At 43.2% G+C, this 71037-nt stretch overlaps 1 protein-coding gene across 4 annotated transcripts; it reads left to right on the forward strand.

The window, feature by feature from the left end:
- Positions 1-21420: 21420 nt before the first annotated feature.
- Positions 21421-60598, forward strand: HTR1E (5-hydroxytryptamine receptor 1E). Of its 4 annotated transcripts, XR_012634836.1 has the most exons (4): positions 21421-21693; positions 37578-37703; positions 37797-37874; positions 37997-38758. XR_012634836.1 is itself a non-coding variant. In XM_074922839.1 (2 exons), the coding sequence occupies exon 2, from the start codon at positions 59231-59233 to the stop codon at positions 60323-60325; it is 1095 nt and encodes a 364-aa protein (XP_074778940.1). In that variant the 5' UTR covers positions 21421-21693; positions 59048-59230; the 3' UTR covers positions 60326-60598. The 4 variants fall into 4 exon arrangements, 2 of the variants coding, with proteins under 2 accessions (XP_074778940.1, XP_074778949.1); XR_012634837.1 differs by lacking the exon at positions 37578-37703; XM_074922839.1 differs by lacking the exons at positions 37578-37703; positions 37797-37874; positions 37997-38758 and adding an exon at positions 59048-60598.
- Positions 60599-71037: the final 10439 nt, after the last annotated feature.

Genomic DNA, 71037 nt, shown 5'->3' on the forward strand with positions numbered 1-71037 from the left:
TGCCTGAGTGCTTTCAAGAATAGATGCAAACAGAGCAGGGTAGGGGTACAGTGAAACCTGAACCCAAGTCTGCAGCTTGGAGATTTTCTGATGTTACAATTGTGTGTTGGTGCATGGAATAAGGTAAAATTACATATGCAAATAATGAGAATTATTTTAATGATTAACTCCCCAATGAATGTTCCTGAAGAATTTAGAAGCACAATTAAATCTCATATACAGTATCAAAAATAAGGCATTAATTCTTAAATTAATTCTTTTAACTTTCATGTTAAAACCTATACAATCCCTCTCTGTGCTGCACATACTGCAGACCTGTTATTCGAGTAATGTCCTGTGGCCCCATAAGAAATCAGGGTCTTGACCTTTACATAAACACAATCAGAAGATAACACTTTCCACCTATAAATCTACACAGTAGCTCTTTCACTGAAACAATAGACCATATAGCAAGAAATAAAGCAAGTATCAGGATGCATTGTGAATCCAATTTTCTAGGCAGTGATTTGCTGGGAGGCCTTGTTTGGTAGCAGGAATTACAGAACATCTTTCCTTGAGTCACAATCAAGAATTTTCAACATAGACAGATAAAACTGTTGTTGAAACCACCTGTTGGCCACAGCGGAGGCCAAACCTTGGCCATTTTGTATTAAGCCTTTGAAAGTCTGATCCCACTTTTCCTGAATAAGATTTATTTTACCCTGAAGGTACTGCAGATCCTGACAATCTGGAGCACCACCTGCAAAACTTTGCCAGCCCCCTTGGTTACGGCTCCTCACAGATTTAAGGGGATAATCACTAGAAGTGGGGTTTCAGGAGGCCAACTGGGACATGTCCCTCCCATGGGGAGGTCCTGGTGGACTGGAGGGTGGCAAATGTAACCCCCTCTACAAGAAAGGGAGAAAGGGGGATCCGGAAAACTATAGACCTGTCAGTCTGACCTCGGTGCCAGGGAAGGTCATGGAGCAGGTCATCTTGGGTGTCATTAAAAGTCATACAATGGACAACCAGGAGATCAGGCCTAGTCAGCATGGGTTTATGAACGGCAGGTCCTGCCTGACAAACCTGATCTCCTTCTATGACAAAATGACCTGACTATTGGATGAGGGAAAAGCTGTGGATATTGTCTACCTGGATTTTCAAAAAGCATTCAGCACAGTTCCCCATAGAATTCTCATAGAAAAACTGGCTGCTCATGGCCTGGATGAGTGTATGGTCTGCTGGATCAAGCACTGGCTAGATGGATGGTCCCAGAGAGTGGTGGTCAATGGAGCTAAATCCAGCTGGCAGCTGGTCACAAGTGGTGTTCCTCAGGGCTTGGTGTTGGGACCATTTCTGTTTAACATATTTATTGGTGATCTTGATAAGGACATAGGGCGTATCATCAGTAAGTTCGCAGATGACACCAAGTTAAGCAGGAGTCGATCTGCATGAAGATAGGGAGTCTCAGAGAGACTTGGATAGATTGGATCAGTGGGCCAACATTAACAGGATGAGCTTCAACAAGGCCAAGTGCCAGGTCCTGCCCTTGGGCCACAACGACCCCCTGCATGGCTACAGGCTTGGGGAGGTGTGTCTGGAGAGCAGTCTGGAAGAGAAGGATCTGGGGGTTCTAGTTGACAAGCAGCTGAACATGAGCCAGCAGCGTGCCCAGGTGGCCAAGAAAGCCAACGGCATCCTGGCTTGTATTAGAAATCGTGTGACCAGCAGAAGTAGGGAGGTGACAGTCCCCCTGTACTCTGCACTGGTGAGGCCACACCTGGAGTGTTGTGTCCAGTTTTGGTCACCTCAATACAAGAGAGATATCGAGGTGCTGGAGTGAGTGCAGAGGAGGGTAACGAAGCTGGTGAAGGGCCTGGAGAACAAATCCAATGAGGAGCGATTGAAGGAGCTGGGACTGTTTAGTTTGAGGATGAGAAGGCTGAGGGGAGACCTCATCACTCTCTACAGCTACCTGAAAGGACATTGTAGAGAGGTTGGTGCTGGTCTCTTCTCACAGGTGATTAGTGACAGAACAAGGGGGAATGGCTTTAAACTGTAACAGGGAAGGTTTAGACTGGACATTAGGAAAAAATTTTTCACCGAAAGAGTGGTCAGACAGTGGTGGTGGAGTCCCCATCCCTGGATGTGTTTAAGGGTCGTTTAGATGTGATGTTGGGGGATATGGTGTAGGGGAGAACTTTGTAGAGTAGGGCTGATGGTTGGACTCGATGATCCCAAGGGTCTTTTCCAACCTGAATGATTCTGTGATTCTGTATGTCCCGTTGGAGAAGCATATCCAGGAGTGATCTTCGGAAGTTGTGCTGCCCTGCACCATGGTGCTGCTCTGCTACCCACCACCATGCAGGGTGGTCTCCACACAGGTGATGTCAAGTGCCACCATGGCTTATTTCAGCACTGGGACAATGGAGGATTGCAATGACTGTGAGTCTGTGGAAATCAGACATCTCTTTGATCAAGATTAATGCAGGCAACACAGCTGGACTGAAAGCTCTCAGTCATTAAAGTCTGGTTACTGCCGTGATGTGCTTGCACAGAAGCATATGCTATCTTCTGTAGTCCACTGTTAAAATCTTAAGGGTTTATTTATTGATGAATTTAGGATGCTTTAACCCTTCACACCCTTTAGAAAATAATTGCAATGCACAAAGAGACTGGTTTTCTCTTAGAGCACCTGGAAACGCTAGCTGCTGTGTGTCCCAGATGGCCTTTATTTCCTATCAGCATTATCAGTGGAGGAAGGATGGCATTTACTGGCATAGGAATTCTACAAAAACACTAAGATGAAGGGCTATTCTGCAGAACCTATCCAGAAATATCACAGAAACTATCAAATGAAGATGGGAACTTGTACCGCATGACAAATCCATGGGAGGTCCATACCTTCCCTCCATTGACAGGAAAGAGGACCAGGGTAGCTAGCACAAACCCAGCAGTGGCTGCAAACAAATAAGTCATGAGAAATCCTTGGCCCCGGGTTTCCTGTAATTCTCCCCTTTGATTCTTATTTCACCCCATTTCCCTTCAGCTGGCCTCCTATTCGCTCTTCAGTTAGTCCTGAGGTGGCCTGTCATTTCCAGGCTGTAATGACAAAAAAAATGTACTCTACTTAATCACACTTCTAAAAGCACCTTGTCACTTTGCTGAATTGCATATGCTTGGGATGTCTCACCGTTGTAGCTAATCCCTTGCATAGCACAAACAGTTCAGGCCAGCTGGTCGGTGCTCATAACTACCTAACATGTATTTTACCTAATTCCCAAAGTGAAAACAACTTTGCAGTTAGTGAAGATTTCTACCAGTTTGTTTACAGCAGAATAGCTCATCTAAGTACTAATAGAAGTAGTCTTTGCTTACCAGTGTATTCATGGAGATTTAGACTCCAATTGAAGTAATTAATTCCTTGTCCACTATAGACAAAATGAAATGGTGCTAGAGATTGGAAATGCATGGAAGAATATTTTCATTAAAAACTGAATATAGCCATTTGCCAATTTTAATTAGAGTGGCATCATTTACATTGCTATAGTTAAAGGCCTATTGGTATTTCTGGTATAAATGAGCTGTCATTTATCATAACTTCTCAGTATGCATTTGCACTGAGATACAACATGACAGGATGTATTAACCTGTTTTTAAAATGTTTTTTAAAATGTTAATTTAATACATTTTCAGTGTAAGTACAAATTTAAACCCAGCTCTGAGAGGAATTAAATGTCCCTCCTGTAAAGCTGTGTTGTATTAGAAAATCCTTTTAGCATTAATCAAATGAGTTTCCTGCCCTGAAAAACATTTTCTGAGTTTTCAGGTTTTTTTCTACTCTCTATATTAAGATGAGGCCAAGTTATTAACAACAACAAATACCAGTAGAAAGTAAGCCTTGTCTTAAACTAGATTGGGAATGTCAACATTTGATGCCTATCTTATGACAGATTCAGGTAAAACACTTATCTCTGATCTTCTGCACCCACAGTGCATAGCTCACCAAGGTATTTGGGGCTCATTTCTCACAGTTTCTTGCCCTGGTGTGTCCCTACATTACCCTTGATGACTTCCCTAATGAACCTCCTAGGGTCTCACCTCTAGATTTGCACAGAAATTTTGCCTGTGAAGTGAGAGATTTTCTTGGGCCATTGGCATTTGCCACCAGCTGTAGTCCCAGCTCCTTTCTGCTTCATCACACTCCTCTGTATACACCTGCAGGTGCTCATGTACATTTTTTGGGGAAACACCTCTCTCTAAGTGACCTACCAAAGGGATAAAAAATCCTATGGCACTGTCGCTTCTGCTCCTTTTTGTCCACTCACACACACCATCTAGGCATCTATTTTAATTTGTACAAGCTGTAACGAGAGGCCATAACTATTTATGAGCTGTATTGTGCCAGATCCTGTGGGAGAGCGTCCCAGCCCTCAGTGTGACCATACGGTTTCACTTACGAATGAAACACCTAGGTTTTGTGTAAGAATGATGATGGGCATCCCCATCCCCACTGCACAAAAATACCCTCAGATTTACTATTATATTACACACTTGTCCACTCAGAGGAGCCTGTTGTGATTTTTCTTTTCTATTCTTGCCCCATGGCTGCAAAGATTAAGTCTTGCCACTGCGAGAGGAAACTTGAGTAGCTCCTGGACAGCATTCCAGTAGAAGGAAGTGGAAGCTCATATAGCATTGCATCTCTCTCAGCAATATCAGTGTATTTTAGAAACAGAAATAGCAAGCACATCTATTTACTAAGTGATGAAGACATAAAGTTTGGGGTTTCTTCTACCAGCTTACTAGAAGCTGTGAGTTATTTTTCTCACTCCAGATACAGCTATAATGCATTGCCAGTGCAAAGCAGCTTTCTCTTACCTATACTGATTGTCATATAGACACCAAGCCTTCACTATCCACATCCATGTTAGGCTTACCAATTCCAGCAGTAGCTGCTGGGAGGCGATTGGAATACATCTTGGATTCCCTGAGCTATACTGCACAAGTGACTCTAGGAAGCACCCAACAGATCACTGGGACTTCTCTTCCATTACTGACTTCATGAATGTAAGTTATTTCTGCCTGACACTGCTCCCAGACTTGTCAGCCTTGGACACTGGTGTGCTCAGCTAGTGTGTTCCTGTGGTGGCAGCTGAATCAGCACAATTTTAGAGCTCTACCATTGGTTACTGAGGATGTCAAACAGACATGAACATACCCAATCACTTCCCAAGAGCACAGCATCCTGAAAAATGGCTGAGTAAAAAGATCCTCAACTAGTGGCTTTGCTGAACCTCTAAATCCCTTCCTATAGCTGGATGTAGTGTTTGATATGACTCCAGCACTCATTGCCTTGCAGGCAATCAGCTGAGTGAATGGAAGCAAAATAGTGCAGGAATTTGGGTATTCCTGCTCTAGTAGGCAAAATCTTGGGGCTTGTCATATAACAACAATGAAGGTCATGTTTTGGCCAAGTTCCTGATCAAAAGAGATCATCTTGAGCTTGGCAGAGAAAAGCTTGATTGGCAGCATGGAGCTGGAAGGGCTGCACTGGCAATTGGCAGTGATTTGTAAGTAAAATGAAGGGTGAAATGCCAGAAATCCCATTATTGAGTGGATCTGCCTTCTGAACAGAAATAAATGGTTATGAAGACATGGAAAATGATAAACCTGTTCAGATCCTGTAGAAGTGATAGCACCAGAACACAGCAAATTGTAGTTGAGCAAACAAGTAGCTGCAGCAAGCACCTGGAAGCTACACAGTCTGCTGAAAACATACACAGGAAATTCAGAGGGGAATTAATAAGAAAGCAAAAACAGTTTGCATGAGAGACAAGTCCTTCCCATCCCTCCAGACCTGTGTCTCATCTATTTTTTTTGAGGGGTGAGATCTAGCATCAAGTTAATAGGAAAAATCTCTGCTTTGCTTGTAACTGTGACTGCTAAATGATCCACAGTACCTTTGTAGGATTTGCACATTAAGGCAAAGCAAGTGAGGATCCTGCTTAAATATGAATAAATAAATAAACAGCTAGGTAGACAGGTAAATAAATATTAATCACTACACACATTCTAAGAGTTGGGGTTTTTTTTAGTTCTGACAATCATGTAGGCATCTGTAAAATACTAATTGGTACAGCTTTTAAAGGAAACTTTCCTCCTAGGCACCTAATTATGAATGCTACCAAGGTTGTTTATACCTCTAACTACTTGTAAGTAGTTAGGTAGGTGCATCAGTTAATACAGAGAGATTTGTGCCATTAACTGTACTGTGTAAAGGAGCTGGTTGTGGGTGAATTTTGGAGGTGAGTTTAAAAAAAGGGAATTCCCCAGGGGATATAAAGAGTAGATTCCAGTTTTGCTCACTTGGAACTCAAGCAGGTATTCTCTAAATACGGAGCAAAGACCCTTATGTGGCATGTCAACATGAAACAATCACAGAGGTGTTTCTTCATAGGCAGTGCGAAGTCCGGTGCAGTGTGAGGATCCATGTCTTGGGCTCCCCCCAGCCCACCAGCTTTGGCAGCTCCTCCTACTGGGCAGGTGACTGCTTTCTGCTGTTCTCCCATCCATCTGCCCACACAACACACCTGCTCTCCTCTAAGAGACTCTCCCCGTTATCCGCCCCTTTGCCTTCGAAGTGCTGAACTTCATCCTCAGGCAGGCATGGGGATGAAATGGGACGCCCCCACCATGGGGCAAGCATGCAGATAAGGGGGGAGCCAGGCCTGATGGGCTTGGGGGCTGCTCACAATCTGTGACCTTCCCTGTTCTTCCTGAGGACTGACAACACTGCAGAGAGACAAAGGTCCTCCCGAAATAGCGTCTTAACCCACCGCTCACCAGTCACCCAGAAGTGCTGTACCTCTTGTTTATGAAGCAATTACAGCTAGACAAGAAACTCCTCTCTTTGTTGAAAAGATCCCTCCTATGTTGCCATGGATATGATGACCTGTTTCTAAACTCCTTTTTTTCCCCTTGTAGTATATGATCGCTACATTTTGATCCACACAAAATATAATTTCTAAACAAATTACTGCTCTGCTGGTATCCTGTGATCACCAAACTGCCTCCAATACAGTCGCTTCCGATTCACCTTCTGTCAGCCTTTCCAACCAAATCATCACTGAAAAGGCAAGGAGAAGGAAAAGCTGACTTGGCTGAGTGGCGTTTTTGCTTGTTTCTTGTTTCTTTGAAGGATGTTTTGTGCCACAACAACAGAGCTGAAATGGCTGTGGTGAAAAGAATTAATTTTAAAATATCCTTCCACATAAAAGCTTGAAGAGATTCAGAACTTAGTAGGTAATGCTAGAGAAAACTATCCACGTTAACTCTGCAACTTATTTATTCATCAGCTGTGCTTGTTTACATGATGTATAATATGAAAACAATGAATTTTGGGAATAATAAAAAACACATTCAGGTAAGAAAATGAAGCCTGAACTGAAAGCATCTAATAAGTTGTTGGGGGTGGGGGTGTCACCGAAATCCGGGATAAAAATAACTTATCGACACCAATTTGATGTAGATCAGCAGACACTTCTTTATTGACAGCCGGACGTGTAGGGAAGTGCTCTCACCAACAACACGTGCCAGGCACCAGAATCATACACCTTATATAGAACTTACTCATACATATTCATTAAGTCTTCATACATAAGCATACAACTTCCAATAAATCATTAACATATTCTCCTCCCATTTCCGATTCTGCGCAGTAAAGGTTAGAAATGTCTAGAAATGGGTCTGGGGTGTAATGTGAGTAGGTGGTCCATGAGTCAGTGGTCGCGATCTCCCCCTGCCGGAATTACCTTGTGTTTAAGGACACAGTTTTCTTGGCAGGAACCTGCAAGCTGTTACAGTTACTTCCCTCAGTTCCCATTAATCCTGGACCTTGACAACTACTTGCATTATTCTAGTCCTATACATGTATTATAAATCAGATTACAAATCACCTCATGTTTTGTTACCTAGGTTCTAACCGTTCCTACTAAACAATTATGACCAATCTCTTCAGCCTTGGTACAGAGCTGTACAGGGAATTTTAGAGTAGCAGTCGGTTGCTAGATTCAAAATACAATAAAATAAATTATTTTTACTAAAATATCCCTTAATTCTATACTTATATTAAAATCAAACACAATTTAATTTCAGTTGATAATAAAATCAGTAACAGGGGGGGTGGGGAATTATTTCTACTTTTTGTGACGTGTGTGTACCCACAGATCTCCTTCATAGACCTCTCCTTAGCCTGAAAATGTCATCCTAAGAGCACCATACCCCTTTGCTATTTGTTCTTGAGAGTGCCCTTTCCCTGAAAACAAGTCCTTTTGGGGTATGCAAAATGAAACATCTGTGGATGGATCTGAAGGCTTAGGGTACCCACATTAGTCAGAGTGGCCAAAGACAACTTCAAAGTCATGCTCACTTCTTCCTCTGTTCTGCAAGTGTCCCTTGGTAAAGTTCTGCTTTGCTCTCACCCAAGGACTTCATTTTAAGCTCTGTCTTTAAGATGCACCACAGTCACAGTGGGAAATTCCTTTGCCCATGATGTAAGAAGAAATTTGCTCACTGTTTAGGAGGGTTAAGTTAGACTCCCTGTGCTCTTCCTACTTTGTGGAGCAGGGAGGGAAAGTAAACACGGGTTTGTAATCCCTGTCAGCAACAGAGAAGATGACGTGTATTTTATTTCAGAAACAAATTGTCGTTTTGTAGCCCAGTCGCTGCCACCCGTTTCCCCTGGGCTTTGACACCACGCAGCAGCACGCTAGCGAGGCAGCCTTGCTGCTCTCTGTGCAGGAGACAGTGACCAGAGCACACCCTTCAGGAAAGGGACCACTAGGCTGGTGAGGTTCATTTGGCTCCATACCAACACCCAGAACATGGGAAGTCTGAGCAGAGCTGTCTGTATCCTCAGAGGATTTGAACCCCAAAGTTAGTTTTAACAGGAAATACCCTAGTGTGTGGCTGTGGGGGGCAATGCAGAGCTGAGACCTTCTCTGGGACCATCCTTCTGGGCAAAGCTGTGCCCACACAATGTGAGTGCAGGCACTGCAGGGACAGGGGGGAAGAAAGTAAGCAATGGTCTGTACCTCTAGTTCAGCAAGACAACCAGTCCCACCAGAAAGACCCACCCTCAGAGCTTTTACACTTCTTATTTAAGCATGATCAAACCAAAACCTGCTTGGATCCTGGCTAATAAATCCTGAAAAAATAGCAGGTGATAGTAGAGATAAGGACTGTGAATTTGGTTTAACTATTGTGCAAAGATAAGATAGCTGTAAGTGGTGTTTCTGTAACAAAAATCTGAACAATGTACAGAGAAGAGGTTTTTATAGTTAAAAATGCTGCAAGTTAAAAGGAAGTAACTGGTTACTATGCTTTGTGCAGTGCTATTTGCGGCATCATTAAATCTTCCCTGAAACCTCACTACTGGAAACTGGATTCAGCCAGGGCCCATTATGAGACCAAACAAATGTCCAAAATTACCTGCTTTATTCATACAATGATGCCTAAAATGTTTAGACTTGGGTGCCTCAAATCAGGCATCTCTCTCTATTTACATTCCTAAATTAGAGTCCATTTGTTATTCATGGCTTGCTTACCTGTGACGATAAACTGGGTTTTACACACAAACCGTCCCATCCTGTCTCAGGGGAGTTGGGTGTAATTAAATATTCCTCATTTCCTAGCAGCACACTGATCTTCCTATAATGTAACCCATTCCTGACATTTTGGCATTTTTACCTAGCTATCTCAGGCAGCACCTATGTATGAGAAAGACACTAGTGGGAGGTAGCTTTAAAAAAATCCTCCTAAATATCCAAATTTAATCAATTGCTCTTCATGTTTCTATAAAAACCTCAATATTGAACAGTATGGGGTGTTAGCAGAAGGTCAAGTTATGACTTTGCTGGGGGATTACCTCACTCTGCATGCAAAGAGAAAGGTAAAGAAAAATGTAAATTACTGAGTATTTAAAATATACTTCAAGAGATGAAGGGAGATGATTTCTCTTGCAATTTTCCCTATTATAGTTAGTCACTACCGCAAACTTGGTACCTATAGCAAAATCTGACCTGTTTAGGCCCCTTCATAGGTAAAGACAGTTTTGTAGTTCACCAAAGAATGAGGAAGCTTTTCTGAATTACGTGCTTTTCTGAAGGGGGGACCTACTCTATCTCCTTCAGTTTCTGGGGCTTCCCACTCTCCCAATGGGGCCCCGAGAGCTCAGCTGAGCTATGCTGATGGTCATTGGGATGCCTTTCCTCCAGGCCATCTCCCACATTATGAACAGCTAAAGACAGGGGGAACATACCTTGGGAACCTCTGAGGAAGGGAGTGAAGGAAACTTTGCAGCAAGGGGCAGCTCTACAGTGCTGTTTCTGGGATCTGCAAATTCTCTCCTTTGTGCCTGGCTAAAATAAAATCCTTCCCAAGGCTCAGTATTTTCTCCCTGACCCACGATGTCTGGCAGTGGGACACACATATGCTCGTCACAAAATCATCATAAGCTGCTATTGCTAGGGGCTTCCTGGCTCTCCCCCAGGCACCTGTGTCCCTCTCTGGGTCACGTCTGCAAGAGTTCTGTTTGCCAGGACATCTATCTCTTCCCAGATGGACAACTCTGCCTGAATTACCTCCTCCCCATCAGTCCCCATTTGACAACATCCATACCCAAATGTGGCGTTTCTGATACAGGTAATGTAAGCATGTTCAGCTTTACATGCAATTACTGATTTGGTGACTGAGGCACTGTGGGTCTTGCAATGCTGTGCTCCCCAGAACTCCCCAGCAGGCTCCTTCCACTTAATCCATGAATTTTGGCCATTTCTCACATAACTCCATCTCAACCACCTGCAAAACCCAGCCATGCCTTGGGGCACCATCTGTCAGGTGCCTGAGCTGCTTTCTGTCACATCCAGCAATTTCTCATGTCATGCTCAGCAGTGTCACCCATGCTGTTCACTCAGGCCAGGACTGAGCTGGAGCCCCGTGGCTCCCTCCAGTCCCAGGAAAGGAGCAGAGTGGTTCTGCCCCAGAGGAGGAACCAGCCTTCCTGCCTAGGCAGGGCATCAAAGCTCAGGGTGGGAAGGAGGAAAGAGCTCGCATAATTCCAGAAAAACACTGTTGCTCAAAAAAATGAATGGCACATGCTGTTCACTTTCAAAAGCTGCCAACAGTGGTATGCACATCATGAGCAACTTTGAGCTCTGGCACAAAACCAAACACACAGGACAGCCCTTTCTCTTCCTGGTCAAGAAGGTGCTACTGTTCATGAGGTGCCCCATAGAGGCCCTGATAGAGGAAGAGGTTTATTCTTCCTTCTTTGCAGCTGCACACCACTGAAACAGAAAGTATGTGCCTATAAATATTGTGTAATTGAATCTTACTCTGTGTACTGTATCCTGCCAGTGGCACTGCCTTTTCTTTCAGCCGCATATCTTTCAGCACTTGCTGCCATGATTCCACATTAAAACCTCCACCTGCTGCTGGAATGTGCACTCACATCAGCAGATCCTTCCAGCAATAGCACTATTAAAAATAATGAAATGTCAAGTTGTGCTACTGTGCATCTAGATCCATTATGGAAATGTGCTGCAGGACCATAGCAGCCTGAGCCAATCCTCCATTCAGCCTCTGGAAGGATAAGATACAGATAAAGACATTTACGGTTTTAAATAGCACCTTGGTTCTTGGCTGTGGCTCACCTCTGTCTGAACAGTGCTCTTCCCAAAGGATGTACAGGGCAACCTCTTACTGAAAGAAGCACCAAACAAATCTTGCTTTACTGACAGCCCTTCTGTCAGTAGACAGAACTTCTGTTATTTTTATCCACCAGAAGTGTGTGAATTAAAATGAAATGAAATGAAAGCACTTTGGAAGCTCTAGAAGGAGTGGACCAGCACAGGATTTCAGAATATTGGGATAAACAGATCTAATAATGTAGGAAATAAAAAAGTAGCAGACACTGTACAGTAAGTTTCAAATACTGTTAGTTATACCACCAGAAAGACCAATAATATTCCATCATTACTGATTTCCACTGAGGATAGAGAAAGGTGTTGCAGGGGGAGCAAGTAAATGATGCAGAAGATGCAAGAAACATGGACTCGGGTAGAAGATGCTGGTAACTGGAATTTCTCATGCAACAGATATGCTTGAATTCTCTCAAAACAGTTTAGCCTGATTGCACAGACAAGTTAATTTCCATCTATATTATTCATCTCACTGGGAATTCTCTACCTGCTTCCTCTAAATAATCACAGGTCAAATGAGATAAGCCTAAAGGAATACAGACTAAATGAAGAAAACACTGCATGGTAATGATGGGGTGTGCAATATCTCTAGAATTACATGCAAAAATGTCCTATCCATCTCATTTGATTTGAGCCTGCGCTGGTGTTATGAAGGAACAAATCTGCTTCTCCCTCTGTGATCCCATAGCATCTATTGTCCCAAGGATGCCCAGGTTGTATTGCTCACCTGTGTGTTGTGTTGAATACTCACAAGTACACACACACACACAAAAGTGAACATGACCCAATAATGGCATGTAAAAGCAGTTGGTGTATAAATGGCATATACGGTGGCACATAAAGTTCTTTCTGAGCAATCTGGAATTCCAGCAGGAACCCTCTTCAGATGCTTCTGTGGCTTCAGGACATGGGCCCTTTCCCAAGTGGAGTGGACCTGTCACTCATTTGCTCTTTCTCTGTGTGTACAAGAAAAGCATCGGTGTTAGCATTGCCCTGCGTATACACTCTGTTTCCCCAAGCCACAGTGGCAAAGCTGTCAACTCGTCGGTGATGTGACTGAGCAACCACCCTCAGCAGCTGGGATGCACCTGATAGCCCATGCAGATAATCGTGCAACCATCAGCAACAGATACTGTGCAAAGCAAATGTGCCACGCACACTTGAGAAACACATGACCCATAAAAAGCACCATTCCAAACAGTGGCGTGTCTAAGCTGGCCTCTGTCATGTCAGAAAGTTTACAGAGAGAGAGCGTCAGTCCCTCTGGATGGGGCAGTGCCATCAGGAGGAACAGCAGACGCACAGCACCCAAGTGTCTTCTTGCTTTATCCAGAAGTGGTGAGATTACTTATTTGACCAACTATAGCTGTAAGCATGTGAAGCATTTAACTGATTAATTGCTTGCAGCCATTGTCCTCAAACATATTTTCAAAAACTCTGGGTACCTCCTTGGCCCATAAATTTGTCTGTATTGTTAGATCCTAATACATCTTCAACTATCGGTGACAGAAACCTGTTATTTAGTGAAACTCTTGCTGGGCATTGGCACCTTTATTATGTTCTAGCTAATGTAAAATGTTACATAAGCATTTGTTAAAGAAAGTTTAGGAATAGAACAAAGGATGTCTGAGTGGAGATGCTCTCTGCACAACTTGTTCCAAGGGTGTGATCCACCAGCCGTTAGACTGGCCAAGTTTTCCCATCAATTTCACCAGGCTTTGGGTGCAACTAAAAATGAGGCTATAAAAGTGTCTGAAAAGACATTAAATTAATCCAGTAGAGGTGACTATATTGAATGTCAGACTGAAACAAAATTCTAGCCATTGAGTATCATCTTCATTTCATCTTTTAAACCCACACTGAGATACAACCCTATTAAGGGATCATGTTATCCCCACCTCTACTTATCACTCAGTTCAAAATCACCACTTAACCATTTGACATGGGAAATGGCAGTGTTTTCAGACAAAATCCCAAATCAGTGATCCATCCCCGTTACAGTCAGGTGAAGAACCAGATAACACCCCCATCTAACACCTGAAGTTACAGCACCAATACCAGAGCATGTTGTGTCATAAAATTTACAACCATCACAGGCACACCCCCAGTAGGTGGGATAGATATAATTAAAGAACTGCTGCAGTATGTAGCCAAAATGAGTCAAAGTTTGAGGCAGTTCTTTGGAAAAAGAAATAAAGAGTTACAGAATGCTTTTATTCTGGAGGATTTTATCAGCTATTGCCTACAACTTTAGATGTGTTGCTTTGGGTGCTCAGTGTGAAACCGATTTTTTTCACCACTTTAACCACATTTTTTCTATTCTGTGTAATTTCTGTGTGTTCACATTTTGAATCATAACAAAACACAATTATTTGTTTGATGTCTCCACAAATGTTTTTTATTAAGCTGAGAAGATGCAGACTTTCAAAGTTTTAAGACACTATTTTGGCTATTCCTTAGATAGCAATATGAAAGTCATTTAGAAGCGTTTCTCTGAGGTTTGCCAGAATAACATTAAATTACAGAAAAATAAAAGCAGAAAAAAATATCCAGTTACTGTACAATATGGACTAAAACGCATACTTCAGCACAGTTCTGTTTAGCAGAGAAATTCTGAGTATGCTCAGATATACTGACTGTGTATTAGAATCTCCCCACACATATGAAGTCATAGAACAAATTTGGCATGAAATTTGAATTAATTTTTAACAACCCAGAGTTTAAATATTGACTGTTTTCACTCTAAGAGGAATAAGTATTCCAGCAATGGATAGTCATCCTAAGGCAAAGAGTTTTTGGGACATCCTGTCCAATTCACTTTACTGCCACAAAAATGTGGGCTAAGTTTCAGGTGGCATTTTCATCCATTGGTTATTTGTAGCAAAATTTAAAAATGTAATACTTTAATTAACAATTTAAGAATTAATTTTAGATGCCATCTAAATAAGAAGTATATAGTTCTCTGTCAAGAGTCTGTGTTGTGTGTTTGATCACAGTTTAATCAACACTAGGGGCTTTTATCAAGTCCAGAAAGGGGTCCACAAAAACTCCTGCAGCAATAATGAGCACGTCATTGAAAATCCAAACTACAAGTGCATTTTTGTGGAGTTTTTAAGCTCCTTAACTGTATTTACACATTTTTTACATCTTTTTCCAAATATATATGCTAGGAAAACATGTATAATGGTTCATCAACTTCTCATCTCGTCTAGAAAGCCCTCCAAAACCCCCAGTGGATGGGCATATGAAAGTGTGCAAAAGGAGCCTGCACTCTCCAGCGCACAGGCAGTCAGCATGAAGGCTTCTGATTTCACACAAGCCCATGTGCACACTTCATCACTGTTCCAACATAGCCCAAATGCCATTTCCTAAGGGTTTAATGAGTCTTGCAGATCTGCTCGACCCCATAGCTCTGCTGTATCTTGAGTGCTGATTTATCTTCTTTGTGGACATAACTTCTGCAGTCAACATGCAGCACCTTTGCCCAGCATCTGCACGTGGTCTGTGCTCACTGCCCTGGGAAAGGACAACAGGCATCCTCAGGCACCGCAACAGTGCCTGGCAAGGAGGCACTACAGCACCACTGCCCCAGTGAAGCTGGGGTGAGGTGAGATGTGACAGACACCTTGTAGAAACCATATCTCAGTAGGTGTGATTCAGGGGAATTGAAGCTTGTATGCTGTAGAACACAATACAACCAGGTTGGCTGTAATCAAGTCAAAAGACTGTGACAAACATCAGCCTTGGTGGAGCATTGATCGGGGTATATTCGCTAAAGCATTAACCCGTACAAGCCATGAGCAGTAAATGAACTGTCTGCACAAGAATGAGCTGCTGAGGTTGGGAGGATGCTACAAGATAAATGAGCCTGCAAAATAACGGAGGGAGAATAGTGCAGTAAGGGTGACATTTGTCGAGCATTTACCAGTGCCATTGATAGAGATGGCAAGAAAACACCCAGAGTAGGGTACACACCTAAGATAATACATAATCATTTTGACCACTGTGCAAACAAAGAACTTGCAAACAGGCTTTTTCCCAGTGCAGCAGAGCCAGAAGGTGCTGTCCCAGTACCGTACCACATGCATTCATGCTTTGTCACCTAGACGTGAGCGTGTTAGGGCTGTGTCCTCTGGGCAACGCTCCCAGCCAGACCTTTGCTGCTAGGCTGACACTGAGGTTGCTCCAGTTGAAGCAAGACAGCACTGTCTGCACTGGGCAGCACATTACAGCTCCAAGGCATCTGAAACTGCAGTGCTGACACATGGACAAGGAAGGACCCCAGAATAACAGCAAACTAGTTGCCTCTTTCTTGCTGAGGAAAAAGATTATGCCAAGTTTTGAATTTCAGCAGCTTTTACTCGGACAGTATTTTTAGAAAGGGCAGCTCTTTTTCGCTGCAGAAGTATCATCTGTTTATACTTCAGGGTCCTAGAGCTACTTATGTCCAGGGACCACCCATGGAAAACATAGGCCTGAGAGTATTTCTGCGAAGCTCAAACATAAAAATACACAGTATTTACGCTGGTATTTTTGGTATCATCTGTCAACTCTTAACTGCAGAAGTTAATCCAAATAAAATGAGGATGCTGTTTTGTTAATTTGCTTATGAGGAGTAATTGCAGTGCAGCAGATTACTGGTCACTGACAGCACAATAGATCACTTTTTCATAGAAGGCAAAAAAGGATTATCTCCTTAGGAAGGTAACAGGATGGCATCTAGAGCTCAGGAAAGAGGCAGCTTTGAGAGAAGGACTATAGTGAGTCTGGTAAGTGCCTCATACAGCGTCTCACCATAGCCGGAACAAGGTGCTTCAGAGAGAGCTTCAAGAGCCCTTAAAATGAGCTTTGAAACACTCTGGTGGTGAAGAAGAACCTGTTTTAGCGCAGGCAAGAGTGGATCTGGAGTCACCTGTTTCTGAGCACCCAGCCATGGTGTAGAGATGGGTAAGTGGGTGGAAGCAGCCCGTAGCAAAATGGCACCTCTGGAACCTGCTTGAACAACATTTCTTTGCCCTTTCCTAGATTAGCATCATCCTGTTGCACTGGGATTAACCTGATTGATCATTGCTGCGCTGCTTTTATTTGCCAGAAAACTGCAAAGAAGCTCAGTTTTGCCACTAGCTAGGTTTTTATAGGATATGCAGAAAAGTCTCAAGAGGTTCTCAATCTCCACTAGGTCATGACTACCAGAATTACTCAAAAGAAGTGACATTCATTTCACCTCACTGTACATATCTAAACGTTAATCATCTCCACCTAAGCAAGTCACCCTGAGCTCCCTTCAGACTCAGTGGAGAGAAATGGGCACCTCCAAAAGGCAACTCATTTCATCTTCACATAGATGCCTAAGATGGATGAGATGAGTTGCCTTCTCGAGGTGTCTATTTCTCTCCATTAACTATATAGAGAGCCTTAGGTGACGAGCTTGCATTCAGATGATTAACTTACAATGTCAAAAGCTAGAAGCAGATGAATCCCACATGCAGTGCATTAGCATTTGAGCAGTCAGCCCTAAAGACAGAAGGGAGGGGGCTACAGAGCACACTGCTGACAGCGACTGGCGGCTTCTTCTAGCTCTGCAGAGACATACCTGGTGACATATCCAATGACTTCCTAGGAAAGAAGCAACAACCTGAATGCACAGAAAGGATCAGGAAAGGAGAAGGGCAATACATTAAAGAAACAGAGAAGAAATGTGTGCAGATAACAACCAGCCAACAATTCCCTGCTGGATTTTTCCTGCCCAAAACAGCATGGCTCAATATGACCAGTTACATCTGAACGATCCAGAACCGTGCCCTGTGGCAGAGCCTCCGCGTCTGCAGAGCAGCTCTGGGGAAGCGCCCACATGGTGCGAGGGTCTCTGCGGTGGAACAGGGTGGGGGGATGTCACACTGTGGGTGATTTGCAGAAAAAAGACTCTACAACTCGATGAATAGACTTACACGCAGGTATGTTTACTCTGGCGCCGGGATGCAAGGGGATTTCTCCACAAAACTTTCACACCCACCGCACATTTTACCAAAAACTCATAGAGTGTGGACATCCATATTCATTGGGTTCCATAACACAAACGTCCATGTGCAGGAGTGAGGCTGGGTTAGTTCTAGAGGCTGGTGTCAGCCGCTGATGTTCTCTTTGCACCTGCCCATTGCCTCGTGAGGGGCTTTGCTTTGGGAGGAAGGCTTGTAGTCTTTCTTGTTTTTTCCCCTGAGCATGCACAGATTCTCTTGGCCCATTTCTTGAATAACAAGAGTGGTTTTTAGCTGGTTTACTCTTTCTCTCTTGTCTAAGAGAACCGATAGAACTTCTACTTACCAAGACTCCAACTAGTTAGAGCACACCTGTTCCCCAAGGACAAAAACATAGATTTTGCTGAACATGATAGTTCTTTGCAGATTTTCACAGTGAACTGCTTTGTTTTGATGGACACTGTAGTCCTTGGTAAAGTTCCACAGAATAGTCTGGGCAAGCAGGATTCTTAGCAATATTCAAAAAAACTGTAAGTAATACTATAAATTGCTACAAATAAGTAAATAAGTTGTTAAGCAGTTTTCTATAAGTAAGTAAATAAGTCTCAAAACAAGTAATTATTTCTCTGTATTACCAACAGCCAGCTGAACAGGAGCCAGCAGTGTGCCCAGGTGGCCAAGAAGGCCAATGGCATCCTGGCTTGTGTCAGCAATAGCGTGGCCAGCAGGGACAGGGAAGGGATCTTACCCCTGTCCTCGGCACTGGTGAGGCCGCACCTCGATTCCTGTGTTCAGTTTTGGGCCCCTCACTCCAAAAAGGACATTGAATGACTTGAGCGTGTCCAGAGAAGGGCAACGAAGCTGGTGCAGGGTCTGGAGCACAGGTCGTACGAGGAGCGGCTGAGGGAACTGGGAGTGTTTAGTCTGGAGAAGAGGAGGCTGAGGGGAGACCTCATCGCCCTCTACAGCTCCCTGAAAGGAGGGTGCAGAGAGCTGGGGATGAGTCTCTTTAACCAAGCAGTAAGCGATAGGACAAGAGGGAATGGCCTCAAATTGCAGCAGGGAAGGTTTAGACTAGATATTAGGAAGCATTTCTTTACAGAATGGGTTGTTAGGCGTTGGAATGGGCTGCCCAGGGAGGTGGTGGAGTCCCCATCCCTGGAGGTGTTTAAGAGTCGGGTCGACATAGCGCTGAGGGATCTGGTGGAGTTGGGAACTGTCAGTCCTGGGTTAATGGTTGGACTAGGTGATCTTCAAGGTATTTTCCAACCTAGATTCTGTGATTCTGTGAAAGGGAGACTGTAATAAGCCCACAAGATGGTCTCACACTGCCTTTGCTCTTGCACCCACATTTCTGCTGTGATGGACTGAGCAAACGAATGCACACATGCCTGAATGCATATGAAATCTTGTCTGAAAGGCATGTTTCTTTTCATGGCAAGACACAACGTGACTATCTGAAAAGAAGCAACTCAACATGCTCTGCATCATCCACCTACAAGTATTCCCAGGAAATCACAGAGCAGGTCTGACGGGCATTGCTGGAATACTGCAAGAGATAGTCCAGTTATGGTGATACCTCCCTACCATGCAGGCTGAGTACTTGTCCCCAACACCACTTTGTGGGAATGAAGAGTCCCTTTGTCGCCATTCAGAGCTGGGCAGATAAGACACAAAACTCTTAATCCACCTCTCTTGAGCACCAGCCTGGTGCCATAATTACTGACTAATCCTGCCTCTGTAGCCTGTCACAGAAACATTTTTTGGCAGTCATTTCAGTTCCTTTCACAGTCACATGAAATTAATTTCATTATTAAAAAAAAATCTAAAGAATAATGGGATTTAATTGACTTAATATGAAGCTTTCGGGGCTGTCACTCCACCCAGCTTCCGATCAACTTGTACTTATTCAGCTGTGAGTGACTGATGTTTGTGCCTTTCATTAAGAGCCCATTGTCTCACTTAAATCCTTCCTTCCATGCTTAATATTTGCATAATATTGCTTTTATTTTTCAAATCTGTATTACAATTGTCAAGCGCCCTGGACAGAGGGTTCTCCACGTGCATGTGATTGATACAGTCACCTCCTGCTCCTGGAAGTTTGTTGTACCTGTAGCCGCGGTATGTTAGGGGAGGATGGGTAAGATGCACAGTCACTGCCTGGGACACACGCCAGAACGGAGTTAGACAGCAAGTCGTTTTATTCAGTCATGTACATGTCTAAATAAATACTACATCTTACAGTTTTTATTTGTCTGACCAGCATGATGATGGCCTCTGTGAAGATTATGGCCCTGTTACAGCTGACATTGTATGAACACATAGCAGCCTCCCATCTCCTCTAGCCCCAAAACAAAAGTAAGAGATGTCAGAAACTTTACTTTCTGTAAAGTCCAAGAGATAAATTCTCTTCAGCACTGATGACGCTGAAAAATGCTTGGGAATCTCATTCCTTTGTTGTTCAAAATTTAAGGAAGGTATTATCACACGATTAATGAGATCTGGAGATTTTTGCTTTTCTCGGTCTGTGCCATCTCCCACTATAAGCCCATCCAGCAGGCTTGGACACATTTGATGAGAAACCATCAGGACAGAAGATCTCTTTCTTTCCTCTGTTCCTTCAGTAAAGCAGGAGAGACAGGAACAAAGACTTAGTGAAGGGATTTTTAAACCAGCAACACTCTACATTACACCAAAAGTTTCTAAAGCTGTGCAAAATAATATGCTTTCTGATTAGAGACAACTTTCTTAGAAAAAGTAGAGGTTCTTTTATGACCACTCTTCACTTCTTGTTTTTCTTCATCCCATGCATCCATAGAAAAGCAGACACCTTTTCAGACCCTCCTGTGGCATTTTTATCCAAATTGTTTGATATGTGGGAAAGCTCCTTCCTATCTATTTTGGCAGGAAATACAGCAACAAAGTTGCATTTGACAAAGTAGGTAGGTAGGCATTGCTAGTAAAAATTATGTCATTCTCGGAGGGAAAAGCTGCTTGATTTTGAGTCACTGATGGCATCTAAACTCTCTAAATGATACTTCCATAGGGCATATATCCCTCTGTATAGGGTATACCATGCAGAACTGAGCGACTTTCACCCTTGTGTCTTCAGCCAGCGTGGGTGCAACGTGACAACCGCAAAACAAGCTCGCAAACCCGCACGGCTCTCCCTACAGCCCCGCCCGGTCCAGAAGCTCATCTCCAGCGCCGGCCAGCGAGGGGTGCTACGGGACGGGCTGCGGGGACAGGACAAGCCCCGAGCAGGCTCTCCCCGCTCCCAGAGAGCCCCCGAGCCCGAGCCCGGCAGGTACGAGCCCTCGCAAGAGCTCTGCCCGCGGACACACCTCCTCTCCGCGTCGGGGCGGCCTGAGCTCCCCGCGGGAGGGGCTGACCCGGCCCGGCAGCCGGGCTCCACGCCGGGCCGCCGCCCCCTGCAGCACGGGGCCGGGGGGAAGCGCCGAGGGTCGCCCCTGAGCACCGGCAGCAGCCCCGGGGGGCGGCGGCGGCTTGTCCCCAGCGGCGGCGGGCGGGGCCGTGTGCGGGGCAGGGTGCGGGGCCGTGTCCCCGCGCTCCGCTCCCGGCGGGGCCCGGCGGCGGGCGGCGGTGCCCCCTGGCGGGCGCGGCGGGGCGGGGCGCGGGCGGCGCCGTCTCCCCGCCGCCGCGGAGCGGAGCGGAGCGGAGCCGCCGCCGCCGCCGCCGCCGTCGCATCCTCCCCTCGGCCCGGCTCCGCCCGCCCAGGGGGGCGGGAAAGGCAGCGGGCGCTGCCCGCAGCCGCGCCGTGCCCCGAAGTGGCTCCGCGCACGGCGTGTCCCCCCCCGCCCCGCTGCCGCCGATAAATCCCACTGCCGGGGGGCAGCGCGGCACTTGGCGGCTGCCGCGCTGCGGGGAGGCGGCGGGGCCCTGCCCGCCCCCCCTCCCTCCCCGGGGCAGCGACCCTCGCCCTGGGGGCAACAGGAGCCGCTGCCGGGGGAGCCCAGGTGAGTGCCTGGGGCTGGGGGGAGCGGGAGGAGGGAAGGGATCCTGCGGGGAACCCCGGGAGCCGCGGGAGGGTGCGGGATGCCTCGGCTGGCATCCCCCCTGCTGCCCCGAGGGGACGGGCTGCCAGAGGAAAACCCGCGCCCGGAGCGGCAGGCAGGCTCCAGGCTGCTGCCGTTATAGTGACTCCTGAGTTTTCCTCCGTGAGCTTGAGGCGATTCCCGTCGGCGTCCCGGAGGGGTCCGTGCGGGCTGCGGGACTCCCGTCGGGGGGTGGGGTGTCGGTGGAAACGTGGGAGCGAGGGCGAGCGGCAGCATCCCGCCGAACGCGGCTTCCCCGCGGCGCCCAGCTTCGGTGGCCCGGTCAGCAACGGGCTCTCCCGGGCTGTCGGGGCACCCCCAGTCACTGTTCGTGATGCTGTGAGGTCGTTTCTGAAATACCTCAACCTTTCTTTCGATGGGTAGAAGGGGCAGGACCCTGCCCTCTGCTTTCCCGTGCCTGGACGGGGGCTGTGTGGCAGAATGATGCACAGGGTGTGAAAATAGTTCTTCTCAGCACAGGACAAGGTAGATGTGCTCTTCACTTCAGGACCGGACCTCCGGGGACATGTAATAGTTGGACTCTCCATCTGCCTGATAGCCACTGTGACCCAAAATGTGCATCAGGTAGAATAGAGACATTTCCTTAATCACAGATTGGGAGTCCTTCAATATATGTATATATATATATAGAGAGAGAGAGAGAGGGTGGACAGAGAACAGGGCTAGTTCATTTTATTGTTTATAACCAACGTTATACTCAAAGTCCATTATTTGGGTCTAGTAACGAGCTGTTAAAAGCACAGGGCATTTAACCTGTGTTTATGTATTTCCTGGTGGCTGGGAATTGTGTGGAAAAACTGAAATTTTCAGTTTCAAAAGAACAAAGCTGGAATTGGCATGTGATCATGCATTTGTAAAACGGGGGCTCTAAGTTAAAAACCCCATCAAATCTGCAGTTCTGATGATACAGAACCTCCACTACTTTCCCGTAGAGAAACATGTAAGTATGGCTTCCACCCAGCAAAGTGCTTGTTTAACTCAAGTGAGGGCTTAGGTGCCATGAGCTTCAGTGGAATTACGCAGCAGCTGAAGGCGAGGCTGAAGAGAAACATGTGCTTCTGTGCTTTCCCAAACCAGGGCTTAAGTACTGCTCTGAGAAGCATCCAGTCACATGAATCACGCTCATTCAAAAGTTCAAGGCAGACCAAATCTGGGAAATTGTAGAATGAACAGCATCACCAGACCCCCTGCACGAGAACTAGGAAATCACCAGTGCTGTGGATTTTTCCTGTGATTTTTAGGGGGTCTGTGAGTATGTAATGAGCTGTTCTTGAACAGCAGATCACAACCTCCTAAGAACCAGTAGCCCTTAATAATATTGGGCCAGTTTCAGCCTACCTTTGCATTTCAGTCTTCTCCAAAATTTTGGGGCTCAGGAGGGCAGCTTTTGCATGATCTACCCAATTAAAAAAACAAACAAACAAACAAAAAAAAAACCCACACAAAAACAAAAAAAAATGCAGAGAAACTCTTATTTGGTAAAACTATGATCTGCAATTCATTTACAAGCACCAGATTGTCATAGATGATTCTTAGGCACCAGATACATAGATGATTGTCAGGAACCAGAGCACTTTCCAGCATAAGAAAAGAGAATATTATATAATTAAGATGTCCAAAGAGTAGAATTTATTTCTCAATAGCTTGATTCATCTTCAAGGTACTCTTTGATTCCTTTGTAAATTAGAGAAAATTGTACTTAACTGTCCTCTGTTTTTCCTCTGCTGACAAAGTCCTATGAATGCTGAAATCATTTGTATCATCAGGAATCTTCCCTGTCTTTTCAGGAAGCAGATAAGCATGCCTGCCTTAAGAGCTCCAAGAAAGTTAAAATGTACTTTTGCTTGTATTGTTATTTACAATATATATATAAGTTCAGGAGCGTTCAGGGAGAGACAGTGTTGGTTTAGCAGCTCTGAGCTTTAGTCTGTTGCTGTCAATGATACGCCTTGAAGCTTTGTTGGGTTTTTTCCTTTTCCCATAAAACCCACCAGCTTCACCAAGTGGCCACCTAAAGACAGTAGATGTCAGCTTTAAATCTCATATTTCCCTGATGCTAGCATTTCTGCTGAAATCTAGATGCTCCTTGCTGTCAATCACGTGAGCATGTAGAAGGGGAACCTGGCAGTAGCACCTCATCTGACTGAGGGGTTTGGATTTAGCATAATTTCCTTGTAAGATATGAGGATCTCTTCCAGGACACAAAGGGAGTAGTCTTGTATATTAAAAAGGGAGAAAAAGATCTCAAAGCTAATAGTGAGAAAAGCCTTAAATCTGCTCAAAGCTATTTGAAGAGTCATTGGTCAAACACTGGGAAGACACCATGGTAAAGAAAAAGGTCACTGGGTCAAACTCAGCTCCGTCTAATTACATTAAGTCTGTCAAAGTAATCTCTGGCACAACTTGACTGAAAATATAATTCTGATTCTTCTTAATAAAGTGTCCCAGTGTATTAAAAAGGCCAGTACCTATTCTCCATGCACACAAGTATGTAAATATGGCTGCCTATGAGCAGCCCTCATAAATTCAACAGGTTTGACCTGTGTAAAGTTAACCACCTGCCCAAGGTTTTAATTCTGCAAACAGCTGGTGGACTAGCCCTTCTGAACCTTTTCAGAGAGCTATTTTGGTGCTCTTGACAGTCCTGACAGTAACAAATGAAGGTTCTGTGGAAGACATTGTGGTTGGAAGTGGAGCAGGTGTAAATGAAGTCATAATTCGAATGTAACTGAGGTGAATTGGAGATTTGATCTGCAGAAGTGGTTTGAGGAAGGTCAGATAGAAAGCATCACGCTGAGCTGGGAATAATCCGCTGCACAAATACGGGGCGGGAAGCAGCTCACCTGGTAGCACTTCTGCAGAAAAAAGCAGTGCTGAGATAAAGGCAGACATCTCACGGGCTGCACAAAGAGGATTGCGCCCTACAAAGCATGTGGAGGAATTCGGTCCTGCAGCTGAGCCTTGGCTGGAGGACTCTGCCACTCAGGACATGGCCATTCAGTGTGTCGGTCACCTGGTGAGGGCGCAGGCAAGGGTTTAAAGACATGGTCCGAGGGAGATTAATCTGATTCTTTAACCTGCAGAGTGAACTGAAACAGGACATGCTAATAGGCTTCAGATCTATAAAAGTCTGCTCCGAACAGGAGTTATCTGCACCCCGTGCAATCAGCACGGGCTCGAGCCCCAGTGAAACCGTGGCACTGGACCGCCGAGAAACTTGCCACAGGGAAAGTTTCTAAAGGCTCAGTCACATACACGGTAGTGGCTGTACTCCCATCCAGGTGAGGAGATACCCCTGAAAGAGTCAAGTGTTGTAAGACATCCTGGGTTTGGGTAGGACTTGGGGTGAGCGCTTTTGTAACAGGGAGCTCCTACAACAAAGGGATATTTTTCCCTTAGTCCCATGGGCAGCAAAGTCAGGTTGGGCAGAATTATTTGGGGCTGTAAATTAGAAACCTGAGAAGCACACTGATGAGCCCCCACATCTAACTCCTTTGCTCGCATAGAACTATCCTTTTTGTTGCTGTTCCTTCACATCCAGAATGGGAACAAGGAACCAAAATGATTAAATTAAGGCCACCCTCTTAAAGACAAGGCTTAATCTTACACATGGCAGTCACCAAGGCTGTGCCTACTGCCTAGGGCTTTCTGAACACCGGTTCCCCCTCTGTTGCCTTTGCTGGCTGGATTCTTTTGTCCAGCTGACAGCTTCTTGGGCTGGGCAGGGTCTGCCTGTTCCCCACTGGACCCACAGGGGAAGCTCCTCCTAACCCCACTGCCAGGGCCGAGGCACATGTCTGCTCCTGTCTCCACTCTAGGCACAGCTCCCTGCTGCTGGGGTTTCCTTCTCTGTCGCCCATAAGTGCCCATTACAGAGCACTTCCCTCCACGAAGGGCCTGTGAGACATGGGGTGCAGCCTTTCCCTGCCAACTCCAGTCCTGCGGGAAGACACAAAGGGACATTTCTGACAGGTGCAGGCAAATCAAGTATTTACATCTGTCGCAGAAGCTCATAGCAAAATTGCCTATGAGGGCACCCATGTCCTCCCAGGGGTCTGTCTGGGATCCTAAAAATGAAGGAGTTTTTGGTAGCACCCACACCATCATTCAATCTCTGCAGTACCCTCAAACAGACATGATAGTACAATATCAGCAGCTCACCAAATTATGATTTAAAAGCTAGCAAATGGCAGTATATTGCTAGTCCCCAGCATTACCACTGGAAACCCCCCTCCTTCACCCTTCTGGCCAAACACTGGCAGGTAACAGGCTGCACTGCGACCACCAGCATCGCCCTTGAAGAATTATCCCTTTTTTTCCTGCAAGACTTCCCAGGTTTGGATGTCCTGGAGAGATGTCATGCTGACAGCTTCTAATTACACTGCTGGTTGATTTAACAATTTATGCTCAATTAAGAGCCAGAAGTCACGGAAGGCCAGGAAAGATCCCCTTCCTGAACCTGCATCTCAGATGAAGTGTCATGTCTTTGGCAGAGCCTTTCAGGAGGGGAGTGGCACCTACCCAGTTCCCCAGGTCAAACAGCACTGGTCCCAGCCTTTGGCTCTTTCCTGTCCCTCCAGATAGCCTCTTCTTGCCTCTGGGTTTTTTTGCAGCTACCTGTGCTGTGACAGCATGTCACTGTCTTCCACTTTCAGTCCAAGGCCCAAATACACTGACTGGCTCCATATCCACCCTTTTTAATCTGTTTGGAATGGAGATTTTTGTTCATATTTATATCACAAGCAGCAAAAGAAAAAAAGATATTTATAGAGAAAGCAACCTACACATTTATTTACTTTCAGATTAACTTATTCCTTCCCACAAGCTAAATTAGATAGATGGGTTTTACTATTAAGATATTACTGGTTCTGATTTTAATTTTTTTTTTTTTTTTTTTTTAAGCAGGCCAGGCTCTCTGCTATGTCAGATAGCAATTGATACCACCCCTGCTGTTTCTCCTTTTAATTTTGATATACCCATTTCAAGCTACCATAGGACTATGCAAATAGGGGCCTACATAGCAAAACACTCTCTTGAACCGTGCTTCATGATTTGGGCCCTGTGCTGCTTCTGTCTCTGAGTGTCTTTCCCGTAGGAGAGGAATTTGAAGCCAAGCACATAAATTGAAAAATACCATTCAGAAAGAGATTTACGATCCTGTTTCATCAGGGATGCTTATGTGGAATTACTCCCTGCCTGAAAGCACTGACTCAGAGTTCACATGTAAATTGCCAGGATAATTCCACTATTCTGTGTTTCACAGAATTGAATGTTTTGTGCTTCGCTTCAAGTGTTTTGTTGATGAAAATCTTTCCATTTCCTTCTAGAGACGGTTTTGTAGACAGTTGAGCTGTAACTGTATCTTCCTGACTTGCAAACATGCAATGACTGCCAGTCAGATAGGTAATACCTTCATTTTGAAGTGGACAGCTTCCCATCAGCACCACTGTGTTCCTGCAGTAGTGGTTTTGAGTAGTAGAATTTCTCATATGTGTGAAGTTTCACATGAGGGGAAATACTTGGACCTTAGCAAAATTGTATCTGCGCTGTGTCTTAACTACAAATCCCAAAAAATCCAAAGGTAAAAAACCAAAGCTGGCTTCCCAGCAAGACTCGGTCATGGAAGTGGGTGATGGTAATACACCGGCATGATTCACACATTAATGCAGTCAATAACTTAATTTTGATCCATTTACCAAGACTCATTATAGCACTGAAATAACAACACAAAGCACCTTTCAAACTGCTGAAATACGTTAGGTTTAGTAGTTAGCACCCAATTTGGAAATGAAGAGTGAGGTCTGAAATGGGTCACACAAGGAGCCACAGGTACTTATTCTTTACTAGATATTTTCCAACTGATTCTGCCAAACTTCTGAGGGCCGGAGCATCACGTGTCTGCTCCAACCAGAGTGAAGTGGCCCAGCTGGGTATGTCCATACACCCAGCTCTCCGTTTGACGGAGCTGGCAGTGATAGCTCTCAGTACAGCTGCTCAGATGGTTTTCTGTGCAATTCACATTTCCCTGAGTTGTGAAAGTCAAGTATCCACCTTTCTCTTTTTGCTGAGACTAATGACTTTGTAGCTGTTATATTTCATAGGCTAGCATAGACTAGCCAAGCAGTCTCACAGAGCTGTAAATATTCAATAAAGCTGCTTTGCACAGTGTGAGTGTGAATTCCAGCTAAAAATCAAATCATGCTGGACATAATCTTGAATTAAAAGCCCAGCTCATGACTGGGTTTTTTCCCTGGACTAAAACAAAGATCTGAAAATCCTGAATAGTTTGACAAATTATACATTGGGGCTAGTATGAATAGAGCACTCACCTAGGTGACAACTTCACTTTCCTGCTATGTATGAGCCTTTCTTTGGGCTGCATTTTACACAGCATCTGCTTGCTGAGTCTTAGGAGAGCTTTCAGGGGTATTAAAACACACAGTGTTCCTCTGAAAAACAGCAATCATCATGTCCATATTTGAATTCCTCCTACAGGTCCTCAAAAAAGTTAACCCATCAGACACAGGGAGGGGGTAGGGGGAGGTCTCAGCTATTTGAGCCTTTTGCTGTTAGGAAACTTGTGGTCTCCTCCTGTGGATGTCTTACAGTTGTGTCAGGTAGCACATGGACACAAAAGAAAGCAACCCCCTCTCTAACAAGGAGAGCAAAACAAACCGAAAAAAAACCAAAAAAAAAGAGGAAGAAATAGTAGGAAGGTTTATTCTAGTACAAGAAATAGTAGTTATCTAAAATCATTACAATTTGTGCTTGGAGCCTGGTGTCAGCTCTCCCGTGGTTAGACTGCGCTGCCTGGCTGAGCCTCGTTGGGGCCTGGGGGGGTCCAAAATGCTGTGCCTTCTGTTTGGGGAAAGGGACTCCAGTCCTAATTGCTCGTACTCATGGAAAAGTTTGGAACCAGAAATTTGGGAAATTTCTACATGAAATTTTTCTTATCATTATTAAAGATATCCATTTAACCTGTTGGTTGTGACAGTCTCTGTCCTGAAGAGTTTGAGGCAAACACAGACTTTCTTTTCTCTCTAGTAGATGGAAGTGCCTGTGGAAGATGGAGAAATCTTCCATTAACAGCAATGGTGCCAGGTTTGCTCTGAAACCTTCTCATGTAAAATGGCATTTGACACTTTTTAACGACTCAGTCCAATTGTCTCTTTGAAAAGGATACAGTATTTAGTGTCAAAATGTCAGTTTTCTATAACTGTTGTTTTTAGGCTCTGGCTTATGATTTAACTTATGCTATACTGCTAAAAGGAAATGCATGTTTAAAAAAGGTAAATCTTGCTTATTTTCCCAAGTATTTGATAATAGAAGAATTATTTTCAAATACTTTGCTAAAAAGAGCAAAAGAGGAAAATACTTGCCATGTCTCACACAGGAGAAAAAAGCACATCGTAAAGAAAACCAGATCAGCCATACACAAGGGGTTTAGGCACAGCTTGCTTTGAGGCAAGTTGGATATGCGGGTGGGTGATAGATAGGTGTACTGGGATTTACTGGTGGAGGTATTTGTAACTTTTTTATCTTGCTGTCAAAACGCACCTCATGAGTGTTTGGAAACTTATAATCATGCCATTTCTGTTAACAGTTCCTGTTAATAACCCTGCCCAATGCTGCTGAAGAGCAGCCAAAGGAACAAGTGATAGCAGGTGAGAAGATTCTGGCCAAGCCCTAGGGACAACCAGGCTCCAGGAGGGAGCTGAGCTTCAGGGCTCATGTTAAGGTACTGCTTTGCATTACCAGGAAAGCTTAAATTTAGAGTACAGGCAAGTCCAGGTACCAGGTCCGGGGGAGTATTAAGGACTTGGCCTGATCACAGCAGTATGTTGGAAGAAAAAAATCATGCCAATTTTCCTGAGTCCCTGCTATCTATACAAATTCACTGCATGTGCTTTTGGGTTTTGTTCGTGTCCCTTAGGCACTGTAGATGCCCAATGGAGCCAATAGATATGTGGGAACTGCTGAGAACATAAATGAATTATTAATATATAATCAGATAGGGGAGAAACTGTTACTTAGAGGTCTTCCACACCTTATTAAAGAGTTTAGCTTTTCTTAAGCCAAATTTCTTTATTTTCTGGATGCTGAGGGAGTTTTCTAAAGAAAAATGCTATTATCCTGGTTCCTTTATAGTTTGAGGAATTCAGAAAATGTGAATAGAGCTAAGTGCAGGCTCTTTCCCAACCTATTCAGATATGAAGGAGTTTTTGCATACTCTATATATGAGATCCAGCCTGTGTTACACTGGAGGTGATCCTGTAGTGTTCCCTCATGGACAGGGTGCGCTGGCATTCATCACCATCTTCTGCCCACACTCAACACCACTCTGTGAGGCTTGTGACCAGGGGACGAGTATCTCATTTCTCCCCACAGCTGTACCTACCCTGGCTGTCCCTTGCCAGTGCTTCTGCCTGGGTGCCAGGGGAAGGGTGAACAGCCAGAGCCAGATGGCGAGGAGAAAACTGAGAGTTTGCATCCTTGACTACAGCAGCTCCCCAAAAGTGACTAACATCGAGTTGCATCTTCCTCCCATGCTTTACGAGTGCTTCAGGGTGTGACCAGCTCGGTATCGGTTGGGGAGCTCATGGCTCTCCCTGCCATGCAGCTGTGCCCTGGGACCTCTGGGACCTCCAGCTGCAAGGGGGTGTGTAGCACAACAGCAAGGAGCAAGCCGTAGAACTGTTACCGTACAGTCTTCAGAGCTTGAACTTTGAATGTAAAATGGAAAAGTAGGTTAAAAATGCAGAGGCTACCTTTTATCTCATCTCTTAGTTTAATTTTTACAGTGCAGCTTAACTTAATCTTCTCTTTTTTGTTTGATAGTGTATAGCACATTCTAATCAACTATTTAACAAGGCATTCCCCGAAGGTTAAAAGCCACAGTAAAATAGTCCTTATTTACTGATAGATTTATACCTGAGAAGCTTGTAGGCAGCACGCTGTGAGCTATGTGATGATTTTAATGTGAGGGTGGCATTTTCATGGATAAAATTTCCATTATTTCATAACCAAGCTATTGTTTTCTAACCAGGCACACAAGGGGCATTATTCAAAAGGGGAAACAAAGATATAGTTATTTCAAAAATTGTATTTTGAGGCATGTAATCTCTCTTCCCTGTATATTTATTTCATGATACTGTTGATACCATAGTCTATTTTCAGAAAAATATGTGTTTTCTCTGGAACTGGTTTTATAAAATTATGTTTTTTAAATGTTATCTCCAGCAGGCAAAGCATAGAAGTAATTTTATTTTTACTGTTTTAAATAATGCTTTTACACTGTTGATTCAACAACAGATATCTTAATGGACCTTTTACTGTAACAACCTTTAAATAATTTCACTATCTAATACAGCAGTACCAACTCTGATCTAACTTTGGGCCATATTAGATAAAATACTTTAAGTTGTGCCATGAAGCAAGAAATCCTGCATGTATGGTTCAAACTGTGTGCAGTGCAAGGCTGAGCAATACTGCATGATCTTGAAAATATATTCTGAATATCAATCAGTCTGAATTTTCACTTATGCTAGAATGTTGTTTGGCAGACAGAGGTAAAAAAAAGTTGTCTGTTGTGGGGTTAAAAGAAGCTTGAAATGTACAATGCATGTAAAAGTAGACCTTGCACAGTGAAGCCAGATGATGGTAAGAAAATCATCACATCTTGGCCATCTACCCATGCCTAATGCGATGGAGTTAAATTGCCAAAAATTCCTTGCTGGTTCCTTGTATTTCTGCACTGAAGCATCAACAGAGATCTAGATAGTCATTGTAGAGATCTAGCTAGTCATTATTTCTTGTGGAACCAACATTGTCTTCAGAAACATCACTAGACAAATGACTAGTAGATCTCCAAAATGGTGTCACTTTACCTAATTCCTTTGGTCCCTCAAAATTTATATTCACTTTCTATTACATGCCTGTCAGGTGTGCTACAAAATGGCGCCCCAAACTGCCGATTTTGACAGCTTATTTAGGCATACATTTCCCTTGAAGCTATTTCCAGGACACCTTTGATCCTTCCTTATCAATTTGGTCAGATGTGTTGATGCAGTTGCTGATTTCCAGTCACTCTCCAGTGTTAACCTTCTTGTGCCAACATTTGTCCCCAGGTGCATTATCCTTTGCGCTGAATTACAAGTGGGTGTGGATGTAGCCAGCACCTTTGGAAAGAACCAGAGCACCTCTGATCGTGTAGAGATCTCTACACCTTCACCTGTAAACTCTTTCCCCAACTCAATGTCATCCAGGCAAGGATAAATTCTTCCTATGACCTCCCCAAACATTTTCCTGACATTTCATGTGCCAAACATAACCTAGCTGAGGAGAAAACCTTGTCTGATGCTGGTGGGGATCAAATATGAGCTCTATTCTCCTGACAGCACCTGCGAACTCTATTAATGTCCTCATAAGTAGGAAATATTTATTGTCAGCTATTTTTTAAAAAATTTGTTCCTATTCCAGTTACTAGAAAGTATTCAACTTATATATACCACTTCTGGGACTACACCAAGGAAAGGGTCTGGGTTTGGTTGGAAGAGGAGTCTTGCTGGTGAACTTTAGTTGGACCAGCCCTGTGGTTCTCCTACTCTTGAGGTTTCTCAGAGCAATAAGTCTTTCCAGGATGTCCAGATAGAGGGCAGAAATCTCAGTCAGTTCTGGTTTTCTTTCCCCTTTCCAGAATTCTGACTTCGGTGGGATTTTCAACCACCCCAGCATTCCTCGAGCTGGATTTTTCTCATTTTCCCCTAGTTCTGTGGTGCTTGGTCACTGTTTGCAGGGCCACTCATCCCCAGAGGGAACTGGTCCTGAAAGCCCAGTGCTGGGTAAGAGGAGACACGGGCTGCACTCCCAGACTAGCGATGCTCTGGCTAACCCTGCATCACAAAGGAGCCAGGTCACATTATCTCCTGAGGTCCCTTCCATCATGGTATTTTCAGTGTCATTTGGCTCCCGCATTTTTACAGTATCATGTAAGTGGCATGCTCTTCATGCTCTTCAAGGAGGCTGCCAAAACTCCCACTTTATTGTTGAGAACAATAAAATGTTGTTTAATATCTTTCCTTCCAGCTCTCGGCAATTAAACTTATTTCTTCCTTGCCAATGTTAAGTAGTCTGACAAAGTTCTTGCAGAATAGTATGTTGTCTGAAACCTGTTCATCCAGCTTCTCTCTCATTCTTTGCAACATAATCAAGGAAGATACACACCAGCATAAATAAGCACTCAAGAGCAGAGTAAACATTGAGTAAGGGAAGAGCGCTGGAACACTGCAGAGCTGCTATAGTTGTGTAGATGTTGTGCTAATCTCCTAGCTGATGCTTTCTCTTGATGCTCTCTCTCAAACAACCTGAGCACACACTTTCCTTGGAGCTTTAGAGCTGATGGGCTAAGATGCTCAAGGGACGTGGTTAACTGCTTTTCTTCAGTCTAGGAGCCAGGACCAAATAGAAACCTCTAGAGAAGCAGTATGAAAGTTGGAGGGAGAGCACATTCCCCCTGTCATGAGCTAATGACAGTGAGACAGAAGGGGAGAGAAATTTCCTACCAGCAAGCAGAGCCATCCTCCTCTGAGGTCCCATTTTTAGCCCTATGCTTTAGCCCCACCACCCCATGCAGGAATGTGGGGAGAGGATCCCTTGGTCTCTGTCCCCGCAGTGCATAACCAAACCAGCACCCACCATGAGACTCCCCTGTTCTCTGGATGCTTACTTTATTCTAGTTGCATGCTCCTTAAAAATGAGTTATACAAGACTGACCAGAATGTTGTGACATGTTCTTCTGATTTAAGGACATCAAATTCAGTTACTCTAAGCTCTGGCATGGCTGTTTTTGATATTTACCTCAAATCCCAGCAGAAATTAAGCAGAGGAGCTGGGATTCAGACGTTTGAGATTAATGGGGTTGATCAGGTATCGAAGCAATGACAAAATGGAAAGTTATTCCTAGCAGAAAAAGTAATTAGTCCCTTTCAGATCTTCAGTTTGACACTAGCGCTAGCATCAATTATTCTCTGTTGGGAATATTACATCTTAACAAGGTTCACTGTAATATCATCCTTCTCAGTAGTAGTCGGAAGAGAGAAGGCCTCTTCAAATCATTGTCTTGCTACCTTGAGATTTTTAACATTTAAGCCTCCCACCTATCAGCTGATACCTTGCATTGGCTTCATCACACGAACAATTCCGGTACTCTCAAGTGTGTGGAAATCAACTCCTTTATTTCTTTTTTCCCCCCTTTTTTGGCAAGAGTCTGCAGAGAAAATCAACGTTTCCAAGCTAAAAGGTATTGTTACAAGTGAAGTTAAAATCCTCAGGGTGGAGAAAACATGTCAAAATAATCTGGCAAAGCTGTGAGACTGCATCTCAGGGAGAAAGGGTAGCTCCACAGTGTTGGTTTCAGCTTAATCAGGAAACCGTACCAGCTCTGGGTCTCAGCTCCTGCAGGTCACAAGAATTCTTCTGGGCAGAGTGCACCATCCGCGGCTGTTTCCAAAGGTGTAAAGCTGTAAAACTCCAAACTCCTCAGGTGCAAAATACACTGCATTTTTAAGAGCGGTGCTGCTGTCCTAGCGCATGCTTCTTGGGGAGTTTAATAGAGTCTGGTGCAGTCTCTGGAGGCCAAGGAGATCCTTCCTCTGTACCACTATTCATGCTACAGCCTCACAGCCATTTGCCCTATGCAGAAGTCACACCTTTGCTTAGGTTCTAACCCTGGTGCTCCCTCTTCCATTTCACCATCTATAATCCAAAAATCCCATCTCCAATTTAACATCATGTGTTTGAAACTGTTGAAACATGGTTAAGGAGATTTAGATGCACAGCTGTGTGACTAAATCCCCTGGATAGGTTTGATAATCAGCCTTTATGCATAGCTCCAAGTTATTTTGAATAAAGGACTGCTGAAAATAACCAGAAAAAAATAAATTCTAAGTGACCTCCTTTCCTGTGCCTCTATATTGGGACACTCTGTGGGTAAACATCTCTGAATAGAGCTATTCTAAATTAAATAAATCACTGTCTTTGGTGGGTATAATATGAGGCTGGCAATAAAAGCTATTTAAAATCCCATCAAGATGTTGAAGTCCTAATCCAGACTGCAGTGGGACTGGTGTGCACTGCTGCCAGCACACCTGGCCACGGTAGCTCTCCCACAGGCCACTGTACCCTGATGTGGCCCACTTCTGCCTACCTGGACTTGCCATTCAGATGTCCAGGGCAGATTGCCAGCAGCTTGCTCAAACGACACCTTGGGAGGTGGTGAGATAAAATTAAATCACTATTGGGACACGGAGACAAAGCATAGTGAGGGCATGACTGCCACAGCTCGACAACATCCAGCTGCAGCCTGCAGAGCCTCCAGAAGGGTTACGGAGTTAGGTGTTTTGGAAGGACTCACAAAAACTCTTGGGTTCAGCAGGGAAGCTGTACTGCCTCTGCCAAAGCAGAGAGCTCCTGTGGAGATGTTTGCTACTGGCTGCTATAGTATACAGCCAGCCCAGTTGTCATAGGGCCTTTTTGAAGGCATATTTGAAGCCAGTTGTGCTGAATACTTTAACATGATTTTTTGAGGCATTTGTAATAATTGTATTGTAACCCTTATTTTCATTGATGTGGTTGTTTCTGCAAATTGTTAACAATCACAGGTCACTTTTGAGATGGAAGCATCTTAGTATTTATTATAAAAGCTTTTTAAGAGTAATTCATGTCTTATTTACTCTGTCACCAGATCATTTCATGTGCTAATGCACTGGGAATGTCAAGCTGTGCTGGTAATAGCAGAGTTTTCCTTCTACTCATTTTTATTCCTGTGCAAATATAATTAAGGCAAGAAGTGTCTTAGGGGTGCCTGATCCCTTGCGTTAAACTAGCACCCTTTTTGCCTCCTAGGGCAAACACAGCCAGAACTGCTGTCTCTGGGAAAGAGCCATGGCTTGTATCTATTAGGGCAGCATCTTGCACGCTTGGTCGCTGAGCCCATACCCATGCTGGCCATACGCAGGGCAATTGTCAAGGGTGATTCACCCAGGAGCTAAATATGTGTCTCATATTCAGCACAGGAACAGCCCCAGCAACTGCCTCTGGAAGTACTGTCATATTTTATGTTTGGCTTGTGCTTAAGACGTTCTGAATTTAGGTTTATATTGCAGCAAAATTCCAACAAACACAGAGTCTTGGGAAAATTGGGATTGGGGGTTTGGGGAGTGATTCTTCCAGAATTTGGGGGAAAATGGAAATCTTTTCACTAGCTGCCAAGAGCTTTGTATTAAACCTGTGAAAGAAGATATGGGATGACATCAAGAAGACGTGTGTCTGCATGTCTGTGAACTGGAGCCAGTGTGATAACAAAGCTTCCGTGTAGCACAGGGAAGAGTGCACAAGGGCACGCTGAAGACATCCAGGATACAGGGGAGGACAGTCTTTGGACAGAACTGTATCTTAAGAGTCAATTTTGCAATTTGTTAATTATTCTTTAAAGACCACAAGGAACTAGCAGTATCCAATGAGGCTCTGACTAGGCTTGAGGAACCCAAAGGATAGCTTCATCCATCTGCTGAAGGCTTCAGTGTGTCAAAGAGCAGGCACTCTGATAAAGGGGGGCTTGATCCCAGACTACCTAACAAGCAATCATTCGAGGTACTCTCACCATACAGATGGAGTAATGTAGGCAGTGACCCATGTGTGCTGATGACCCCTGCAAACCAGATGGTTTATGATTAAGTACCTAAGAGTGCTTTCAGATGCCTGATATAAGACCTTTTCAGATAAGGAGCCTACAGTGACTTAGCCAGACCACTTCATCACTACATCATATAATTTGATACATATAATTTTACCCTGTGTAATCCATCAGAGTTTGTCTGTCTCAACTAAAAATTACCTTGTTCATGAATATATGAAACTCTGATGCTATCCCCTTTTCTAGTTCCACTGATCCCAGAAATTAAATGTGTTCGGTAGAAAACTGGAAATATGTAAGTGAAAGGAATCAGCTCTCTGCCCTTTTAGACTGACAAAAAAATTGTAGCAGACTACAACTAAAAAATATTCATAACTTGTGAGTCACAAAAGACCCTAGGGTGAATACAATTAGAAAAAGAGAATTAATGGTATATTGTCTATGTATGTTGGAACTGCAGGCAGACACTGAAGTGTCAATAACTTAAAGCAAGAGTGGCTGCTGTTGTTGCTTTTTTTTTTTTTCAGACTACTCCAAGATCCTATGCAAAATAATTTCAACAGCTTCCAACTTTAAGGAAATACATAGGCAAAATTTACTGCTATAAACAAATATTCCAGGGGAGGACAGAGTAATTCTCTGTGCTAATCACTGTCAGCATACTGTTGAATTGTCAGTGTCACTGGATGATGTAAATAGTGTCTGAAAAAACATTGGTTTTCTGTTGTTGTTTACATGGCTTTTTTTACACTAGTTTCACCATTGTACTAGAATATCAGACAGACTTGCCTTACTTTGGTTTCAGCAGAAATATGGACTGCAATAACCAGTCAATATAATAATGCTGCGCAGGGGTGCAGGGATGACATATGACAAGCCATAGTAAGATCAGTAGTATAGCAGCATCATTAACCTTTTTTTTTTTTTTTTCTGCACTAAATTTTCCACAGACAAGAGCATTAGTAATTTTAACTTTGATTGAGAACTGCTATTATCCACTCACAGCATGTGGGAGCAAACAGGCACTTGGATAAATCACAAAAAAGAAAACCACTTAGCATGCTGCTTTCCCCAATAACACCTTTTTCTGAAGGTACAAGGCTGAGTGCTGTAGGGAGAGTGTGTGTGAAGAGAAAAGCAAGGCTGCAACAGCCCGCTGAAGCGTGCTCAAGGTCAGCCCCCCTCACAGAAGACCAAGAGGTCACGTTTGACTTAGAAGGTATTCTGATATGTTTAAAAAATTTAAGTAATTAAATAATTCAGTGAATGAAAGCCATCAGGATTCTAATGCAATGTTAATGGGGTCTTTCAGGAATCACGAAGATCAGTTTCATGAGTGACATAACTGGAGCCATTAGGAAGCTCATCCAAGAGTAATCATCCATCAAAGGTGAGTGCCTGCACATCCATGATGCAGAGGAGCGTGAGGAGCAGCACAAATGTTCCTGCTTGCAACCACTGCAGTGGGACACGTATGAATAACCTCTAAATTGCCTCGTTCTCCTCCTGCAGGCACTCAGCCCAGGGGTGTGCTCGCCACCCTTCAGCAATGGATGAAGCGGGCAGTGACTCCACCAGCATGAGTATGCAGGAGGTCACTTTCTCCACAACCAGTGCTGCTCCAGCAGATCGCTAGGTGAAAAGCAACCCAAACTGGTTTGAAACATGGAGTACCTCTCACATGGTCATTGAGAGGAAGACTTTCTGGACAGTCGCTATGAAACCCCAACACTGTTTTGGATTGGTATTTGCTTCCAAGCGTGCCAGCAGTGCCAACATGACAAAAGAGAACTAGGAGTAAGGGCTACAGCTGCTCCTCTAACATTGCTGGGACAGCCTCCAGAATAAATTTCCATCTCCTACTTGTACTGGATATATCTTCTATGCCAATGCCTCTGGAAGGGACCTGAACTGGAGGAGGTTTGGCACTTCATCTGTGCTGTGTAGAATCCAGCAATAAATTATTCCAGTATGAAGGTCTAATACAGTTAATAGATCATATAAACTGTCTACTGTGTTTCATCATATTTAATTCCTGCAGCAACCTGCAGCCATCCAAGCTGTTTCAGCCTTCCTTTTACAACCCTCCAGTTCCCCAAGAGATGCTCTCCCAGCTGTCCCTGTGTCACCAGCACCTCTGCATCAACAGAGCAGTGCAATGCCGCCAGAGCATTCGGCTCCTTCTCGCCCTCCTGTGTGGTCCCAAGTGAAGCAGTTCCCTCACCGCTGTGGGGAGAGCCACAAGGGACCCCGTGGCCTGGCCATCCCCACAGAGTGGGCAGGCAGGAGGGCAACACCAGCCTCTGCCTGCCCGTGGCTGCGATCTCTGCTGGGGCACGAGCTTTGGGAGAGCTCGGGCGGTGCAGCAGGTTGGTGCATCTCTCCAGGGGTTTCTCCAGACACATCCTCCTGTCACGTTTTGTGGTTTGTGAGGGATATGATTCACTAACCCAGCAGCCTACTGTGCTACCTGTGCCCCGTGATAGCGCTTAGCGGGAGAGCAGTGACTCACCAGTCCCCCCCAGCCCACGGGACTTAGCTTCTCGCAGGGGCTGGGGCATCACAAGGTCCAGTCCATGCCTTCCAGCCTTTGGTCAGATGGGTTCACATGCCACAGCATGTGGCACGTGGCTATGGCAACATAGGGATGTTGGGATGAATGGAACAGACATACTTTAAGCTTATCTAAGGAACGCTACTGTTATGTTATCTGCCTGCCCAGATGAAGTGTAGTACTGATGCTTCTGTCATTAATTTAAAGTTGTTCAGGTTTTTTCTAAAAGACTTTCCTAGATAGACAAGGATTTCCTTTTTAAACTGGGATAGGTTGAGATGACTGGTTCACTCATGTGTTTTCTTGTAATGTATGCAACAGTGACTGTAGTCAGACATGCATCATGTCAGTCAGGCCTCCAGAGGTCATCTAGTCCAACCATCTTTTTCAAGTGTCAAATACAGGGTAGTCACCTGTAAGCATGTCATGCCATGTGAGGGATCACATGAAATGATTTTTCAGGAGATTGCAAGGTGTGTTGCGAAAGAGAGCAGCTGGGACGTTACCCAGTACCACCAAGGATGCTGCAGCTGGAAACAAGGGAGAATGGGGGACAGCCACTATGTAGCAGAGTCTGCCTTCAAACCTCCCGTCTCCTTCCTCAGTGTGTTCAGGTGGTGCAGGGCCAGAACAAGCTCCAGTCAGAAGGTGGCTGTACCTTGGACCCGCTGGGGAGTCCTCAGCATGGCAGGGTAGACTGAGTGCCCTGAATTCTGTGGTAGACGTGCTCATGGGTTGGTCCATTTGAGCAAGGCCATTAAAAAAATGTGTTGGCATCTACCATTTCTGCCCAGGTTGTTTACACAATCTCTTTCCTCTGATAAAATAGTGATTCCCAGCCCAGGCGCCCTGTTCCCCAGCAGGGATAGAACACTCCTGTGAAGGCCAGCCAGGATTCCCACAGCTCTGGAGCATGATCAGAGAGAAGTGGTGTTACCATCAGACATATCTGGACACTGCTGCCCTAAATCCTACCTCAGCTGCCCCTGTCTCTCCTGCTCTGCATGTAGCCTGTGTGCTCTCAGCCCAGCACAGCCTCCCTTGCACCTTCATGGCACCAAGCAGCACCCTGAGCATCCACCACCATCTCTGATGTCCCACCTCAGCTCCACAATAAGTAGTGGATTGCAATAATGCTGGACATGAGCACACTTTGGTCTAAGGGTACAGGTGAGGGAAATAGGAGTACATACACATAGCTAGTGATATTATAGCTAGTGTGTTGCAAGTCTAGTACTACTGGTGCCCATTAAAGAGACAAAAATCTTGTATAAAGTATTTCCAAAGAACTTTTCAGTGTCCTGACCAGTGATCAGTAGTATGGAAAGCATCCTGTAGCACATTTATTTGCATGTTGGCTGCAGTCACCTGGGCCACGTTAAAAGGATCTTATCCTAACAGTAGGTAGATGAGAGCTCTGCTCACCAAGACAGGCCCCATAGCTACTCAGCTGGAAATCAGGGATCCTACTTCTGCCTTTCAATCAATACAAAGCATGCTGCTGGACCTCTGGCAGCTGCTTTTTCACTTAATTGATGACCATAATTAACACATGAAATACTTTAAACCACTTATTTTGCATAAGATGTGACTTACAATAATTGTAGCTAGCCTTAGGTGACAGGCATAATTTGAAACTGTTGTCCACTCTGCGACCTACCCACAAAGGGGGACAGAGTGAATACAGAAGTATGGCAACAGTAAATGGAGAGCAATTAGTGGAATGCCCACAAACTGAATGCAGGTGCCTCATCTCTGCATTTTGCAGCTCTTGCAAGGGTGTTGCCTTTGGTTTTGGACAAAACATTTAGACCCCACTGTAGTGGATAGCTGTCACTACAACCTTCTGTGCGCTCATTACATTTACAGTCTGTGATTTTCACCATATCCCAAGAGTGCAAAATGCAGCAATGAGCATCACAGCATGGGCACAGTGCTGGGCCAACGGACTATGGAGGCAGCAGCTAGAAAACTCTACAGTGTCCCACACTCTAGAATAAGAAGAGCATTTTTGCTGCAGTAAGATTCAACACTAGGTGCTATAAGAACTGTATTTGCTCACTTCCAGGTTTGGTTATTGGTTGCCAGTACAGAACATGTTAGGGTCTTGGTTCCTGGTACTGTTAGGGATGGCATGTAAAGTGTAAACTGAGAATGATATATTAGACAGCCTAAGCTGAGGGAGGGATAAGTACTATATCTGCCTTCTGGACTTTGATCTTGATTCAAGATCAGATTGTTGATGATTGGTATACCAGTTTGGAGGATGCTAAGTATTGGTAGTGAGTTTGTGGAGCTGATACACCCTGAAAACTAGATAGTCCAACACATCTGAAGGTATCTGGAAGCTTAATTAGTCTCTACTCAGAACTGACAGAGGAAAAATATTTTGTGTTCTATAACTGTAGACGTGTTTCCTTGTGTGCCACTGGTCTTCAGTAACAAAGTTGGCAAAAGTGATAGCACTAGAACAAAAAGCTTTCTCTTTTAAGTCAAAGTTTCATAGAGCTCTTGGTTGTCATAGTACAGCAGTACCCACAAGCAGCATTTTAAGACTGTATTTCATAAATGCACTTCCATTTCTGCACAGGCAGAGAAATGGATATACGATGTTTGTGGTAAAAAACAAAACAAAAAAAGCAAAACAAAAAAAAAAAAAAGAAGGGAAAAGAAAAGCAATTCTAAAACTATGCTGAAAGATGTCTTCTCTTGGATGCTTCCATTATAAATCTTTCATTGTGTGCTTCATTTTGATGGTGGATATGGCAGTTCTGGCATATTGACACAAAGAAGGTGAATAAGCTGAAGTAATAATTTCATTTTTCCACTTTCTGGGTGACTAGCATTTCTGTGCTGTGTTGTCCAAAGTTGTGCTGTTACAGGGCAAGAGTCACCTGACTAAGAAGGTTATTGCTGTGATCAAGTCGGATTTCCTATCTCTCAACTCTCACCCTCTGCAGCTACTCGTATTTCCCCTCTGGGCTGAAAAGTCCCACATTTCAGCCTCCATGTGACTTCTTGCAAGTTTGAGCAAGAACATCAGCTCTTTTGCTAGCAGGGAAGAAGTTTTATTTCTCCTGCATGGTGCAAGAAGTTGCCTAGCTCAGAAGTGACTGAAGGCAGCAACTGTGAACTGCCGGGCTCTATCCTTCTTAGGGCAGCAGAGGAAGAAACAAATCAAGCTGAAATAAAAGAGATCATTCAGCTCAAAGCGCTTTGTAGTTATGAGCAATATTTTGCCTGCTCACATTGGATTTTTCTGTATATGTTGTTGCAGGTTCTTGCCATAGGGCAGTTCAAGAGGGCTAAGCATGTGCGCATCCAGATACCTCACTTCAGGATTCTTCAAGTCATTTCTATTCAGGGTGTCTGGTGGGAGAGCAAGTCTAAACACCCCATTCATTTCAGGAGGTCCAATAGCAAGTTCCAAGAGGTTAAGAAATAGGGCTGACTGTAAAGGTACTGAACTGAACACAGAAGGGAATATGAATTCTGTAAGTGTTGGCTTGGTATGGTCTCAGTGATGTGTCACTCCACATGACTGAAGTGGGATGCTCATTCTTTGCCATATTGTGGTGTTCATCAACCATTTGTCGGGCAGACCAAACCTCCTCTGGACACACCAAGAAGCTAGAATTCATCTCATTGTACATTTGCCATCTTAAAGTTAGGAGTCTTATTTGAACTTATTTACATGCAAACAATAGAGAGGGATAGGCATCTCAAGCAGGTGGATCAGCTAATCCTGAACAGAGGTTTAAGCCAGGAAGGATAAATTGCCTTCCAGAGATATCTCCATCTTGTCTTTGACTACAGAAGGAGCCTAGGCAGCAAGTTTAGACTAGAAGCTTAAAACAGAGCTTACTAAAGGTTGGCAGGAGGATTCTCACCAAATAGTAATGGTAGGAACTATTCTATGTGCCCATCAATGAAACTTGCTCCATCTTGAGTCCAGTGGTTTTAATATTCAGATGTAAATTGTACATTGCATGCTTAATGCTATAGCTCTTACTAGCCAGACTTCCTGGGTGTACATGATTGTGAAGAGCAGGTAGAGCAATGGATGAAGAAAACCTGGCCTTCAACCCCAGCTCTTCCAGGACCAATTTGTGTGACTGGAGAACACAATTTACCTATCTGCCCCTCAGCTTGTCCATCTATAAAAAGAAACATTGGTACTGTTTGACACTCAGTCAGGATCCTCAGAGCAGTCAGTCACCTCAGTGATGTAAGTGTTGAGAGATGCTTCTGCTTCTCAATAGGCACCAGAAGACACTTTTCTCTATCACCTCCCAAACCTGCATACACAACATAGTGGTGGTTTGTACATCCTAGGAAATTGGATTAGATTGATGGACCCTGCAAGATTCATCTATCACCCTGAAGGTGTTGTTGCCCAGACTGACAGACAGACTGCCATGCTCTTTACCAGCTGTCAGAAAGCATGCCTAGCCCAAGCCATCTCAAACCCTCTCCTTATCTAAGGAGACCAAACGTATACTACCCATTTATAAAGGTGGCAGAGGCAGGTAAACAGGTGTAAGGGAAAATCACCTTTTATCTACTAAGCCCTGTATTTTCTGCAAAGGTTTCCCTCACCTTGCACTATCTATCTGATTATTAATTTAGGAAATGAACTCACACATACATTCTGGGAATCCAAACTGTCATAAAAGAAGATTTCTGCTTGGAACAAATATTTCTGTTTATTTCTTAAGCTATTCCTTTGGATCTATTCTGATTTGGTGATTTCTGAATTCTAAATGCGTCATCATGAGTAGTACCATGTCAGTCTAGAAATAAACTCATGTAGCAGTGACAGAGAATCACAGCAGCTCCTTTTCTCACTCAAAGTTCCACTCTGTTATGTTGGTATCATGTCCTAGAGACTTCACTATATGAAGAAGGAATATATACTTTGCACAACTGTTGAGAGAGAAAAATTTACTCAGTCTGGTAAGTTTTCAGGACCATCCCACTCAGAAACTAACTCTCCATCGAGTTAATGTCGCTCAGGTTGGCATGTGCTTGCTTTGGAGATAGAAAAGAAGTGTTGTTTAGTGAGCCATGTCCACATTTAACGGGGCAAGAGGGGTGTCAGGCCAGGCAGCCTGTCTAAAATGGATTATATTGTTGCCTGGATGAATGCTGCACATCATCTCTCACTGTAAGCAATGCTGGGCTGGGTATCAGCTGCAAAATTGATGGGATCCAGAAAGGAAGGTAACAAGTCTTCACATGTGGGATAAGGAAGTCTCAAATGCCACGTAAGCATTGTTCAGCCCTTGCTGTGACAAACAGGAGTCATGTAATGTCAGCTCCTTTCCTTTTGTCATCTTGGGGGCTGGTGTGTCAGCACAGTTGTGGCATTCATGATTAGAAATCAAATCCTCAAACTGTTGAAGACTAAGGATCTTTCAGATCCTCAGACTTTTCATAAGTATGGTAATTGTTTATGTACAATTTCATTGACACATTTTTAGTCCCTGTATGAATTAGAGAATGTATGCTGTTCGAATTTTATAGAACTGGTGAATTTTAAAACATTTTGACTTGCTATATTCATCTCTGATCCCACGGTACGTTCCACCCAAGCTTCCTGAAGTAGACGTCTGGTAAAGCAAAAGAGACAGACACTCTCTATCTTCTACCCCCTCATCATCTCCTTCATTTTCTGAGGCAGAGTAAATCAAGGATTTGCTTGTGCTGGTGATTAAAGTATTCTGGTTTATTCCAGAAATTAATATTCTTAGGGAGAAAAATATTTTTGACATGCACACAGGTGTGAAATGTATAATGCCTTTAAAATCAGTCTTCAACCACTGAGACAGGCACCTGGGGGGAGCCGGGGGGTGTGGGGGGGTGTGGGGCAGGGAGGGTGGAGGGAATTCTGGTTGATTGGGGGGGTTGTGATCCTTTCCTTGTTAGCATGAAATGAATATCTCTTATTTGTTACAAGTATTAGCTGCTGCAGCAAAACCCAACCAAGGGCAGGACAAATGTTCACATAAGCATTTTTCTGCTTAATAAAAGGATATGATGTGCTAGTCATCATAGGATATTAGCATGAACCACAGTCTTATTCAGTATAACCAATTTACTACAAAAAGGGAAAATGGAAATATGGTATATACAGTATATAGCTGAAAAACATGTGTGTTCCAGTGGCATTCTGCTGAGGAGTAGAGCCAAATGCTGCCTTTTCTCTTTCTCCAATATACACAACAACTCCTACTATCTTAATATACATTACTTCCCGCAGAGTTTGATTCATCATATTTTATTACACCTGTGAAAAGACAGCTGTCTTTATAGTGGATGAACTTTTGTAATTACTCTGTATTTATGTTGTATTTGTGGGTTAATTATATTGTGCTTATGGGATTTGACAGCTAATTACAACTAATTCATATAATGACATGTCTAAAATGCTTGATCTTCAGTTGTTTTCATAATGATATATTTTGCTTCTCTCGTATTTACATGGTAACTGCTCCAGACATGTAGTTACAGTGCCAGTTATGTGAATTTAGGCACAACTAAAAGTCTCCAATATGGTTTAGTTATCCCAGAAAATGGACAAAATGAAACATTTTAACTTGGTTGTGCATATAGTAAGGGTTTCAGAGAAAAAGTATGCCTTCATATGAAAGCTATGGCTAGAACTAGTTATTGCTAAGGCCCTGAAGAATATAAATGCAGTATCACAACAGTGGCTGTATTATATGGGTAACCAAAAAATTGTCCATATGTGCTGTCAGCTCAGCAAGTCTCTAGGGCTGATCTATCAGTTCCCATGGCTTCTACTACCAACAGCAAAGTTCCAGAAATAAAAGCAGTAATTCTCCTTGTCATGTGACTTTTCAGGAGCTATTGACTGAGTTTAGCTTGAGATTTTTGTTCAAATCATGGCCCAGGGCCCAAGCCCCGTAAGCATTTGCCTTAAGACTGAAATACTAGCATGAGTTTAGTCCAAATACAAACTCACTCTACCATAAACATACTGCAGCAACCTTGGACCTTCTTCCCACATGGCGAACTGAGGGGTCATCAGACCACCATGGAGGTCAGAACTTAGCCAGTCTAATATCTGAATGTCTCTTCATCATCAGGTTTTGCACCCAGGACTTGTACAAGAAGTGTTTTCTCATACTAAATGGGAGTCTGTCCTTGACCTTTAGGTTGTTGTACCCCACACAGGCTGTCAATAATTCATTTCTCCTGTACTTGCAGCAGGCTCGCTGGCCAGATGGAAATCCCACGCTCACAGTCCCCAGCAGCAGTCTCATGCCACGAGCCCAGTGCTTTTCACCAACATGAGACATTTTTCAACATGAGTAAGGACCCACAGCACCTTCTGCTACAATAAAACTGTTTGTTCAGTCATACAAAATTTTCCTTTCAAAGCAAGTCTATACCCATTGTATGAGTCATCTACTTTATTTTATCAGCAAGAAATTGTGCATATATTCACTAAGGCTTAATCTGAAATCTTTTGCTCGCAGTGGAAATACTTCCATTTCTTTCAAAGAGTCTCAGATTAAGCTTCAAGGTCCTTAATACACTATTAAGTTTTAGTCTGTCAAATTTGCTCATTTGGGGCCTTTATGAATTGCAGAGCAGTTGTGTACAGAACCAAGTCATATGGAGATTAAATAAACCCCATCGACATCAATCTCCTGACAGCATAGCAGCAAGAAACAAATATTGACTTGAAAAACAATGCATGTACAGTGACATTTAGCTTGTATAAAGTGATAGTCTCCATATAAATACAAATAGCACCATTTCCCCAGTGTTGAATAAATGGTATTCATCAGTAAATATTTGTGTGTCTTTGACATGTCTCTAAGCAGCACGATGAGAAATTGAGATGGAAAATGCATTTGCAGGTGAGAATTCAGTGCAGATTTTTCTTACAGTTTTTCTTGATGCATTTGGAAGACCTTGAAAAACAGATGCTTCCTTTTGTAGTTAGTGGTTTATAGGCAAAGCAACAAAACTATAACAGACAACAGCATAATAGGGTCCTGCCAGTAGTTTCCTGACCCTGCCACTCCTGCTGTGCTACACAGCAGGACTCCAAGCCTGAAAACACTCCTCAGAAAGAAAACCTGAAGTAACTAATTAATTTAGGAGCCTCATACCCATATTCAGAAAGGATTTATGTACCCAGGAGCTAGTGTTTCACTGTCTTTATGTGAGAGTTTGGGATTTCACATACCAAGGTTTCTTTTTGGTGAGAGTTAAGGGACCTAAGCATCTTTAATAATGTAGCCTCTGTATAATGGGATTCTTCCTCTGTATGAGGAAGAACAGCAGTTCATCAATATGAGGAATGAGTGCACAGGCTCAGACTTCAGATAGAAAAGAGAAGATTGAGGATCAGACTGATGACAACAGAGGTCTTTAAATCCACAGATGACAGGAAAGGTGGCTGGGCAACAACTGTTCACCATAGGGAACAAGTGCTCCCTATGAAGTGCAGTCTTAGAAACATATTTAGGTTCCCTTTAGGCCATAAACCAATGAAGATAAAGTAGGATTTCAGGCATGTGCCTATAGATGAGCCCGGTTCATTGGCAGGTTACAGTGCTACTGAATTTCTAGTGCCGACTCAGCATTTGGGCATCCGGGGCTGCAGGACAAGTCAATCCCGTTGTCTTTACATGGTCTCCCACTCGCAGTTCCCCCCAGCAAGATGTCAATAAGTGAGGAATTGGACCATGCTTCCTGCAGGACCTGTGTGCAGTATGTGAAGGGTTAGGCTTGCAAATTGCGTCAGGATCTTCAATGCAAAGAGAATAAAAATAAGTATTGAAATCTGGAGAGAAAACCCAACTGTTCCTTCAGCAACTTTTTCTAGGTATATTAGATATAGTCCTCTTATTCTACAGGGGAATTTTTAAGATGTTCCAGTGAGGTGCTTTAATAGTTGGCAAATAAAATAGCTTTCTTTCTAATGAAGGATTTTTTTAAAAAATACTTTCCCACATAGGATTTTTCTCTAGCAAAATAGTCTTTATTTACAACAATTTTACAAGTTCTGCATGATTTCTGTTCCAAAAGGACCATGGGAGGAGAGTTACAATGAGGCAGTTTTGTTTATAGTCACAAAACAAACAAAACATTGTATTAGTGCAAAAGATACTAACCTTCAAAATAGCTCTTATTATTTTAAAAGTTACCATTTCTGAAGCTCTATGGATAGTTCTTCTATTCTCCACATAACTGCAACCTCTGGGGAAGTCAAGAATTTCAAATAAAACAATAAACATTAATCAAAATGAGCTTTGAATAATGAATTTTCTCTTCATAAGCCCATTCAAAGGGAGAAACAAAGATTTATTGCTTAGAGATATTCAACTGTTAGTGACCAAGGGGACACTGAAACATTTTGTCCCTGGATCTATTTTTTGAAGCAAGAGAATTTTTTTCAGAAGATAATAGAGTGAACTCCCCTCCTCCCAAATCCTCCAGTACCTTATTGTGCCATTCTGTATTTCCTTCAAACACCAACATGCTGTCTATGCTATACCCAGTTAAGAAATGTGGATCATCTCTTCAGCGCCAGTCTTCCAGTGTCATGACAGCATGGCCTCTACAGTTAGAATTACTAGCTTTTCTTTTTTGAAGGCACATGTGACTGCAGTTTATTTTGCTTTGGGAAAATGTTGCTGGGACTTATTATGGATGGATCTGCATCTTAGCTGCCACCTGGCTGGCCCAGCGATGTGGCTGCAGGCAGACCTTGCACTGGGGATGAGCTCAGGACCATTCACATGCCACCAGGAGAGCAAATATTGCAGGGCTTCACCTTACAGTTAAACCTCACTAACCAGCTACATGAATGTCTGTCCCTGGGCCACCCGTCAGTCAAGCATCAACCCAAGCGTTATTCTTCTAAGGAGGGTTGTAAGTGCTGGAAATGGGGGGCTCCTCTGCCCTCCCCACTTATGAATTACACGGAGCAATTGCAGAGCTTAGCTGCCAGTGTCTGATACAGTATCTCATTATCCAAGCTGTCCTCCCACCTGTATTTTATCTGATTGCAGGTCTTAGTCATACAGTCAATGAATAAATAGTCTGAATGGAAGTTTGAGCAGGAGGAGGAAGGGTTATGGAGGGCCCCACGGATCCGCCAATACTCGGCATCTGCACTCTTTTTGTTTTGTGCCTCTGTGTGTGCCTTGCTGAACCATTCAGTAAAACAAAAGGGAAGCACAAAGCAAAACAGCCAGGCCAAAACCAGCAGTGGGGATTGCAGCAGCACAAAACCTGGGGCAAATGTCTTCCCTTGGGACAGCTGCCTCTTCTACAACAAGAGATTTGTGTCTGTCAGCAGATCTTTGAAGTCTGTATGGTTTCCTGAAGCAGGTTTTGTGTTTGTCATCTTTAAAAATCCATAGCAAGGATCAATGCCATGGTCAACCTTATGAAACAAATGGGTTCAGAAAAATAAAACCTTTAAAAATTTAGGTAAAAACACAGGAGAGGGAGCATTGGTAATATGGCTTCTTGTGAAGATGCATATACCAAGACAGGTAAAACAGAAAATGCAGAGAAAAGGTCTTCTTTAGTGGTGAAAAACATTTAGAAATATGAAGTTCAAGTAAGACAGTATTAACCACAGGTTTTCTAAAAAAAAATTAATCAGAGAACAACCTCTCTATGTGAAAGTAACAGTTAAGCATGGAGGCTGCAAGGGTCAGCAACCTGTGCAAGACCATATTTTTCTTCTCCGAAGAGAGGTTAAGTGTGTAGGTTACATATCCCTCTGGTCTTGACTATCTACTATACTAGGAAATCACCAGGGATCAAGAGCTCCTTCTTTGCATTGAGACAAGATCAGCTGATAAGTTGGAGTTGTGGGGCAATCAAACAAGCTTGCCTGCCTTTGTTAACATAGATGTCCCACATATCAGGGAAGAGCATGTCAACTAGCTTTAATCAGGTTCACTTACATAACAAGACTGTCCACCTGCAGGGACCAGGAACTCCGTGGCTCAGAATTTACTGTTTCTTGACTGGGTGGATTAACTGATTTGGCACTCCATGCTAAAGAAGCATGATGTTTCTGGTACCCAAGCTAGCTCATTTTAGCACTTACACAAATACGTCTTTTTCTTTTCTGCACTGTCAGGCACAGATTTACAGCAGAAGGTTTCTATCTCTCTGGAGAAAGAGGAGGCACGGGGAGAAGATCTTCCTGCCACAACTTGGTGGGAAAGGCAGCACTTACATACTTTGACAGTGTAGGGCTGTACAACTGATTAATATAAATTCTGCCTCCCAAAAAGTTGCAAGACCTAGGTACCCGTGTCTCTTGGCTCCATGGTATGGGAAAATACAGCCTCCAATGTTCATAGGTTAAACATCTCAGGATTTAAGGTAGGGCATGAAAAGGGGAAAATGAAGTGAACTACAAGGAATGACCTGTACCTTAAATGAGTATTTTGTGTAGTAAAACAAAAGGGGCTTTTTTAATGTACAGTGCAAAAATTCTAAAGTGCTATGAGAAGTGATGGGTTTTATTTTTTAATTCAATAGTCTCTTTAAACAAATTATTATAAATTTAGTGTATTATTACAAATTATTACAACTAGAGTAGGCATCTACTCTAGTTATTTACAGAAAGTCTGTGTGTTTTACCGCTACAGAGAAGTTTATTTATGTCTAGGTAAAGACAGGGTGAAATCTGCACTGAATCCTAGTTTGTATCCGACTGCAGCTCCGCAACATCTTATGAGCTTTCACTGCCTAAGATTTACTGATATTTTATTGAAAGTAGATAAAAATGAGTAATCATCCATGAATGATAATTATACCACTGCTTGTGGGAGGAAGCATGGTTTGAAAATCGTCACTAATTATTGTTTCTCGTTTGCATGTGCCAAGATCTACACCAGAAAAGCTTACCTCTGAAGAGTGATCTTCAAAGGACTTCTGTAAAAATAGCTTTACAAAACTGTCAGCTTGTGGTCTTTCACTGACTCCAGGTCAGGCCCAGGTTTGCAGTGGTTAGGTGCATTTTCAAATGAGCTAATTACACCACAGCAAAACTCATCCTGGAGATTCTTAAATTAGTTTAAAATGGGTATAAACCAATTTGGCTTAAGAAGGTGACTTAGCAATGGAAAATACATCAATAAGCTCAGTCTAAAGTGTTTGACTAACAGTATGCAGTTTCTTATAACTGGAATTTCAGCTTAGAGTATAACTGTTTTTAAATATAATGATCTTGACCACTGCCAACATGACAGAAGCATTTATGAAGTGGATGGGAGGAGTCTGTAGGAAACTGCATACCTGTAGCAAACTGCATCACTGTATAATTTTTGTTAGAGTGCAGCCAAGAATTTCAGCAATGAAAAAAACAAATTTATCCCATTTTGAGGGTGTAAAGGCTGGGAGCTGGGACATACTGAGGGAGACAAGTCTTAGTCCTGACCTCACCCTGAGCCAGAACCTCTCTTGCCCTTCCAGAGAAAAGATACTAATGGGCTGCTGACAGCACCATGGCTTTTTGGGAGGCAGCACCTCCCCTCTCCCATCAGTTTTTTCCTGGGCTCCTAACTGGGATAGAAATCCTCCAGGCTGGCAGTGTCCACTGAGAAGGGAGGTTAAGCCACCCTGACAAGCAGGGGGCGATTCCCTTTTCGATGTTGAAAGAGTTAAAGCATCATGGTGACGCTGGCAGTCATCCTAAGCTCTTCAGCAAAAGAGCTGGAGAGCAACAAAACAGCAGATCCAGGGACAGAAATAACAGTGCTAAAGCACCTCTTCACAGCTTGCCATTTTGGAAACCGTGTAGATAGCATTTAGGTTTCAGTTAATGTTATTCAGAGTCACTAAAGTGCACATGTACAAATCTGGCCTGCATGAGCACTTGTTTTTGCTTTTGCACAGACAAGAGGACACAGTCACACTTCATCACTCCAAGGTGTGACCCACTTGTTGGCCTTCCTTTTCATCAGCCTTTGACCCTTCTGTCACATCCCACTCAGAAGAGGGAGACAAGTCACTTATATTTGTAAACCCCCAATAGAGTGGACAAGAGTGAGACAAGTCTCAAAGTCCATACATAAACATTTCTTAATTTCCTACAGTGTATTAATTGGATACACAATAACTGGCTAAGTATATAACAAATTATGCTAAGTGGTACAATATGCCTTGCATTACCTAATGATAACAAGGAAGAGGGAGGGAAAAGAGAAGAAGAGAAATAGAGATAGATAGATAGATAGATAGATAGATAGATAGATATAGAAGTAGAGACAGAGATGGGGATAGAAATAGAGGTCACCAGTCTGGGTTCCGACCAATGCGTTGGTCCCACCAATGAGGGTTTAAGGATGCATCTGTCTTCTTTACCTCACTTTTCCTACTGTTAACCTTGCCCCTCCTCAATTTATACACCCTTTCCCTGGGTCCCTCCCCTAGGTCAATACATTTCTACATATCACATGTATAAGGAGGAGTAAGGCGTTTCATGGGATGATGTAACTAGCATGATCTTGTTAATCTTCATGAGCGTATGCAGGAGTGTCAATTATAATATACAGATAATGAAGCAGAGGTCATTCACCAGAGAGATTACCCTTGAAACTTTACAAGATGGCCAGAGCAGAACTGTCCTGTCTCCACAGGACTCCCTCCTTCAGCCGCATCTTGTGATATCCAGGCAGCCTTATCAGCTCCTTGAGCGCAAAGCCTGCATTATCCAGACTCCACATTATCCACCCTGTGACTATAGTTTCATTACCTGTGAGTGTTTGAGATATTCCTCGGCTCAGAGGGGCCTCCTCCCCCCCCTATTCCTTATCTTTACAAAGTCCCATCTCTTACCATTGTTTATGCTTCCCTCAGGCTGCTTCTCGCAGTCCTTGTTGGGGGGGGGGGGGGGGGGGGGTGCGTGTGTGTTACAAGTTGTCTCTTACAGCTCTCTTTCTCCATCCCAGTCTCCTTCCAGATGGACAGCCCTGCCCGAATTACCTCCCCTCTGTCAGCCCCCGTTTTGCAACATCCATACCCAAATCTGCTATTTCTGTTACATAGGCAGGCTCAGCTTTATATGCAATTACTGATACAATGACTATGGTACTGTGGGTCCATGCAAGGCTGTGCTCCCAGAAGGGTGCCAAACATCCCTTTCCATTTATCTGTGAAGCCATTTCTCACATAACTCTATCTCAACCCCCTGCAAAACCCAGCCATCCCTTGGGGCACCACCTGTGGCTTGTCAGGTGCTGCATTGGTATCTGTCACGTCCAGCGATTACTCATGTCATGCCCAGTAGGGTCCCCTGTGCTGTTCACTCAGCCCATCCCCTGGCCAGGATGGAGCGGGGGCTCCCTGCAGCCCTAGCAATCTTCATTACACAAAAACGGTGAAGAACAGGCTGCAGGCCATTATACCTTTTATTACAACATACTGTGTTCTGGTTATTTATGCCAGGGTGAGTGCATGTATGAGTGCTAGTTGGATGTCCACAGATACAAATAGACAAACAGTTGTGCCTCCACACACCTTGCTTGGTGCTGAGTTCCTCCGTCCTGTCTTTCCATCATACTGCTCATGTGCTGGTGTGCACAGGGAGGATCTAACTTGAGGTCAAATTCATAGCTCAGTTCATAAAAACTTTATAGTAATTTCATTCTCGGCTTCATTCCGTCTGTGTAGAAAAAAGTTGCATCCCTAAATCTGAGGCCCCATAATGCAGCTAGGAATTTCTCAAAGATGGGTTTGTACAAAATTTCAGATTTCGCACAAAAATAGCCATTTCATTTATTGTCTCACCCCAGATTATGCTGTTGTAAGGCAACCTCAACCCATCTTCTGATAGTTTGCCTTCATTTTGCCTACAATACAGCTGGCATCGAAATCTCATGCTGCAAGTGTGAATATGAGCTACCTGGTGACAGCAAGATTTTATTTTGCTGACAATTCTGCTACAGTTTGGTGTGATTCTGACCATCTCCACTTTCTTAGCTTCTGCATACTGCTTTTCCCAATGTGACCTGTTACAAATAGCACCAGTGCCTATATAAATTGCAATTAAGATTGCTCCCATAACATGACATCTGCAGCACTGAGGTCCTCAGAAGCCCAAAGCAACACCAGCATGCCAGAATACAGTACAATGTATTTGAAAACCTGTAATCTTCAGCTAAACTCAGCTCTATCAGTTGGCTACCAAGAAGCCATGAAGCCTAAGATCAGCTGACTTTACGAGGGCAGGATAATCTAGAAATTTGCAAGATCCTGCAAAATAAATTTGAAGTGAAAGGTTTGAATTTCAGTGCTTTGTGTATGAACTTGTAAGAGACAACCTCTTTGAGATAACAAGGAAGAGTATTGGAATTTCAACATCTTTACATAGTTTGAAATATTAACATTATCATAAACATGCAAAGTCATACTTTCCATAAGCTAACAACTGTTTCACAAAGCATGCCGCATATTCTTGCCCTTCACAGCTACGATCATGGAAGTATTGAAAGTGAAAAGCACTCAGACCAATTCAGGCAGGGTTTAACAAAGTCAGGTTGATTTATTACTGTCAAGGGTAAAAAGATGTATCATTTGCACAGTGCCATAGTTTCTTCGAGGAAATGTAAAACCCTGGATGTAAAGGAGCTAACCTGCCCTGCACCTACACATGTGCAATGCCAATTCCCCTTGTTCTCTCCAAGTGATGTTATTGCATTTCTTACAAAATGGTGAAAAGTTCAGTGGCCAAGGAGTGGGAGTCAGTCTCTCCACCAGAAATTCAGAGTATTCTGCTACACAGTGGTCCTCTGCTGAGAAGGTGGAGATATTTTCTGGCAAGAGCAGACATGGACATTGCCATCTCACAGCTTAAGGCTATCCAGTTGCTTTTAAGGAACAATTAATCATCCTTTTCCTCCTTTCCTCCTCCCAGACAGCACTCAATGCCATTATCAATAATCAGCTAATATGAAACATGATTGAATTCCATTTGGAGGAACGCAGATGAGTATCTCCCACCAAGTCAGTAAAATTAGTCTGTCTGTGTAAAATTCACTTTATATGAAATGACTGACAGCCTAAAGGGATACAGCTGCAAAACATAAACATGGCAGTGTTTTTTGTGAGAGTACTTTAAGTAAGATAACTGTTATTAATGTCCCTTCCAAGAAGTCACTTATAAAACCACAATCAATTACTATAGTGATAGTAATACTATATATAGCAATAGTATGCAAGCAATATGGGTACTGAAAACCAGCTATCATTGACTAGAGAGAGTACAAGTCTCCTTGTTAACATACATACCTCTTTCACTGGATCCTTTGTAGCCCATCTCTCTACATCTGTTTGTCATAAATGACCTAAAACTCAGACTATAAATTTTCCCATACTGCATTTTCATGAGACCAAATCTCAAAGTCCATGTGCCCTTTCCCTAGTGCCCCAGGACTGGTACGTGTCCCAGTCACGACAGACCTGCCTTTCATGTAGCCTTAGCTGAGAAGAACCATGGAGGTGCCCTGGCCAGACCAGAAAACGAGCGTGAAGAATATGAAGCCACATCAGTTCCCCAAATTAACCCTAGCCCTGTTTTGGGCTAGATGGTCCCTGACTCTGCTCAGGGACTGCCAGGTACCAGCAAAGACAGTCAGTAAACAAAGAATTAAAATACAAGAACTACAAAATATATGACCACCACCACACCTGCATTTTTAAAGATTAATGATAAGTAGCATTTAAGTCCTGCCCGGTATTAATAAGCAAGGTCAATCACTGACATCTTCTAGTAAATCATTCCCATTTTAAAACCCCATCTCTTTTCTAGGTCAAAAGATTCCATACAGGTGCCTTCTAATTCAAAAGCAGAGAGAGGAGAGCTGGATAAGCGAGGACAGTGAGGGACAGGCTGGGGCACAGGCACTGCAGGAGGCCAGACATGAGCCCTGGCTGAGCTGCGCAGGTAGCGGCTGAGAAGGCAGCAGCAGGTCAGGGGAGCCTCAGGCTGCTCCAGCACAGGAGATGAGCTGGGAGGTGAACAGTGAGGGCTAAGGGACCGTGTCTGCCCTAGGAGGCAGGAGGCAGGATTAGATCATATAGAAACAAGGATGGCTTGGAAAGGGGAGCAGCAAGGGGAAACATCAGGAGGAAGGAAACACAATGCCTACCATCAGTATTACTAATTAATGTTATAATGCAAGAGTGTGTCCTTATATGTGGGTAAGGGATGACTGTGGGTAAGAGGCACAGACTTAAGCCATAGAGAAAGCCTTCAGCCCAACATCTCCATACTTTTCAGCATTTAAATATACTTCTTTAACCATGTTGGTTTAATACAGTTCTCGTATGTGGTATTTGTATAGTCTGAATTGCTAAGGGCTCATTTCATATCAGGAGCATGGGAATTAAAACAAATTAACTCCCCCAGTGATGGGTTTTGACATGAACGGATGGGCTTGCCTGGTCTGAGGTACCTGCAGGCTGGCGTTCTGCAGGGATGATGCTTTGTTTATATTTTTCCCCATCTTCAATTATTGCAGTGATATTCCAAGGGAAAAAATGTTGGCCTTGCTGAGCAGCAAGCAGACTTAAACAAACTCCCCTGTGTGATCAGCAGTATCCTTTGTCCTAATGGAAACCTGGTGCTTTGGTCTGATAAAGTGTGATGGGGTTTGTTTAAAGACAGGTTCATTATGGAAAGGAAGGATTTAAATTTCGTATCCTTGTGGTGCCGAGAGAAGGTAGAGCTCAGACAGGATTTCCCTGGGGCTATGTCCATATGAAAGGCTGTTTGGGGAGAGAACCACAGAAATTCAGTTCGTACTGAATTAAAGATGCATGTTGGCAGTGCTCAGAAGAGAATATGGGGACCACACAGGATAGGAAGAAATGCTGGGGCCATGAAACTTCAAGGATCCTAGAGAAGTGAAGGACAAGCAGGAAAAAGTGCTACTTAGAGCAAGAAGCAGCAAGAGCTCTCCTGTTCATGGACCAGATCACTAGGCAGTTGTGGAGGAGATATGAATCCCATGGCATCTTCCAGCACCTTTGAGTGTGCTTGTGGACAGGGGGCATTTGCTAAGTGATGATGCTGAGGAAAGCATATGGATTGCAATTGCTTCTTGTCCATGCCCCAGGAGTGCAGAGAGGTAGAGAAAGCCTCTTTGCTTTATCCACTGGTCAAAGCATCAGACATAGTCAGGGTGCAAACCAACAAAATCAAGATCTGGCTTGACAGAGAAGACTCCCATGAACAATTTGTAAAAAAGGTTTGAGCTGAAGTTTTGGACTTAGGCCTAAATGATCAAATTGTCATTTCCAATGCAGTAACAACCTGAAGACTGATGGATGAATTTCCATCTGGCTTGTCCAAACTATTCTTAATAAGCAGACCTGATATTTTCTCCAAGACTATTCAGACTTTAAAGCAGTTTCTGAAGAGCAGACGCTACTTTGGGGCAGGGGCTTCTGTTGTCCCTTGGGTAGAATTTAAAACTCATGTTTTGCTAACCCAGAGTATACAATGATACAGATCTGCTTTCCTAGGAACTGGAAAGAACAAAGTTTTTTTCTGAAGTTTCTATTTTTGATTGTTCCTCATTCAGCTCATTCAGAAGATGGCACTCCAATTTCTGAATAAGAGCAAATATACACAGAGCTAAGCAGCTGACTAGCTTTAAATTCAAAATTCCTCATTCAAATTCTTAATTCCTCATTAGCTTGCGTGTGCAAACTCTCTCTGAGAGCCTAATCTAAGTCCCACTGGTGTCAGTGAGAATAGGTTTTACCTCTCAAATTTAGCCATCTATAAATCAGTCATGTATTCTAAATGCAACTATGGAGGAGCCACTTGTAGTCAAAATAGAGAAAGATCAGCATTTTCAGGATGTGATTCACACCATCTGCCTTGAAGACTTGTCTTGAGAGGGGACAAGTGTATTTCTGGCAGCCGCTATCTCATTCCCTTGCTTGTCAAGGGACCCTGTACAACTAGCCTAAACTAAACGAAGATGGGGAAGGAATCTTTCTGTTTATTTTAATGGAAAAGGATTTAGACTTTCTGTTTTCTACATCCTTTATGCCAAGATAAACTACAAATGAGTAAGTGAGGCCCCAGGGTGTATCCCAAGTTGCATCTCATGGACTGCTAACTCTGGCTTCAGTCAGTATTTGGGACTTATGGAAAAGACATATGAACTCCTGAAACAGAATTAAACCTTTTTTAAAAATTATCATTTGTATCTTGCATCATACTGGACTGCCTGACAGGGAACACAGTTTGATAGAAATCTCAAAGCAAAGGCAAAAGCTTTTTGTCTGTCTCCTCTAAAGACACACACAGTGGGATATGTGAAATGTCAGGAATAATTAGACAAAACTATATAAGCTCCTGGCAACACTGATGTGCTGTGTAAAACTAAGCATTTGCCATAAAGCTTTAAACATTGTTTGAAAGCTGCATGTTAAAGGTAACCTGAGTAATTTTTAAGTACTGTTTCCAAGATATTAATACAGGCATGGATATGGAAAGGCAGAATAGAAAACTATGAATTGTTAGCATGCCTTCGCTGAGAACGGCTGCTCTGTTTCTTTTTTCCAAAGGTGATCTATAGAAGTAATTGATCCCTCTCATATAGCAATTATAATGAAAAGGCAGATTTCCTCAGCTCTCCGTCTGCTGGAGCCTATTTAACAAGCAGGAAAAGGACTAGCTCCTAGTATCAGTAATTCACAGAGATGATAGAAATGGTTGTTGGAAGGGGCTCTGGAGGTCCCTTAGTCCAAGTGAGATCTCTAAAACCAAAGGAGAAATAACCATATCAGCAGGAAATCTGGCTCAAAGTGCCCTTTGGAGAAGAAAAATAAATTAACTATGAATGCAGAGAAAAAGGGTGCGAAAAGGCAGGAGAGAAGGAAAAACAGACCAAAATTCTTCTTTGAGGTGTTAATATGGACTTTTTGCCAAAAGGTGGGGTTTTTCTCAGTTCACTAACAGATGTGTTTTTATCTTCTAGGAAGACAATGAACAGGAGGAAACCTGGAAGCTTTTCATTGCTCTGCTGAATATAGGATTATAAAAAAAAAAAATCCACCCAAAGCATCTCTGTCCCATTTTCAAATGGGTGACTTCTGAACCTGGAACTCTTCGTTACTTGAAGCAGCAACTTCTTTTTTCACTGTGCATCCTGGAGGGGAAAATGAATTTCACAAATTGCACCACTGAAGCCAACGTGGCTGCAAAGCCAAAAACAGTAACTGAAAAGATGCTCGTTACCCTGACCTTGGCCACAATCACAACCCTGACTATGCTGCTGAATTCTGCTGTAATTGCAGCAATCTCCACAACCAAGAAGCTCCACCAGCCGGCAAATTATTTAATATGCTCACTAGCTGTGACAGATCTCCTTGTTGCTGTTCTTGTCATGCCCTTGAGCATCACTTACATAATGATAGATAAATGGACTTTAGGATACTTCATCTGTGAGATCTGGCTTAGTGTCGACATGACCTGTTGCACGTGTTCAATCCTTCATCTATGTGTCATTGCTCTGGACAGGTACTGGGCAATCACAGATGCTATCGAATACGCCAGGAAAAGAACAGCAAAAAGGGCTGGACTGATGATAGTCACCGTGTGGACTATCTCCATTTTCATATCAATGCCCCCTTTATTTTGGAGAAATCACCACAGTGTCAATATTCCCAGTGAATGCCGCATTCAGCACGATCATGTCATCTACACTATTTATTCCACATTCGGGGCATTTTACATCCCCTTGACTTTAATCCTGATCCTGTACTACAGAATTTACCACGCTGCAAAGAGCCTTTATCAAAAGCGGGGTTCAAGCCGCCACCTCAGCAACAGGAGCACTGACAGCCAAAACTCCTTTGCCAGCTGCAAGCTCACACAGACGTTCTGCGTCTCAGACTTCTCCACATCCGACCCAACCACAGAATTTGATAAAATCAATGTGTCTGTGAGGATCCCTCCTTTTGAGAATGACCTGGACCTGGCTGGTGACCGGCAGCAGATCTCCACAACACGGGAACGAAAGGCTGCTCGCATTCTGGGGCTGATTTTAGGTGCTTTCATTTTGTCCTGGTTGCCCTTTTTCATCAAGGAGTTGCTTGTGGGCCTCCATGTTTGCACTGTCTCTCCAGAGGTAGCGGACTTCTTGACCTGGCTTGGATATGTCAACTCCCTTATCAACCCTTTGCTGTACACTAGCTTTAACGAAGATTTCAAGCTGGCCTTTAGAAAGCTCATCAGGTGTCGAGAACATACTTAAAAATACTGGGAGATGATGATGATGACATGACTCCTGGCCTTAAGAATGAGCAAAATAATTTGACTCTATCACTATTTCCCTTGATAAAGGTTTTTTTTGTGTTTGCCTATTTGCTTGACTTATCTTTAGCTTGTACTTCATTCTGCCGTTTTTTACCTCTAGCGTTATTCATCATAAAGAGTTTGAAATAAATTTATTCTACAAAGGAACAGATTTTTTAGCAATTAAACAACAAGAAAAAGAAACTCTTAGATATGTTTAAGACATTTTGTGTAATCAATAATTCCAGAAGCATATAACAATATTCACTTTTATACTTTTTTCATTTAAGAATCAAATGTCTAAATTATCATGCACTGTAATAATATAAAGGCTTATAAACTGAACCCCATAAATACGTATTAAAAAATTAATAAACACTTCATGGTCATGACAGCTAAACAGAAAATCTTTACTGTGCCATTCTGAGAAAACTGTAACAGCCATGTAGAAGGAAAATAACCACCTTTTCCACCTTGGGCTAAGGCAGAATAAACCATTCCCTTCTTCAGGAATACTCTCCCAAAACATTCCAATTAATTCCATCTAAAAATGGATCCCATGTTTTGCTTCGAGTAATTATTTAGGACGTTCTTTTTGTGTAAGATTCTGGATTTATGTTCAAAGTATTGGACAGACGCCTGTGAAGTTTGTTTGGCAATTGAGAGGATGCAGCTAGGAAGTATCACACTTGTAAGACTAACTGCACATCTGACTGGTCACGTTTTTAATACCATTAACCGTATTTCTTCATGGCAGGCCTTGTGCCTTGGTCAGTTCTGGGGTGCCGTTACTCACCTGTGCCACACTTCACCTTGACCTTGCGGTGCCCAGCCCCATGGATCAGTTGATGTTACCCCACAGACTTAAACAACTGGATACTTTCTCAGCAGGCCAGCAATATACAGAAATTCAGAAACATCATCTAAACATAAATTATTTCTATTTGAACAGCATTAAAAAAAAATAGGGAAAATAATTTTTTTAAATATCAGTCTGCATGTCTACCTTATCATCATCTTAGAATGGCAATGTCATTCTTGTCAGCTTAACCTATGATTGGGTCCTCTAACAGGATTTCTTGTTCTAGGAGTCTTTCACAGAGTTACTTCCCTTGTCTTGAGAGACAGGCAGATTCCTTCATATCTTGTCTTCTGTGCTTATGAAAGTTAAAATGTGCAAAATCAAAGCTTAGAATCTGGTATTGTCCATTAGCAACTCCTAAGCACTGTTTAAATATTGATTACATATCTTGCACCATAGTTTTCTTCCCTGTCCATTTTTGCGGACAAATTCTTTTTGGATTATACTGATATACCATATAGAGAACACTATATACATCAACCTGACATGCAATAACAGTAAACTATAGCATGGCAGCTCCAAATCCATCAAAACAAATATTAGAGGTAGCAAAATCGTTGTAACAGCACTGGAAGCCATTTCTGAAAAATGTTTTCAAAATTTACAAGATGACAATCATTTTTCTTATCAAGAGTCAAGGAAGTGTAAGTAACATGCAAGTAATAAACTCCAGATGGAGCTGAGAAATGACATCCGTATTTCTGAGAGAAAGCGTTCAGCTGGAAAGATGCAGTGCCACAAGTTGAGTGTAAATCAAGTTTGAAGGTGACAAAAGTGTGACCTACCGCTTACCCACATGCAGTAGGATTCTGCTTTAAGGACTCCCAAGTTTTCCATGTCTGACTTTAGGAGGTTTATCTCCAGCTGCCCATCCAAAGCCTTTGTCACAGCTGCCTCCTCCAACAGCCTTTAAGTTCCCTACTAGCTAACATTAATATCTAAAAAGAGGGGAAAATATAATCTCAAACATCAAAAATGTCTTCTAGTGAGGAAGCCCAGAGATCCATTATAGTTTTTAGTTTTTGCAGCTCATTGGAGGTGGAAACTGTTGGTTAAAGCTGGGCAAGAGTGGTCTGACCCTGCCTATCCATAAAAAGTCCAGAGCAGTTCCCCAGAGTCCATACGCTATTAGGAAAAAAAATATCTGGGAATTAAAAGTAGTATTTGTAAGAAGTACTGCAGAATAATTTTTATTTCAGCAAGTTCAATAGAAATGATTAGTAAAGGACAAGGATTGTGCATAATTTCCCCAAGCAAGGTGACTACTGCAGGGAAGACAGGATGCACAGGCAGTTGCTGCTAGAAGAGGGTAGCTTTTTGTGTTCCTTGAGGAGTCTGATGCTCTGCTACAAAGGTGCCAAGCTACAGTAATGATCATGAAGGGAAATGTAAATGTACAAGACTGTCCCAGCAGACAGTTTGAATCACTCCGAGGCACTCGGCTAAGATGAGGCAGCAGCGGCACCCAACAGCTTCTTTGGGGCTGTCTCTAGGGCTTGGGTTCAGCCATGGGGTGGGCTGCACAGGAGTCTTTGCTAGGAAAAGGGAAGATGTGGGAGAGGAAATGCTGGTGAAAGGTGTTTCAGAGGGGAAAACCAACAAAATGAGGCTGCCAGCTCTGACTGCTGCTCCTAAGGGCACATTGGCACACAGAATAATTTAGGTTGGAAGGGATCTCTGGAGGCCAACTAGTCCAACCCCCACTAACAACAACAACTCTGAAAGTGGGACCAACTCCACAGCTCGATGCTGCTGCTGGCATGTGGCATGCAGTCACATTACTCATGCAAAAGTAACGGCTCAGTTAACACTATCACCTATACTGACGTTCATTTAAAGCCAGAAGTATGGCTGAAGGACAAGAAATAGTGAACGTGACCTCCACAGCAGCTGTTGTAGGTAAGTAGAAATGTTTCAGAGACAGGTATGAAAGCTGTAAAATACAGCAGCTGCATCATCTTCATTTCTACTAATGTCTTTCTTTTAGTATCTGATCTACTTAAACCACCAATCGGGTTGAAAACTGTATTCAATTTTAATATTTAGAGGTAATTAACAGGAAAAAACAGATGGATGGCTAATTTTTGTGCTTCCCTGTTAAATAAAGACTCACCATTCACTGCCAGCTAACTACTGCTTTTCTAATTAAGTCATTAGCTGAACACAGAGCTATGTTTTCCAACAAATGCCACTAGACTGATTAAGACATCCTGTACGTTTTCCCTGTGCTCAAAGTCAGGGACAATTTAAAGGATTGGTTACTTAAAACAGTTTAACTTGATCAGAAATTACCTGTTGTCTCATGGAAATAAAAACTTTTGCTAGTCTGACACCATTGTTTGGCAACTTCATAATTTTTCTGTGTTAAATATTTGCTGATTTGACAAATGCTTTGGAGACATTTCCTGAACTTTGACTTCTTGTCCATGGCAACTCCCCATTCATACCTATCCTGGATCAGGACCAGCCACAGCACTCTGCAACGCAGGCTCTTCCTAACAAGCTCTTAATGATGTGTCCAAGACCTTCAGACTACATTCATCTTCCTCACTCTCCCTAAAACATCTGTCATCCTCAAAGTCTTATTTTCCCTAATGTTCCCCTTGAATAGTTGTCTTCCTACCTTTATTTCTATATTTCTTGGAAGTTTTTCCTCCCCTCTCTACAGCAGAGTTCACACAGACCTGCCACTTCAGCCCTTCTCATCCCTTCTACATCTGTTCTCTGAGTGTTCTTTCCTTCTATCTTTACACCAACAAGTCACCATCCTGCCTTTTGGTTTCTGACTCTCTCTAATACCTAAATTTATTGTGGTCCTACTGGAGCAAGCCCCTGCTCTCTGCCCCCATCTCAGTGCTGTTATCAGGATTCCCATGACTGTGGGTGTTCAAGTCTATCAGGTTTTACACTGTCTTACATGTGTCCAGCCCATATCCAGAAGTTTTTCACTCTGTGTAAGCAGCCAGTGCTTTGGAGTGAGTTCATACATCCCTAGCCCTGAAGACTGCACCCATCAACCAATGGGTCTCCCCGAAAGACATACTTTTCAAATGCTATTTTACCTGCTATTATCTTCTTACCCTCCTTCTGTACCCTATATTTGTTGTGCCCTTTCTACCACGTTAAAATTGACCCTTATATTTTCGTTTTACGGACCTGTATCTTCACTTTTGGGGACCTGTGCCTGCATGGGTAACTCCAGTTACACTCAGCTCCTGCATTTCTGCCTGTGCCAACCTCAGCTCTCTTCTCTGTAAGCTTTGTCTTCACCACCTCCATTCAGGGCAACATCTCTCCTGTTCTCTGCAGCTGATTCTTTTTTCCTTCTCAAACCCACTTCTGACATGACTCCTGAAGGAAAAACAGTCACCATGAGCAGTGGAGGAATTATTGCACGTGTAGGAATTATTGCATGTGTATCATCTATTTTTCCTCCATCTTTCCCACATCATCTCTCAAGGTGGGATCTCTCTCTAGTGCACAGCATATCCTAGACACAGCAAAAACACATTAAGAGCTGCATATGTCCAGAGCCACTTGGATTTGACTCATTCACATCTCTTTGAAGCTGGAGGTTCCCCACCACAATGACATACTGAGCTGTTCACAGCATGTGAAATTAATTTAGCTGATCTTTGTGAATGGAGATAGATGATGGGATTGAACTTTCCAAAAGGTTTTAAAACAAAGTCCCTGTTTCACCAAGTTTACATAAAACGCTGTCACCATTCAGACTTCACTGCCATGTACCTGAGCTGTCTAGTTTTCCATAGCTGTCACTTCTTATTTCTCTGTACTAACAGCAGACTCTGTCCTTTGCATATACCAGGAGGGAACAATAACAAAAAAATAAAATAAAAAAGGGGGGGTGGGTGGACATTATTTCAGACAAGATGTTAAAAGAATAAGGGAATCTTTTCTAAGGACTCTATTTCCACTGATCTGTTTTCAACCTGTTATCAAAAAGTGAAGAGCAATTGCAGTGTGGAGGGGAAATACAGGTTTCCCATACAAGTGCAGAGATTGTCCTTGTGCCTGCGTATCATTTAACCATTGCAAATACCGATAACAGACAGGCTGATTTATGTTCATCTTTTACACACTCAAGTGATTTGTATGAAGATTTTAAATTGTTTTATTGTTTAATAAAGCAATTTTAAATTACTTTATTGTTTAAGTGGACACAGTAAATATTGTGATATCTTTTATTGGTCTAGCCAATATATAACAAGTTGTATTTCGTAAGAGTCCCATACAACACATACTACCTTTGTAATTGCTATCTGTTTTTCTCTTGAGGCCAAAAAGAATAAAATTTTTTAAAATTATCTGAGTTCGGACAAATGCCGGGTTCATCAGCTGTAAATTTATTCTTCAACATCCTCTATTTTATGCTATGTATGTAATATTGCCAACATGGGTCCCGTCCCCCCCGCCACTGCCAGGGGATTTTTGCTTTTCCATTAATCCTATGTAGGTGATTGCATGTAGATGATATTGTATGATGAAATTACACCTTACCACTCAGTCTAAACTTTTAAAAATTTTTTTTTCATTTGCTACATTTAAAATAATGCAAACTGGAAATGATCTCATGTCATGTCTATCAGTCCTGGAGAACAATTTACAGAATTTCTCATGGTTTAATGTGTTCCCACCCAAGTATGTAATAACTCCACTGCCGATCACTGCTCAGTAAGTGTTACTGGAAAGAATTCTGCTAATTTCTATGAACACAGAATCAGCCCTTAAAGGTAAACTTCTAGTGTTGTTACTTAAGCAAAAGATGTAACCATGAGCAAGCTGTGGGATAAAGAATATATATCAGCAAATTAGATGAACCTCTGCTCAAAGACCTAAGGAAGAATGATTTGTTTCAACTTTTTTTCCTTCTTAAATCACTTTTATTTCCTCCTCATCTCACTATTTACTGGTCTGTGGCTCCTGTTCATTAATTTTCCCTCCGTTTCTTCTTTCTCTTTCCTTTCCTTACAGCCTTCCTCAGCACCAGAGTAGCATCTAGTAACCTTAGCATGAAGCAAGGCTACTTTGTGCTATGTTGATACACACCACCTAAGCATCACTCTGCTCTTGATTTTAGGAAATCAGGCTGCAGACTTTGTTCCATGGCACCGCTCTGCACAGCCTCTGCTACTGTTTTATTGCAGTTTTACTACAAATCAATTTTCTAACATGCATCAAGGTCTTTCCAAATGAAAGATGCTGCGTAATAATACACCACGATGTCTTCCCATGTGTCACAATTTATTTTAAGATCTCTTTTAAATAATTCTCTCTCTTCTTCTCTCCCATGGGGCTTCTATCAGTAGAAACTAAAGTCACAGCTAATATGGTTGCCAGATGCAATAAGCAGTGTTAGAAATGTCCCCCTGCACCACTCCACTTCTCCCACCATCCCCGATATTTCGCACTCTTCCAGTTGCTTGCACTGCATTCTTAAAATACATTAGCATATAGATCAGCTCTCTGACATTTGAGTGGATTAATTTCCTGCATGACAAATTCTGACCCTCATTTCTATCTGGTGCAAGATCCCATGACACTGGGGTACTCAAATTTAAAGCACTATGTCTCCCATACTCATTTCATACATCACATGACTGCAAATGGGACATGTTTCTATGAGGTGAGGCATAAAGCACTGTCTCCCTGCAACTACGCTTTATAAAAAGACACATATTTTGTCATTTAAGAAATAAAATGTAACTTCTAGGAAGAGGAAAAGCAGAATTCCTTTTTCTTTGTAAAGTGGTGTTTTGCATGCAATTTAAAATGACTAAGCTTCTGGCTATTAATTTTAAAGGAGCACTAAGAAGCAAAACATGAAATCACATGTGCATGGCTGAACTACCCGCAACAAGCAGAGTGACCTTCCAGCGGACTTTACAATAAAAAAATATTTCTCTCCAAACTTTCTACAACGACCTTTTCAGGGAAATAAAAAGTTCCACACAAATGACTTCCAACAAGCTTATTTCTCAATAAATTTCTCAAATAAATAAGAAATCAGGCTAACACCCCCAGCTTGAGAGTTTTTAAATAGGAGAATTTTACTACTAAAATCAAGTTTGCCAGCTAGAGTTTTACTTTTATTCATACATATTCCAGTGGAATTCCTCATTCTTCTATTGACAAGTCTGCATATGAGAAATAAAAATAATAATTTTTTACATTTAGAGTAACAAGAAAATACTCTATTTCTTATTTTTGCAATTTCAGAAGAACATTTTTTTGTTATGACTGGACAATCATTCTGAAGCAGGCAGAAAGAAAAAAATAATCCAATTAGGTCACAGAAGTTAATCTAGGATTGCAAAATTAAGCATGGTTTTCTTGGTCCAATGCTTGCATACACACACAAGTCACTGATCATAATCCTTTAATTTTTCACTACAGTAGTTTCGCTCCTTGCTAAAGAGCGGGTTATCTGTGGTTTTAATTAAGATCAGTAGGAGGCCGTACCCCTATCTACCATGCATGCAAAGCCTATGGGCAGGAAGGGGTGTTACGACCCAGTTTGGGAGCCCAGAGAGTCATAAAGGCTCTGTGATCCCCTTGGGTTAAATTAAGGTGAACACCAGGCAACCAGTTAAAATGTTTTACTTGGGGTAGAAACAGCTTAAACTTGGAAAAGGATAATAATGTGATCTCTTATAAATCTATACAAACAAAAATAAAGGAAAGAAAAAGGAAGGAGAGGAAGAGAGTCAAACAATCCAGATCCTCTACCCCAGGTTCCAGCATTGTCTCAGTTCTGGTAATCTTGGGTGGTGGGTGCACAAAGTTTTCTGTCACCTTTTAAGTTTGTCTTATCAGCTGATTTGCATACTAGATGAGGAGAGGCAGGTAGAGCCAATATTTAGCACTCCTTGTGCTTGATGAGACACATTTGTATGGGCTACAAGGCTACAATTCCCCTCTTTGAAACTTACCTAAGGAGTTCGGCAATAAAGCCACAAGGGAGTGGGGATGTGCATCCTTCAATACACTCTGCACTTCCTTGGGCAGCATTCCTTAGACAATCACAAAGGCCACTACTTGCCCTTGAGGTTTGAATGTTTCAGGCATTAATTCCTTCAGTTACAAGGGGATTGAGACCCAGGGCTTCATGTCTGACAGAGGCTGTGCCTTGTCTTCCCCTGGGCGCTAAGGATATGGTGTCACCACTGTTGCCTGCCTTCCTTGGAGCCCAGTCTGCCCCCGGCTAAATTGCCACTTCCACCTTCACCCAGGGGACTCGAGGCACCTCAGACCAAAATAAAAGTGGGGGGTCTTGTGGCAGGTGCACCCACCCAATGAAAATACAGCTTCTTGGCTGCTGAAGTGTAGCAGCTATTGATTGCCCTTGTTATCAGGGCTTCAGGGTAGTTGTGGCCTTTGGCCAATGGGAGCCGCTATTGACTACAGGTCAGATTCTGTCTGGGTATAAATGGAGTCCCCTGGGGAGCCATTTTCAGCTTGTCCTCTGGAGCAGCACACTGCGGTTGAAGACTCTCCCCTTGGTTTGGGACAGAGCCCAAGGAAACTCCTCGAGGTTACTTGGGTTGGGATGCTACCCTTGGAAGTTCCTCATAGTTGAGAGCCCTCACTTGTTAGGTGAGTGATAGATCATTTTGAGTTGTTGTTAAACCCTGGAAAGTGGTGCTTTGTTCTGCATTTTGGATTGTTATTAAACCCTAGGAAGTTGTTCTGTTCTCCTCTCATGGGCATTTCAACTTGTAATTGATAGTTGTGGAGGGCTAGTTAATTGTGTTGACAATTTTTAAATTTTGTTGGTTGTTTGTTTATTTGAGAGCCTCTAACAGGTGTGAAGGACGGTACCACTGTTCCCTGGGATGTGCACTAAGCAATTGGCTGTAGTTACATCCCCCAACCCCATTGAACCAGCAGGCAGGTGACAGAGCAGAATAGGAGTCTGGACAGATGGCAAACAAGCTTCCTGCATCAGCATCACACCCTCAGCACCCCTCAGTGAGGCACAGCCCCAAAGCAGCCACTGTCCCTCTCCCTGCAGCATGGCCCAGCGCACCAAACCCGCTCCACACCAGTGGCTTCAGCAGAAGCCCCTGGGAGAGCAGACCTACCGGGACCAAGCATGTTCTGCCCTATCTCTGTCACTTTAATCCAACCTGTATGGCACATTACAGCAAAGCAGGCAACAGCAAGGGTTGAGCATTGCTCCTCAGTGGGGTTGTACTTAAGTGTCAGCCCATGCAAAAGCTTGGGCCACAGCATCTTGACCCGCAGTATCCCAGTTAATGTAGGAAGGACACGTTAGCCAGTGCTACAGGGATGCTTCACTTTGCTCAGCTGACCTTCTTTTTCTGCTGCCAAACTCTACTTACTGCAGTAGGCATATACCCTTAAGGCAATAACAGACCAACTCAGTGTGTAAAACAGCCACACCAGGGACAATTTCTAAACCTCCCCATTTTCTAAAGCAGCCTAACAAGTCCTGATATTGCACAGAGCTGTTATAGTTGCATTAAAATTACTAGAGTCCGAAATAAACTCACTAAACATTTATTAAGGTAGGAAAGCAAAAACAGCGCGCTGGGCCGCCGGGGAGTCGCAGCTCTACCCAAAGTTCACAAATTCCGACAAGTAACACAGCCTTTTCCTCATAGAGGTCAGTTTCGACATCTTCAGCAGGCCTCTCAGCATCTTTTTGTTATTATAACATCTTTAAGACTGGCGCTAGGTTCAAGGTCGGTTTGTCGGTTTGAGCAAATAGTTAGGCTTTCAGTCACATGACAATGGGGGTTGTGTATTTGTTAACAAGGAGCTGTGAAGTTGTAAATTACAAAACTAATCTCTTTTCACTAAGGTCTAAACTAAAAAAAGACAAAAGTTCAACAGTTGTCAGTAATATAAGATTGCAGTTTAACAGTCGCCTTGAGACAGTACATCTTGTAACCTCACACTTAAGTCCTTTTTCCCTTGCCAGACAGACAGGACGTTCTCAGATATGTGCAGCAAGATCATTCCTTTTATTAAAAACCCCGTTTGATCTGCAAATTACCCTTGATCACTTATCACAGAGCAAAGCACTACCAAGCAGGAGATTCAAATACACTGTAAAACAAAGCATTGCCGTTCTCCACATCCACTGGTCCTGGCTGGAAACAGGCTCTTTCTGTCCTACAGACAGCCCAGAGACTGTTCAGGCTAACAGGGGTACCAACAGTGCATACTCATTACTGAGACCAAACCTATCTCCCACACAGAGAAAGCCAAGGCACAGCCAGCCATCACCAAGACAATTAAAAGGTTGTGTTGACAAAACCAAAGGAGGGGCTGGTGACACCCAACACACAGTGACATCATTAACCCCCAAGCACCATGGCTGGGCTTTCCAACACCTCACACAGCAGCCACCAATGTTCACAAAAGAAAACATTGCCAAGACCTTACCAGTTTTTAAAGGGCCTGTTGTGGCAACAGCAACTGCTCAACTCAGTGCCCAGCTTGAACAGCTGAGGAAATGCAATGGAAGAGACCAAACATCCTTTCTGGCCTCAGGCTGAGGAACAGCAAGCTGATGCCACTGCAGTCCTAAACCAACAGCCTTGCTACTCTTCACCGTCCAGGTGGGCACAAGTATGGGATAAAGGAGTTTCAGTCACAGCTGATAGCTTAGCTCACCCTTAAATGTGCCATGTGGCAACCATCAAGAGCAATTGTGGCACTCAGCAGCAGTCAATCATGTAAAGGTGTATGAAATAGTTCATGGGGCACAGAGAGCACTGAGCAGCTCCTGCTGGCTCTCCTAACCAACTGACACCTTC

Source organism: Athene noctua, chromosome 1, assembly GCF_965140245.1.
Source record: "Athene noctua chromosome 1, bAthNoc1.hap1.1, whole genome shotgun sequence".
NCBI classification, from domain to species: Eukaryota; Metazoa; Chordata; class Aves; order Strigiformes; family Strigidae; genus Athene; species Athene noctua.

Coding starts and splice junctions, on each gene's coding strand:
- HTR1E (XM_074922839.1), top strand. CDS start 59,231: ATGAATTTCACAAATTGCACCACTGAAGCCAACGTGGCTGCAAAGCCA.